At 43.2% G+C, this 72,089-nt stretch overlaps 2 protein-coding genes across 7 annotated transcripts; both read left to right on the forward strand.

Moving 5' to 3' along the window:
* The first annotated feature begins 10,166 nt into the window (after positions 1-10,166).
* LOC110488036 (polypeptide N-acetylgalactosaminyltransferase 4) lies at positions 10,167-31,757 on the forward strand. Of its 6 annotated transcripts, XR_005041323.1 has the most exons (12): positions 10,722-11,393; positions 18,390-18,845; positions 20,095-20,264; positions 20,604-20,793; positions 20,889-21,074; positions 21,432-21,549; positions 23,989-24,165; positions 26,329-26,460; positions 26,852-26,962; positions 27,900-28,052; positions 29,740-30,002; positions 30,036-31,757. XR_005041323.1 is itself a non-coding variant. In XM_036971185.1 (11 exons), exons 2-11 carry the CDS (start codon positions 18,457-18,459, stop codon positions 29,878-29,880), a joined length of 1,767 nt encoding a protein of 588 aa, XP_036827080.1. In that variant the 5' UTR covers positions 10,167-10,186; positions 18,390-18,456; the 3' UTR covers positions 29,881-31,757. The 6 variants fall into 6 exon arrangements, 5 of the variants coding, with proteins under 5 accessions (XP_036827080.1, XP_036827079.1, XP_036827075.1 ...); XM_036971185.1 differs by lacking the exon at positions 10,722-11,393 and adding an exon at positions 10,167-10,186 and having other exon boundaries at positions 29,740-31,757; XM_036971184.1 differs by lacking the exon at positions 10,722-11,393 and adding an exon at positions 10,477-10,497 and having other exon boundaries at positions 29,740-31,757.
* Positions 31,758-34,937: 3,180 nt separating this feature from the next.
* Positions 34,938-59,515, forward strand: LOC110488037 (polypeptide N-acetylgalactosaminyltransferase 12). The gene is made up of 10 exons (XM_036971579.1): positions 34,938-35,356; positions 42,787-42,956; positions 43,623-43,812; positions 46,634-46,819; positions 47,022-47,139; positions 48,036-48,212; positions 51,554-51,685; positions 51,966-52,079; positions 54,859-55,017; positions 57,834-59,515. Exons 1-10 carry the CDS (start codon positions 35,001-35,003, stop codon positions 57,972-57,974), a joined length of 1,743 nt encoding a protein of 580 aa, XP_036827474.1. The 5' UTR covers positions 34,938-35,000; the 3' UTR covers positions 57,975-59,515.
* Positions 59,516-72,089: the final 12,574 nt, after the last annotated feature.

Here is a 72,089-nt window from a genome sequence, read left to right on the forward strand (position 1 = left end):
GCTAGGTCGGGGGAGAGAAACGACACTTGACTCCGGATCGAATGTTCCTCTAGTACTCAGGGCCGTAACCACATATAAAGACACAGAGGTCCGTACCTTGATAATTGATTCAAGAAAAAAAAGTAGATATCTTTCATTAAATTTCACCTTTATTTAATAGTAGTAGTCCTCAACTGGCAGCTTCATTAAATAGTACCTGCAAAACACCAGACTCAACGTCAACAGTGAAGAGGTGACTCCGGGATGCTGGCCTTCTAGGCAGAGTTGCAAAGAAAATGCCATATCTCAGACTGGCCAATAAAAATTAAAAAATAAGATGGGAAAAAGAACACAGACACTGGACAGAGGAACTCTGCCTGGAAGGCCAGCATCCCGGAGTCGCCTCTTCACTGTTAACATTGAGACTGGTGTTTTGCGGGTACTATTTAATTAAGCTGCCAGTTGAGGACTTGTGAGGCATCTGTTTCTCAAACTAGACACTCTAATGTACTTGTCCTCTTGCTCAGTTGTGCACCGGGGCCTCCCACTCCTCTTTCTATTCTGGTTAGATCCAGTTTGCACTGTTCTGTGAAGGGAGTATTACACAGCGTCATACGAGATTTTCAGTTTCTTGGCAATTTCTCGCATGGAATAGCCTTCATTTCTCAAAACAAGAATAGACTGACAAGTTTCAGAAGAAAGGTCTTTGCTTCTGGCCATTTTTAGCCTGTAATCAAAAACACAAATGCTGATGCTCCAGACACTCAACTAGTTTAAAGAAGGCCAGTTGTATTGCTTCTTTAATCAGAACAACAGTTTTCAGCTGTGCTAACATAGTTGCAAAGGGGTTTTCTAATGATCAATTAGGCTTTGGAAATTATAAACTTGGATTAGCTAACACAACGTGCCATTGGAACACAGGAGTGATGGTTGCTGATAATGGGCCGCTGTACACCTATGTAGATATTCCGTAAAAAATCAGCCATTTCCAGCTACAATGGTCATTTACAACATTAATAATGTATTTGCTGTATTTCTGATCAATTTGATGTTATTGTAATGGAATTGTTTTCTTTCAAAAACAACAAAATGTCTAAGTGACACCAAACTTTTGAACGGTAGTGTAACTCTGGGTATTCCTTTCCTGTGGTGGTCCTCATGAGAGCCAGTTTCATCATAGTGCTTGATGGTTTTTGCGATGGCACATGAAGAAACTTTCAAAGTTCTTGTGGGCAAAGCTGTCATCAAGGCAAATGTTGGCTACTTTGAAGAATCTCAAATATAAGATATATTTAGATTTGTTTAACACTTTTTTTGTCACTACATCATTCCATATGTGCTATTTCATAGTTTTGATGTCTTCACTATTATTCTACTATTGAGGAAATGGTAAAAATAAAGAAAAACCCTTGAATGAGTAGGTGTGTCCAAACTTTAAACTGGTACTGTATTTACAGTGCATTTGAAAAGTATTCAGACCCCTTGACCTTTTCCACATTTTGTTACGTTACAGCTTTGTTCTAAAAAGGATTACATCCTTTTTTCCCTCATCAATCTACACAGAATGCCCCATAATGACAAAGCAAAAACCGGTTTTTAGAAACAGAAATACCTTATTTACATAAGTATTCAGAACCTTTGCTGTGAGTCTGGAAATGGAGCTCAGGTGCATCCTGTTTCCATTTATCATCCTTGAGATGATAAAAGGTGCTTCAACAAAGTACAGAGTAAAGGGTCTGAATACTAATGTAGATGTGATATTTAAGTTTTGTATTTTTTATAAATGTGCAAAAATGTCTAAAAACCTCTTTTTCCTTTGTAATTATGGGGTATTGTGTGTGTATTGTTGAGGAAAAAATCAATTTAATCAATTTTAGAATAATTTGTTTACATCCCTGTTAGTGAGCATTTCTCCTTTGCCAAGATAATCCATCCACCTGACAGGTGTGGCATATCAGAAGCTGATTAAACATTATAATCATTACACATGTGCACCTTTTGCTGGAGACAATAACAGCCATCTCTAAAATGTGCAGTTTTGTCACACAACACAATCCCACAGATGTCTCAAGTTTTGAGGGAACATGCAATTGTCATGCTGACTGCAGCAATGTCCACCAGAGCTGTTTCCAGAGAATTTAATGGTAATTTCTCTACCACAAACCTCATCCAACGTTGTTTTAGAGAATGTCGTCGTGTAGGCAAGGGGTTTGCTGATGTCAATATGGTGGTGGTGGGGTTATGGTGTGGGCAGGCATAAGCTACGGACAACGAACACAATTGCATTTTATCAATGGCAATTTGAATGCACAGAGATATCGTGATGACATCCTTAAGCTCATTGTTGTACCATTCATCTACCACCACCTCGTGTTTCAATATGATAATGCACGGCCCCATGTTACAAGGATCTGTACACAATTCCTGGATGCTGAAAATGTCCCAGTTCTTCCATGGACTGCAAACTCACCGGACATATCATCCATTGAGCATGTGTGGGATGCTCTGGGACAACATGTATGACAGTGTGTTTCTGTTTCCGCCTATATCCAGCAACTTCGCAACGCCATTGAAGAGGAATGGGACAACATTTCACAGGCCACAATCAACAGCCTGATCAAGTCAATGTGAAGGAGATTTGTTGCGGTGCATGAGGTAAATGCTGATCACACCAGATACTGAATGTTTTTTTGTACTTTTTTAAAAAGTTATCTGTGACTAACATATGCACATCTGTATTCCCAATCATGTGAAATCCATAGATTAGGGCCTAATGAATTCATTTCAATTGACTGACTTCCTTATATGAACTGTAACTCAGTAAAATCTTAGAAATTGTTGAGTGTTGCGTTTATATTTTTGTTCAGTAAATCAAGGTGTCTTTACTTTTGCTGAAGTATATCATACATATATGTCATACATATATCATATATCATAGTTGAGTACTTTTTTCACCACTACACTGAGATATGAGAAGAATGTAGTCTAACAAAAGTGTATTCAAAATTCACGGGTGCCTCATTACATTATGTGTGCCAGTTCCTTCAGGTCTAAGACAATCATAAATAGTAAACAAGTACCACGTCAAAAAGCTCTCATATCATCCAATAGAGTTTGTCAAATGCAATTGAGAAAGAGCCAGTTGTATGCAGTAATAGAACTAGCTCTCACATCTCTGCACAGATCCAAGTAGATCCCAAAAGCAGAAAGCTGGCCATTTGCCTGCCTTTCTTCCAAAAGGATTCTTACTTACTGTACAACTTTCTTTGAGGCACAGTCTTCCTAAACAGCTTGCCCACAAGCTTCACACCTCCTTCTCTCCTCCTACCCCCTTTGTGTATCTTATAAATGACACAAACAGCTCACAGACTTCGATGTGTTGCCAGGACAATGGGATGAGAGCCTTGGGGAGTTGTGTGTGTGTGAGATGGGAGTTTTGGAGGTATAAGGAAATTGGGTGGTGTGTTTGCATGCCATGGAGGAGCTTTGTTTAACAGAGGCTCCCAGCGGGCCCCGTGGCTAGAATGGGAATAAGCCCTTCTCTCTCACACATAATCACTTAGAGCATTCAGGTTCTGGCTCAGGTCTGCTTTGGCTGCATAAACAGTTATGGTTTTTATCAAAGATTCTCTGTAATTAGTATTACGCGATTAGACTGATTAATCATGTAACTAATTAACTAGGAAGAAAGGGCACCAAGGAAAAATATTCAGATTACAAGGTTATAATTTCCTAATATAACCTTTCAGATATTTTCATATCTGATCCATAGTCTTCTGATTAATTAATTATTTACTTTACCTCACGTTACTCTCATTCCAAACTTCGTAAATTGTTGGTTATGTGCACGAACCCAGTCTTCACTATGAGTCATCCATACATCAATTGTCTTAAATCATTTATTTATTACTAACTAAGTAATTCACAGAAATGTATAAACAAACAAACAAACAAGGTAAATGTGGTTACAAGAAATGATAGGAGAACGTGCCCTAGTGGGCTAAACCGGCATGGCAGCTTGTTAGACAAAAGGGGAAGTGGGGGTCGGCTAAGAAGTCACTACAGAGTGATAATTATAACAATTGAAATGCTAATCCTTTGCACATGAACGCTCACTCATTCGGGAACAATTGCAATCAATATATATATTTACGGTCAGTGTGTCGTCTTGATCGCTGGTGAAAAGTTTGTTTCTGTTGGAGAGTTTCGTCCTCTCTCTCTCTCTCTCTCTCTCTCTCTCTGTCTTGGTTAGAGGGGATAGTACAGAGTGATATTCATTAATTTGTTATAGAATGGATGTTTCGGCGGTTGTCGTTCTTCGTGTTCAATGATACCGAATTCCTAGCTGCAGACTAGTAATTCATATCAAAGACTTGTTCTTATTCTGTCGGTATCGATAGTCTAAGAGTTTAACCACGTGGTATGGTTAAAAGATTCAGCAATGGTCTACAACCTTTGTACTCCCCTAATGGAGAAAAACATGGTCTGGTGATAATTTCTCAAAGTTTTTTTCTTTCCGGAATGGCAGAAAAGGGCTGTCCCAGGACGCCTGACCCTAACTGGGCTCAGGGGCGGTCCTCTGATTTAGTTAACTCCAATCCCCTTTTTGAGTTTTCCTTCATTAAACAGTCCAAAATCATATTACACAATTTTACAAACAGTGTATCATACTCACTCATTCATCTTATACAACAATTAGATGTAAAACCTCATATCTGAGGCTATTATATAAACGGCATTATGGTAATGTGGCCACACAGTCTCCCATGAGCTTCCCCAAGTTGTGACAAATGGACCAGTTTGTAGCTGGATTCTTCACCGATTGTTTATACTTTCTCCGGAACATGAAATTTGTTCGTACCTCAAGTTCTGTGAGGTGGAAGGAATTGCTTTGTTCTCCATGAAAATTTACTCTGCCTCTTATACTATGTGGCCATGTGGCAGGGTCTTCTCAGGAATGTATGACCTCTCTGACCACAGCAGTCTGGAGGGTGAGAGACACGTCCTTGTTGTGACCTCTCTACCTCCCTCAATGACAGCACAGCGAACTCAAACAACACTCGCTGTCATTGTCTGTATTTCCCTACCTCCTTCCCTCCCTTACTCCATTCCTCCCTCCCTCCCTCCCTCCCTCGCCCACTCACTCACTCACTCACTCACTCACTCACTCACTCACCAACCTCCCTCACTCCCTCACCCCGTCCCTCACTCACTGACTCCCTCCCCCCTCCCTCCCTTGCAGTTGCGTAGTAGAACATCATCTGTAATTGATGGAAATATACTCTGACACATCCATTTGGGAGAGCGAGGGTCTGAGGGTAGACTCAGGTAATTATGAGTCCCTCACTGGGTCAACCAAGGTCGAAAAAAATGTCAAAAGCCCCATTAGTGTGTTCACAAATTGACTATCCTCGCCAGTCCTGGTTGCTGAAGGTCACCCTTACTATTCCTTTCTAATGGCTGAACTTCATAAGGACAGAAGTCAGAATACGGCAAACCTGGGTTTAAATACTATTTGAAATAATTTCACATACTTTAGTTTGACTTGATTGAGCTTACCTGGCTAAATGGAATCAATAGAATAGTCGCAAATGAGCAAACCCATCTGGCACTACAGGCAGACGAAAGCAAACACTCAAAGTATTTGAAAGATTTCAAATAGCATTTGAACCCAGGCATGGAATGTGGGCCAGAATCCATCTCAATTAAGAGCCGGGACCTTCCAATAGACCTTGATTCACAGTGATTTATTGCATGGCCTAACCAAATGAAAAACAACTGCAGTGTGTGGGGACACTCCACGTGTCCCTGCAACAGGGACACTCCACGTTTGTGGGGAGTACGTTCGGTTTTCCGATCAGCTCTCTCTCCTTTGCATAAATGGCATATCCTTGAACAGTGCTCTACAGATTGCAGATATGGTGGAAGAAGTTCACATGTTTATGGATGGGCTTTGAGATGTCCTTGGCCTGCTCCGGTATAGTTCCTCTGTGGAATCTATGGCACACACCAAACGTCTGAGGTGCATGAAGGTGGTGAAGAGTATTAAGAAGGCCGTCGATCAGCATTTCAGATGAGTTCACGACTTTGTGACCTGTCCTTGCAGATCTGATTATTGTGCCACTGGTATATCTGTAATATGATGTACTATCTAACAAAACCACTAGATGTCGATGCATACTTTGATAATTGTTTTCCCACTGAGCATTGCATTTCGACTTCTCTAATGACTACTTGATATTCAGCACTCGAAATCCTTTCAAAATAACTGTATGGTTAATAAGGTCCCAAGATGAGAAACGTGTTCAACTTGAACAGTGTTTGACCTGAAACGACCCTCCAGGTAACAATAAGATGCTATAGTCAGACAATGTTCTAATTGGCTTAATGAGGCCAATCTGAGAAAAAAAAACATTTCTGGCCTGTTTAAACACAGTTTACAACTTTAATGTTGTTTAAGAAAGAATTCATTGTTGGAATATATTTGACAAATTATGATCTGAATCAACTTCATTGGTCCTTTATCACTTTCCATAGAACAAGCACAAATTGTTAGTCTTTGTATGTAGGCCTACCACTGTCATGTCATGTGATCTCACACTGATACCATAGCTGTCAACACATTGTATGTTTAGTAGAATGTTTCATTCTAATCAATGAATTGAATGAACATTTACATTTGTTTAGGAACACATGGGTAAGCGAACTTGTTCAATTCAGAGGCTGCAACTAATTAAGCTTTTGGATTCAGGAAAGGTTGAAACGTAAGACTATACAAGAGTCCCTCTTGTTTAGTTGCTTGAGATCTCAGATGATATCAGGGAAATGGGACCCCTCTGGTTCCGCCTGGGGGCTCCTGGGAGAGAAAGAAGTGTCAATTGGTTTCAACAGGAGAAAGAGAGAAGGAGAAAGAGAGGGAAAGATAAAGAGAAAATGAGAAAGAAAGAAAGAGATGGAAGATGAAAGAAAAGTTCCCTGGCAGGCTACCAATAGTCACAGGTGTCTGCCGAACAATGGGCCAGTACAATGGTGGTTGCCAGCCTGGCACACTGCTGCCCAGCCAGGCCTGGTTCGGTATGAACAGGACCCCTAGAGGAAAAGACACCAAACCAATCCTTATAGGGGATTAAACTGTTAATAAATCATTTTGGGGGTAATTTGTAGCTGTCATTTGTTAATTTACCGTAAAAGATAACAGGTGTAGCCTATACTCTTTCCCTGTTAAAATTATGTTATTACACTGTGACACACGATTCACAGTCTTGTGAGAATGATTGTGAACTTGAGTTATTTACAAAAATCATAACTGGCTTCATTGAATATCCTCAGCATTTGCATTAAATATCGACAGCATTCCAGCAGTGGAGGCTGCTGAGAAGAGGACGGCTCATAATAATGTCTGGAACGGATCAAATGAAATGGCATCAAACACTTCAAAACCATGTGTTTGGTGTATTTGATACCATTCCACTCATTCTGCTCCAGCCATTACCACAAGCTCGTCCTCCCCAATTAAGGTGCCACCAACCTTATGTACATTCCAGTATTGCATTTATATTCTTATCAGTGCCAGTCTGTGCATTGAACTTTAGCCACAACCCATTCTACAGCCTGTGATTCAAACCTAAACCCTGTTTCAAGTTATGAAACCATAAACCATGTGTTGGTATTGATCTAACATAAGCAACGTTGTCTTGACGCTGTGAAATGAGAAGGCAAATCAATTATTCACACAGAACACTTTTCCTGATAGCTGGCTGTGAATTTTATCTATTGGAATTGAATTTGTTTCATATTTTCAGTGTTTCGGGTGATCCGTCCTCGGTCGTCTGCAATAGCTACAGACTTGAACTGACACGTGGCCACAAGTGTTCTCAAGCCACATTCATATAGTTCCTCTCCTTTTACTGAAGGTCACATTTCCAATGTTTTTATTTGGCAAATAAACCTGAACTGACTGACAGCTCTCTGGTTAAAGAAACCTGTTCTCATGCCATACATTTGTTGACATTGCAATGCCTATGTAGTCACACAGAGTAGGCCTAACCTATTTTATACTGTTGAAATATGCCACACCGGGGCTGCCCTTTGCAATAAAGTCGGTGGAGTTGAAGTCCAGGTTATCTAGGCTACTTCAGGCTTTGAAACACAGGGATGTAGACAGTAGATGGATATTTACCAGGTAATAAAGGCTGGGTACAACAATGGTCTGTAGGATGTGAAAGAAAGGATTCCTTTAACCAACAGTTGTGAAATACTCACCACAAAAAAAGTCAAAGCCAAACAGTTATGGTCCAAAGGTTTGATTCTGTTAACTCCTCCATTCCCAAGCACATTTAAGGGGGTGTTGCACATCCTTTTACATTTATGCATATATGTGCCTTTTGTTTATTCCCACAAGTATTCAACAATTGTTTTTTTATTTGTCAATTTTAAGAAGTTGTCAGAAATAATGTTAATGTTCAAAAGCATGCAAACTTACATAGACATATTGGGAGTTCAGACTGGGGCACATGAAAATCTCATTAATAAATGCAGGCTCTAACCTGTAAGCCACACCTCTGAGTCTCAACCATGGATAGAATATACACTGCTCAAAAAAATAAAGGGAACACTAAAATAACACATCCTAGATCTGAATGAATGAAATATTCTCATTAAATACTTTTTTCTTTACATAGTTGAATGTGCTGACAACAAAATCACACAAAAATGATCAATGGAAATCAAATTTATTAACCCAATGGAGGTCTGGATTTGGAGTCACACTCAAAATTAAAGTGGAAAACCACACTACAGGCTGATCCAACTTTGATGTAATGTCCATAAAACGAGTCAAAATGAGGCTCAGTAGTGTGTGTGGCCGGTATGACCTCCCTACAACACCTGGGCATGCTCCTGATGAGGTGGCGGATGGTCTCCTGAGGGATCTCCTCCCAGACCTGGACTAAAGCATCCGCCAACTCCTGTACAGTCTGTGGTGCAACGTGGCATTGGTGGATGGAGTGAGACATGATGTACCAGATGTGCTCAATTGGATTCAGGTCTGGGGATCGGGTGGGCCAGTCCATAGCATCAATGCCTTCCTCTTGCAGGAAATGCTGACACACTCCAGCCACATGAGGTCTAGCATTGTCTTGCATTAGGAGGAACCCAGGGCCAACCGCACCAGCATATGGTCTCACAAGGGGTCTGAGGATCTCATCTCGGTACCTAATGGCAGTCAGGCTACCTCTGGCGAGCACATGGAGGGGCTGTGCGGCCCCCCAAAGAAATGCCACCCCACACCATGACTGACCCACCGCCAAACCGGTCTTGCTGGAGGATGTTGCAGGCAGCAGAACGTTCTCCACGGCGTCTCCAGACTTTGTCACGTCTGTCACACGTGCTCAGTGTGAACCTGCTTTCATCTGTGAAGAGCACAGGGTGCCAGTGGCGAATTTGCCAATCTTGGTGTTCTCTGGCAAATCCCAAATGTCCTGCACGGTGTTGGGCTGTAAGCACAACCCCCACCTGTGGACGTCATGCCCTCATACCACCCTCATGGAGTCTGTTTCTGACCGTTTGAGCAGACCCATGCACATTTGTGGCCTGCTGGAGGTAATTTTGCAGGGCTCTGGCAGTGCTCCTCCTGCTCCTCCTTGCACAAAGGCGGAGGTAGCGGTTCTGCTGCTGGGTTGTTGTCCTCCTACGGCCTCCTCTCCTCTCCTGATGTACTGGCCTGTCTCCTGGTAGCGCCTCCATGCTCTGGACACTACGCTGACAGACACAGCAAACCTTCTTGCCACCGCTCGCATTGAAAAACCATCCTGGATGAGCTGCACTACCTGAGCCACTTGTGTGGGTTGTAGACTCCGTCTCATGCTACCACTAGAGGGAAAGCACCGCCAGCATTCAAAAGTGACCAAAACATCAGCCAGGAAGCATAGGAACTGAGAAGTGGTCTGTGGTCACCACCTGCAGAACCACTCCTTTATTGGGAGTGTCTTGCTAATTGCCTATAATTTCCACCTGTTGTCTATTCCATTTGCACAACAGCATGTGAAATTTATTGTCAATCAGTGTTGCTTCCTAAGTGGACAGTTTGATTTCACAGAAGTGTGATTGACTTGGAGTTACATTGTGTTGTTTAAGTGTTCCCTTTATTTTTTTGAGCAGTGTATATACAGTACCAGTCAACAGTTTGGACACACCTACTCATTCTGGGGTATGTCTTTATTTTGACTATTTCTACATTGTAAAACTATGAAATAACACAAATGGAATCGTGTAGTAACCGAAAACGTTCTAAACAAATCCAAATATATTTTATATACTTCAAAGTAGCCACCCTTTGCCGTTGTAATGTGTACGCTAAGAATCGGGAAGCAAGTACAGGGAGTGAATTTAATAAATAATGGAACAAAACGAGAGTAGGTACAGACATAAAAGATTGGAACAGAATCAATGACACCTGGGGAAAGAACCAAAAGGAGTGACAGATATAGGGGAGGAAATCAGCAAGGCAATGGAGTCCAGGTGAGTCTCATGAAGCGCAGGCGCACGTAACGATGGTGACAGGTGTGGTAATGAATAACCTGGCGACAACGACTGCCAGAGAGGAGGAGCAGGTGTAGACGTGACAGCCTTGATGATAGCTTTGCACACTCTTACCATTATTTCAACAAGCTTCAACTGGAATGCTTTCCCAACAGACTTGAATGAGATCCGACATATGCTGAGCACTTGTTGGCTGCTTTTCCTTCACTGTGTTTCTGATCAATTTGATGTTATTTTAATGGACAATTTTTTTGCTTTAATTTAAAAAACAAGGACATTTCTAAGTGACCCCAAACTTTTGAACAGTAATATATATACACACTATTAGATATATGGATAAACTGGTAAAATGTCACATAACGCCACACACACACACAATATATAAGATCAATTAGCTACATTTTTTATTTATTATTTATGACAGAAAAGGTGTTACAAGTGGACATCACGTTTTATAAAATTATGAAATATTATTTTTCCCCGCAATGCTATGCTCACGTGTTTTTAATTTATTTTTATGTTTAGCTCTAACTTCCTGGTGACCAACCAACTACACTTTCTCAGTCAGCAAACCTGAATTTCTGGAATAACAAGCGGTTTTAAAGTAAAACATATTTTCCAGTACGCCTACATTTAGTCAGGTATCTAATTGAGTACACAGCTTGAAGAAGCTTCCATTGAAATCGAGTGAAAACAAGAGCTGGCTACCTAAATTCCAGAACGTAAAAGTGACATCCCCAGCTAGCCAGCGCTCATCAACGTGGAGAGGACGTGGTTGTGCTGACTGACAGCTGTAGTCAGAGCTAGAAGACAGATGCAAACGAGAGAAAATCCTGAGCAGTTTCTAAGAACACGGAATGTAGTGGAATGATAAGGTAAGAATTATATTCACTTGCACACTTGGCTAATCAGGTGTAATCTATCAAGCAAGGTAATTTAGCTAGCACCGATGGTCGCCCTGGACCAGAGCTAACTATCAAGGAGGTCCGTCAGCTGGCTAGTAGATAGCTTTCTCTTTTGCTACAGGACGTTTTGCTAAACGTGGCTAACGTTAGTTGATGTGTAAGTCTCTTGTTCTCGAAAATTACTGACTGGGCAACCAGCTCCAAGTGAGTAATACGCTAGCGAACATCAGGTGGATAACAAGCTATCTAACGTTTGAGTATCTGATTAGATAACTATCTCTCAGATCTGATAGCTAGTTAATTTAGCTAGTTAACGTTAGAACTTCTATCTTGACAGCTGAACTAGGCTAACCTAACCCATGTCCATGCAAATAACTTTTTACTAATGTTATTTTGTAACAAACCGTTTGTAACAACAGGATTGATTTAGCAAGTGTGCTTTCTATTCCCTGATTTCACAGGGACACGGGTGTTCATTCTAATGCTTTTAAACCCTTCCCAGTCCCAGCTATGAACTAGTTATTATAGCTCACTGAAAACCTCGTCTAATCTGAATTGAAGAGGATCTAGATTCTCTGCAGTTTTAACATTCTCAGCATATTTGCATTACAGTGATAAGTGATTCCTTATTGTCTATAATTGATGCCTGTCAAGTTCCTTGAACTAGCTATCTAGTCTGTTGGAACAAAAGATAGTCATGCTGATTGCTGAAGATGGATCTTCTGCTCACTCCCTGCACTCAGACCACAACCTTGACATCTGGGAAAACAATAACTAAACTAAACCTGTCAACATACAAGAAGACATCAGTTATCATTTTACAGTTTGAGTCAACAGCATGCAAAATGCATCACGTCTATTAAAGAGAAAGTAGGCTGAAGCTGAACTACAAGCTTTCCCTGTAGGCTATAGTCTATTTGCGTCAGTGTGATGGAGGTCTGTGAAATACATTTTATATAACACTTATCAACCTCCTGATACAGTTTGATACGGCCAGCCGTCGGTCTTACTACAGTGTGTAGGTCTAGCGTAATCACTGAGGAGTCGTTTGTGTCATTGAGGGATGTTTTTCATTGCTGAATGTTTACACTGAGTAAATGCTCACATAAGCCTGTTGGCACTTGTAGTTGAAGCTGGCCAGCTGTTCCTCTCTGGTGTACCAGTGACACTCCGGGGGGAGGAGGAGTGTCACCCTCCCCCCATTCTAACCATTAGGGGGGTAAATGCAAAACTGACCCAAGATCAACGTTGGGGGAGGGGGGGCAACTTTAACCTACACCATTCAGTGACACTGATAACATCATGGTAAAATACAGAATGTACTAGTACCTATTTTGTCATAGGTTTTTCAGTGCTGAAGGTTGATTTGATTTGCTGGTTGAAAAAACACACACAGTATATACATTTTAAAAACGTGACCGGGATATCACAAACAAGTCAGACTTATTTCCATTGTGGAAATAAGTTAACAGCGTGTAAACTCTCACATATTGTCCCTCATGTTTCAGGTTGTCCAGCTGTTCATCTGCAGTGTACCAATCCAATCACTATACCATTCAGTATACCATTCAGTGACACAGATACAATCACACAGTAGTGTGTAGGAATGTACCGACACCTATTTTCTAACTTGCAGTTACTGTTGTCAGTGCAACTTGTTTGACTGGTCTCTGAGATGGATGTCACAGCAAAAGTGCAGCCCTGTTCCGTGTTTGTACTTTAACATCCTTGTAGATTACTCTAGCTCTCTGTCAATGTCAGGGGGATGTTTCTTCTCCTTAGCTGTTGCAGATGAAGACATTGGCTACATCCATTCCTAGTGGTGTGCTAGTAGAGAAGAAGAGGCTGATGATAATTATGTTGGAACATTATTCTAGGGCTAGGCTAGCCCAACTGGTTCTAGCCCAACTGGTTTGTGCATAGCAACAGAATTCATTCCACCACACAAAAAAATACAAGATTATGGCTGGATTAAAGTCCTTCTCCAGATGGCTATAGTCTACTGTACACTAAACACTACACTAAACTCTATAGCCTACTGTACACTAAACTCTATAGCCTACTGTACACAACTCTATATCCTACTGTACACAACTATATAGCCTACTGTACACTAAACTCTATAGCCTACTGTACACAACTCTATAGCCTACTGTACACAACTCTATAGCCTACTGTACACTAAACTCTATAGCCTACTGTACACAACTCTATAGCCTACTGTACACAACTCTATAGCCTACTGTACACAACTCTATAGCCTACTGTACACAACTCTATAGCCTACTGTACACAACTCTATAGCCTACTGTACACAACTCTATAGCCTACTGTACACAACTCTATAGCCTACTGTACACTAAACTCTATAGCCTACTGTACACTAAACTCTATAGCCTACTGTACACAACTCTATATCCTACTGTACACAACTATATAGCCTACTGTACACTAAACTCTATAGCCTACTGTACTAAACTCTATAGCCTACTGTACACAACTCTATAGCCTACTGTACACAACTCTATAGCCTACTGTACACTAAACTCTATAGTCTACTGTACACAACTCTATAGCCTACTGTACACTACTCTATAGCCTACTGTACACTAAACTCTATAGCCTACTGTACACTAAACTCTATAGCCTACTGTACACTAAACTCTATAGCCTACTGTACACTACACTCTATAGCCTACTGTACACTAAACTCTAGCCTACGGTATACTACTCTAGTCTCTGTAGCCTACTGTACACTACTCTAGTCTCTATAGCCTACTGTACACTACTCTATAGCCTACTGTACACTACTCTAGTCTCTATAGCCTACTGTACACTACTCTATAGCCTCCTCTAGTCTATATTAGAGGTCGACCGATTATGATTTTTCAACGCCGATACCGATTATTGGAGGATCAAAAAAGCCGATACTGATTAATCGGACAATTAAAAAAAAAAAAAAAAAAAAAAAATGTATTTGTAATAATGACAATTACAACAATACTGAATTAACACTTATTTTAACTTAATATAATACATAATTAAAATCAATTTAGCCTCAAGTAGATAATGAAACATGTTCAATTTGGTTTAAATAATGCGAAAACAAAGTGTTGGAGAAGAACTTAAAAGTGCAATATGTGCTATGTAAGAAAATCTGTCTTTCTGCCCCTGAACGAGGTAGTTAACCCACTGTTCCTAGGCCGTCATTGAAAATAAGAATGTGTTCTTAACTGACTTGCCTAGTTAAATAAAGATGACATTTCCGATTGTTATGAAAACTTGAAATTGGCCCTAATTAATCGTCCATTCCTATTAATCGGTCGAACTCTAGTCTCTATAGGCTACTGCACAGTACTGTATAGTCTCTATAGGCTACTGTACACTACTGTATAGTCTCTATAGCCTACTGTACACTTTACTATAGTCTCTAAAGCCTACTGTACACTACTCTATCGTCTCTATAGTCTACTGTACACTACTGTACATTCTCTATAGCCTACTGTACACTACTGTATAGTCTACTGTATAGTCTACTGTACACTACTGTATAGTCTCTATAGCCTACTGTATAGTCTCTATAGCCTACTGTACACTACTGAATAGCCACTATCCTACTGTATAGACTCTATAGCCTATTGTACACTTTACTATAGTCTCTATAGCCTACTGTACACTACTGTATAGTCTACTGTACACTACTGTATAGTCTACTGTACACTACTGTATATTCTCTATAGCCTACTGTACACTACTGTATAGCCTACTGTACACTACTGTGTAGTCTCTATAGCCTACTGTACACTACTGTATAATCTCTAGTCTACTGCACTCTACTCTATCGTCTCTATAGCCTACGGTACACTACTCTATAGTCTACTGTACACTACTATATAGTCTCTATAGCCTACTGTACACTACTCTATAGTCTCTATAGCCTACGGTACACTACTCTATAGTCTACTGTACACTACTGTATAGTCTCTATAGCCTACTGTACACTACTGTATAGTCTCTATAGCCTACTGTACACTACTGTATAGTCTCTATAGCCTACGGTACACTACTCTATAGTCTACTGTACACTACTGTAGTCTCTATAGCCTACTGTACACTACTGTATAGTCTCTATAGCCTACTGTATCGTCTCTATAGCCTACTGTATAGTCTCTATAGCCTACTGAACACTACTGTATAGTCTAGACTACTGTATAGTCTCTCTAGCCTACTGTACACTACTGTATGGTCTACTGTACACTACTCTATAGCCTACTGTACACTACTGTATTGTCTCTATAGCCTACTGTACACTCAACTCTATAGTCCCTATACTCTTAACAGCAGCAAACCATCCATCTGCGCTGTGATCAGTCAGACCTTCATGAGATTAAACACTGCTAGGGCTGTCCATACTCCCATACATCCCTCCCTAAGTCCCCTCTGACAGAAGATGCTTGATCAGGTGGTATCTAGATTAGTGTTAGTGTAGCAATGGAGCTGTGTAGCCAGCAAGCGATGGTGGACCCAAAGCCTCCTGTAGCTTGTGGCTTAGTCCTACTTGTTTTGGATTTTTCACAACTCCCACAGTCTTACTCCAAAGAGGAGGCAGATCTTCTCCCTAAGCCTTCTGTTAGGCTGCTGGTCCGAATCCCTCCCTCCCCAGACACACCAAGGGCTATCAGATTCAGTGGGAGGAAGATGTGATGGACTGTTAATATAAAGGAGGTTTTGTTTAGTGGCGTTCTCTATTTTGTAACCCCAGGCCTCGATGAAAGAGGCATGGGCCTGGTAATGCCTCGAAGAACTGAAATGGAGACTCATGCTTAGTGACTTAGCAATGCTGCAGCGCACATCAAGCAAATACTCTCCTCAGTTTATGAAAGACCTGAATCTGACAATGTTTTAAGGGTGTTTTGGCTTAGGCCTATCATATAAAAATCTATTTAGGTGGTAACATCCTTGCAATCCTCTCAGAATTTCCCTGTCAAGATCAAATATTGAATATTTTCCAGAGTTAAATTTACGACGTTATAGTAAAGCAGTCTAGTCTTGATAATGGAAAAAATGTCAATGGTAGAGTAGGACGCTGGAGTGTGTGTGTGAATGGAACACATCACATGTAGGCTATTTTCAGAGTGGATAAAAGCGTGTGGAATTTACTGTCTAAAGCCTCAGTCAGTCACTGCTGCTGTACTGAGTATCCCTGCTGAAATATTAATACTGTGATTACACTCAATGACAGTGATGCTGGCGACGGGTTTAGCAGTATCTGCCCTCTTTGATTCGCCTCTGGTATGCCTGTCTTTTGAGTTGAGCTCTCTGACTGTATCCAAGCCTACATGTTGTTACTACTAGAAAAACATTAGAACAACATTAGGCCTAGACTGTTGCCTAACCCTATCACCTTAGAGAACCTTGGCTATATAGTACGCTTTGAAAAAATGGTTCCAAAAGGGTTCTCTGGCTGTCCCCATTGGAGAACCATTTGAAGAACCTTTTTGGGTTCCATGTAGAACCCTCTGTGGAAAGGGTTCTGCAAAGGGTTCTCACATCGGGACAGCCAGAGAACCCTTTTGGAACCATTTTTTTCAAAACTTTCTAGGATGTACAATATGTGTTGTTTCCTGTATAAAATGTTGGATTTGATTTAAAGATGCAATGTACAGAAATCGCTCCGCCATTTCCTGGTAGCTAAGATTCTAATCGTTTGCCTCATTTCAGTTTGTGACAAAACAGTGTAGAGAATCATTGTACCATCTAAACCACTGTGAAATATTATTTCCATAACAAAAAATATTGTTTTCAGCTGTTTGAAGCTGGTATACAAAACTGAAGAACGGGAAGCATAGAAATAGAACAGATCTACCTCTTCTTAGACTTGCTTTCACTGAGAATTACAGATACAACTCACATATTTCTATGTACATTTGGTCAGGTCGCCCAAAAAGTTGAATGTTGAAGCATCTCAACACCACAGCGTAGCAGCCTATAATTCCACCAGTGATCTATCTTTGCTATTTCTATTTAATTTCAGCTCCCTTTTAGCCCTGAATTTGTCAGTCAATTTGAGCGGCATCATTAGCAGTGTTTTCTCATTTAGCAGTAAACAGACGTCTCTGTCAAGCATTAGCGCTGCCACGGAGTGGAATGAAATTAGCATAAAATCATTAGCCTTTAAGTGTTTTGTGTTTAATCAAATCTTGTTGTCATGTGGAATGCTCTGAGTGAGAATTTTAATGAATCAACATATTTTTAATCAACAGATAGGCCTGTCCCCAACCTCCACTGTCATAATGATTTCTATCACAGTTATGCATAACTTGTTATAATCAGTATTATTCAGCTGTTGTAATGATAATTTAGAGTAATCAACACAGTGTTGGACTTTCTGTAATACAGCATTTCCACTGTTCTATTTGTAACACTCAAGGTGCAGGTTGATGGTCGCCAGACTTGTCCTGGATTATTTTCATATCTGTTGATAGTGGTTGACGCCAGACTGGAGGTACATAGACCGAGGACACACGGATTATTCACTGTCCTATTGATGACATTCTATGAACACTGATTCTGTAGAAGCTGACAAAGTCACTGCCTTTTTAGTTTTGTCTTCCTACAAGCCTCTCAGGCTAGTGTTTACACAGCATTTGGTGTGGTCTTAATAGGATGTGAAGGTCCAGTCTCTAAGAGGCCAGTTAGACATTTTCTCTGCTTCTGCGCTGTCTCCCTGTTGCAACTTGTAATAAACCGGATGGATTTTTGAATGAACTACGACTGCTCTCCTTTTTGTTCACCTGGTAGTTCCTATTACAGCCTGTTTTTAAGTGGTTTAGGTCTAATGGTTCACTGTCACGGATCCACTTATAACTCAGCTCAAGGTATCTAATACTTTCATCGTAGGCCAAACTTCAAACTGGACCTAAACCTTTTCTCAGCCCTCCTTGCTGTTTGTTGTGTTTTCCACAGAGCTGTGTGGCCTGGGCACTCTTGAGTGGCAGTGGGTGAGACTCCACGTGACTGGTTGCTGGGGGCGATGAGGGTGCGTTGGTCCCGGAAGCTGGGCTTCCTAGCAAAGACCTTCTTCCTGCTGTGGGTGCTATGGCTGGGCTACATTCTCCTAGCCCGCTCCACCGCCTCCTCCATAGGGGCCGATGGAGGGGAGGATGGAGGGGGCCGCAACCTGCTGGTCAGGCACTTCTCCCGTGTGGAGGAGCAGGGAGGTGAGCAGCTGGCCAGGCCCGTGTACGTGAAGGCGCCAGCGGACGCCAACGCGCACGGGGAGTGGGGCCAGGCCACCAGGCTGAACCTCAGCCCGGAGGAGAGGAAGCAGGAAGAGGACAGCGTGGAGAGATACGCTATTAATATCTTTGTTAGTGATAAGATCTCCCTGCACCGACACATCAAGGACAGCAGGATGAAAGAGTGAGTAGCCAAATTATCTTCATCTCAGCACAGGGCATAGAGAGCCCCGCCCAGCAGTACAATCAGGTAGCCTAGCAGTTAAGATCGTTGGGCCAGTAACCGAACGGGCGCTAGTTTCAGTCCTGAGCCAATTAGGTGACAAATCTGATGTGTCCTTGATCAAGGCAATGAACCCTAATTGCTCCTGTAACTTTTGATAAGAGTGTCTACTAAATGACTAAAATGTCAAATAAATGTCATTCATCTGGACCAGTAGTTTAGACCAGTAAGTAACCTTCTGTTATTGTACTGATTGCAGAAACATACTGTTGGCATACAGTCAGCTTCCAATAAACACTGAATCTGTCTGGGCTCACTGTCAGCTTCCAATAAACACTGAATCTGTCTGGGCTCACTGTCAGCTTCCAATAAACACTGAATCTGTCTGGACTCACTGTCAGCTTCCAATAAACACTGAATCTGTCTGGGCTCACTGTCAGCTTCCAATAAACACTGAATCTGTCTGGGCTCACTGTCAGCTTCCAATAAACACTGAATCTGTCTGGGCTCACTGTCAGCTTCCAATAAACACTGAATCTGTCTGGGCTCACTGTCAGCTTCCAATAAACACTGAATCTGTCTGGGCTCACTGTCAGCTTCCAATAAACACTGAATCTGTCTGGGCTCACTGTCAGCTTCCAATAAACACTGAATCTGTCTGGGCTCACTGTCAGCTTCCAATAAACACTGAATCTGTCTGGGCTCACTGTCAGCTTCCAATAAACACTGAATCTGTCTGGGCTCACTGTCAGCTTCCAATAAACACTGAATCTGTCTGGGCTCACTGTCAGCTTCCAATAAACACTGAATCTGTCTGGGCTTGCGGTCAGCTTCCAATAAACACTGAATCTGTCTGGGCTTGCGGTCAGCTTGGAATGAGGCCAGGATCCTTTTTTAAGGCATACGAGCTGTCTGTGTCCATTACTTTACAGAGAGTAGCCTACTGGCTTTTCTTTTTTTCTTTCATCTCTACATGAGAACTGCTCAGGCATGTGGGACATCGGTGTGATTTCTTTCCCTTAACATTTCTGCCTCTTCCTGTTTCCACAGCTCCCAACAGGAATGACACCAAATGCTCCTCTCCTGCACTGACCAAAGCAACTCTCAAACAACTCTCCAATGAGCCACTGATTGTGTGGTCAGTCTTGCAGTCAGTTTATAACCTGATCCTCCTAACAACAACAACTCTCTCTCTCTCATTTGAGTACAGATGCAGAGCTAAGAAGTTTGACTACCGCCATCTGCCGACCACGTCAGTGATCATAGCGTTCTACAACGAGGCCTGGTCCACCCTGCTCAGGACCATCCACAGTGTTCTGGAGAGCACACCCGCTGTCCTCCTGAGGGAGATCATCCTCATAGATGACTTTAGTGACCGAGGTGAGACAGAGCATGAAACTGGCTTTGCCTGATTTTAAGATTTTTTTTGGAGAGAAGGGTAGTGCATGAGCGAGAGAGAAGGGTAGTGCATGAGCGAGAGAGAAGGGTAGTGCATGAGCGAGAGAGAAGGGTAGTGCATGAGCGGGTAGTGCATGAGCGGGTAGTGCATGAGCGTGAGAGAGAGGGTAGTACATGAGCGCGAGAGAGAGGGTAGTGCATGAGCGAGGGTAGTGCGAGAGGGTGAGGGTTGTGCAAGAGGGAGAGAGAAGAGGGTAGTGCATGAGCGAGGAAAGGGGTAGAGAGTGAAGCCTTGACCATCTATCTCTGTGTGAAACCCAGTCTATCTGAAGTCTCAGCTGGAGCAGTACATCACTAACTGGGAGCGTGTCCGCCTCATCCGCACCAACAAGAGGGAGGGGTTGGTCAGGGCGAGGCTCATCGGCGCCAGCTACGCTACGGGTGACGTACTGACCTTCCTGGACTGTCATTGCGAGTGTGTCCCCGGCTGGATCGAGCCGCTGCTGGAGAGGTGTGTGTGTGTGTGTGTGTGTGTGTGTGTGTGTCACATAGCCATCATATTGACAATGTGATTACAGTTTCATGTGTATCTTCTCCTCCCTCCAGGATTGGTGAGAATGAGAGCACTATCGTGTGTCCGGTGATCGACACCATCGACTGGAACTCGTTTGAGTTCTACATGCAGACAGATGAGCCCATGATCGGAGGCTTCGACTGGAGGCTGACCTTTCAGTGGCACGCTATCCCTGAGGTCGAACGCAAGAAACGCAAGTCCCGCATCGAACCTATCAGGTCTGTACTGTCTGGTCATCAGTTTGATTACAAAATGAGATCTCTCTGTGTCCAAAATGGCAAGCTTTTCCCTATGTAGCGAACTACTTTTGACCAGGACCCTAATGCTCTGACTAAAAGTTATAATCCCAACTCAAATACTCTCCGGCCTTGTGGTTTGAAATGCATCTTTCCTCCTCTCCTCCAATCCTTGAGTTAATCAGTTATCTAGTTTGATTGGTGATGCAACTAGACCAAAACATTGCTTTTACTTTAGCTACCCTCTTGGCCAGGTGACAGGTCATTTAAAAGTCTTCAAGTCTCTCTGTGACTGTTGATGGGGCTCAACTCCATGTTCCACTATGCTCTCTCTCTCAGGTCTCCTACCATGGCTGGTGGGCTGTTTGCAGTGAGCAAGGCGTACTTTGAGCACCTGGGCACATATGACATGGGCATGGATGTGTGGGGAGGAGAGAACCTAGAACTGTCCTTTAGGGTGAGTACTGGACACGGTCACTGACACTATGGAATCATCATCTCAGTGCCTGGACACTGTCTTTCAATATGGCATCAACTTCTCAGTGCCTGGACACTGTCTTTCAATATGGCATCAACTTCTCAGTGCCTGGACACTGTCTTTCAATATGGCATCAACTTGTCAGTGCCTGGACACTGTCTATTTAATATGGCATCAACTTCTCAGTGCCTGGACACTGTCTTTCAATATGGCATCAACTTCTCAGTGCCTGGACACTGTCTTTCAATATGGCATCAACTTCTCAGTGCCTGGACACTCTTTCAATATGGCATCAACTTCTCAGTGCCTGGACACTGTCTTTCAATATGGCATCAACTTGTCAGTGCCTGGACACTGTCTATTTAATATGGCATCAACTTCTCAGTGCCTGGACACTGTCTTTCAATATGGCATCAACTTCTCAGTGCCTGGACACTGTCTTTCAATATGGCATCAACTTCTCAGTGCCTGGACACTGTCTATTTAATATGGCATCAACTTCTCAGTGCCTGGACACTGTCTATTTAATATGGCATCAACTTCTCAGTGCCTGTGGCGTTTTCTGTTCATCTAAACTCAGCAAAAAAAGAAACATCCCTTTTTCAGGACCCTGTCTTTTTAAGATAATTCGTTAAAATCCAAATAACTTCACAGATCTTCATAGTAAAGGGTTTAAACACTGTTTCCCATGCTTGTTCAATGAACCGTAAACAATTAATGAACATGCACCTGTGGAACGGTCGTACAGACGGTAGGCAATTAAGGTCACAGTTATGAAAACTTAGGACAAGGGATACTCTACAATGATATACATTGCTCAAAAAAATTAAGTGAACACTTAAACAACACAATGTAACTCCAAGTCAATCACACTTCTGTGAAATCAAACTGTCCACTTAGGAAGCAACACTGATTGACAATACATTTCACATGCTGTTGTGCAAATGGAATAGACAACAGGTGGAAATTATAGGCAATTAGCAAGACATCCCCAATAAAGGAGTGGTTCTGCAGGTGGTGACCACAGACCACTTCTCAATTCCTATGCTTACTGGCTGATGTTTTGGTCACTTTTGAATGCTGGCGGTGCTTTCCCTCTAGTGGTAGCCTGAGACGGAGTCTACAACCCACACAAGTGGCTCAGGTAGTGCAGCTCATCCAGGATGGTTTTTCAATGCGAGCTGTGGCAAGAAGGTTTGCCGTGTCTGTCAGCGTAGTGTCCAGAGCATGGAGGCGCTACCAGGAGACAGGCCAGTACACCAGGAGACGTGGAGGAGGCCGTAAGAGGACAACAACCCAGCAGCAGGACCGCTACCTCCGCCTTTGTGCAAGGAGGAGCACTGCCAGAGCCCTGCAAAATGACCTCCAGCAGGCCACAAATGTGCATGCGTCTACTCAAACGGTCAGAAAGAGACTCCATGAGGGTGGTATGAGGGCCCGACATCCACAGGTGGAGGTTGTGCTTACAGCCGAACACCGTGCAGGACGTTTGGCATTTGCCAGAGAACACCAAGATTGGCAAATACGCCACTGGCACCCTGTGCTCTTCACAGATGAAAGCAGGTTCACACTGAGCACATGTGACAGTCTGGAGACGCCGTGGAGAACGTTCTGCTGCTTGCAACATCCTCCAGCATGACCGGTTTGGTGGTGGGTCAGTCTGTGGGGTGGCATTTCTTTGGGGGGCGGCACAGCCCTCCATGTGCTCGCCAGAGGTAGCCTGACTGCCATTAGGTACCGAGATGAGATCCTCAGACCCCTTGTGAGACCATATGCTGGTGCGGTTGGCCCTGGGTTCCTCCTAATGCAAGACAATGCTAGACCTCATGTGGCTGGAATGTGTCAGCAGTTCCTGCAAGAGGAAGGCATTGATGCTATGGACTGTCCCGCCCGTTCCCCAGACCTGAATCCAATTGAGCACATCTGTGACATCATGTCTCGCTCCATCCACCAACGCCACGTTGCACTACAGACTGTCCAGGAGTTGGCGGATGCTTTAGTCCAGGTCTGGGAGGAGATCCCTCAGGAGACCATCCGCCACCTCATCAGGAGCATGCCCAGGCGTTGTAGGGAGGTCATACAGGCACGTGGAGGCCACACACACTACTGAGCCTCATTGTGACTTGTTTTATGGACATTACATCAAAGTTGGATCAGCCTGTAGTGTGGTTTTCCACTTTAATTTTGAGTGTGACTCCAAATCTAGACCTCCATGGGTTGATAAATTTGATTTCCATTGATCATTTTTGTGTGATTTTGTTGTCAGCACATTCAACTATGTAAAGAAAAAAGTATTTAATAAGAATATTTCATTCATTCACATCTAGGATGTGTTATTTTAGTGTTCCCTTTATTTTTTTGAGCAGCGTATCATATGTAATTTACTATGTTTTATTCATCTGTTCATCTGCTCCACAGGTGTGGCAGTGTGGAGGTTCTCTGGAGATCCACCCCTGCTCTCACGTGGGACACGTCTTCCCAAAGAAAGCACCCTATGCCAGGCCCAAGTTCCTCCAGAACACGGTCCGTGCTGCAGAGGTGTGGATGGACACCTATAAAAAGCATTTCTACAACAGAAACCCCCCGGCCAGAAGGGTAAAGTACTGTAGTACACTTTACAATAAAATGCTATCTTAACTTAATGTAAAGTGATTAACTAACTTATTGTAATGTAATAAAGCGACAAAGTAACTTATTGTAAAGTGCATAATTCCAGCAGGTGTTAAGAAGTAGGTCATGCTCTAGTTAAAGGTGTGATGGTTAGGCTATACCAAGGAAGGAACACCTTAGACTTGGCTATATATTGTAATGGATTAACTTGGTTGGAGGTGTTGCTTCACCTGTCTAGGTGTCAGCAGTGTTGATGAGGTGCTGTCTGGGTGTGAGAGGAATCATCTGTGTGTGTGTTTTTTTGTGTGTGTTGGCTGACATCAAGGTTTCATGTTTCTTGGTTTCACCACTGAAATGAATTACATTATTAATGCCAGGGATCTTTGATCAAACAAAACATTACCTTACCAAAGGGAGATGGAGACTGGTTGCCCTTTGGAACTGGCAGGTTTGAATTCACTTGGGTGTCATTTACATATAGGCCTTTATCAAGGTGGTTTGTTTTGTTTGAAGAGAAATGTGGTCACAGTGGTTTTGGTTTAAACCACCAAAGTAGTTTTTGTCCAATCGGAAGCAAATGGGCCAAAATGGGGTGGGAGTACGAACTACCTGAATCTGTCCAATAACAATGTTTTATTGTTTCTGTTGCAGAATGTTTTGCATAATCCAGTTTTAGTGTCACAATCTGACGTGTGTTTGAATTCCCTCCCTTTGGTTTGTTCAAGGTGGGGAGTCCCACTGCTCCCATTAGTACAACCGGTATCACTCGCCACCTTGGCAAACGTTACCTCCTTAAACAATCTCAACAACACCCTATCATATGTGAAATCCTTTTCTTAAGAACACAACAGCAATTCCCCAACCAGGATTCAAACATATTCAAGATAACGCCCCAGGATGTAGCTACATACACTACATAGCCAAAAGTATGTGGACACCCCTTCAAATTAGTGGATTAGGCTATTTCAGCCACACCCGTTGCTGACAGGTGTGTAACATCGAACACACAGCCATGCAATCGCCACAGACAAACATTGGCAGTAGAATTGCCGGTACTGAAGACCAGTGACATTCAACATGACATGTGATTGGATGCAACCTTTCCAACAAGTCAGTTCTTCAAATTTCTGCCCTGCTAGAGCTATACCGGTCAACTGAAAGTGCTGTAATTGTGAAGTGGAAACATCTAGGAGCAACAACGGCTCAGCCGCGAAGTGGTAGGCCACACAAGCTTACAGAACGGACCGCCAAGCGCGTAACAATCAACTGTCTTTGGTTGCAATACTCACTACCGAGTTCCAAACGGCCTCTGGAAGCAACGTCAACACAATAACTGTTCGTCGGGAGCTTCATGAAATGGATTTCCATGGCTGAGCAGCCGCACACAAGCAATGCCAAGCGTCGGCTGGAGTGGCGTAAAGCTTGCTGCATTGGACTCTGGAGCAGTAGAAACGTTCTCCTGGAGTGAAGAATCACGCTTCACCATCTGGTAGTCTGACGGAGAAATCTGGCCTGAATTGTTAAGTTTGGTGGAGGAGGAATAATGCTCTGGGGCTGTTTTTCATGGTTCAGGCTAGGCCACTTAGTTCCAGTTAAGAGAAATATTAACGCTACACCATATTCTAGAGCATTCTGTGCTTCCAACTTTGTGACAACAGTTTGGGGAAGGCCCTTTCCTGTTTCAGCATGACAATGTCCCCGTGCACAAAGCGAGGTCCATACAGAAATGGTTTGTCAAGATCGCTGTGGAAGAGCTTGACTGGCCTGCACAGAGCCCTGACCTCAACCCCATCGAACATTGTTGGGATGAATTGGAATTTCCACCTCGAGCCAGGCCTAATCGCCCAAAATCAGTGCCCGACCTCACTAATGCTCTTGTGGCTGAATGGAAGCAAGTCCCCACAGCAAAGGCTGTTATTGCAGCAAAAGGGGGACCAGATGTTCGACGAGCAGGTGTCCACATACTTTTGACCATGTAATGTATGTGTACATGATATGGTGTGTCATATCAAACCACTCCTAGGATTGTCAACTTTGACCTGAACTACATTTAGCATTGCAGGGAGATTTAGCCTATTATTCTGCTGTAGCTTTAGAGTTGTGTGTGGAAATTGGCGCTAGCTAAATAAGTGTGTTATTTTTCCACAGGAGTCCTATGGGGACATCTCAGAGAGGGTGGTCATTCGAGAGAGACTGAAGTGTAACAGCTTTGACTGGTACCTGAACAACGTCTACCCTGACCTGCATGTACCAGAGGACCGGGAGGGCTGGCACGGGGCGGTGAGTCTCTGTTCGTCTGTGTCTCTCTCTGTCACTGTCTGTTTCTGTTAGTTTGTCTCTGTCTCTCTCGGTCTCCATGTCATAATCAAGTTTAAAAAAAATCCTAAACACCAGAGCACCACTTGAAAAAATGTAGACAGGCAGCATAATCCAGCACTTTGTTCTTTCAAATGTATATATGTGGCCTCAATAACAGTGTCTAGGTGTGGACTCAAGGTGTTGACTTCACCCCAGGCAATTGTTTCAGTCAATCAATCAAATGTATTTTATAAAGACCTTTTTACATCAGCAGTTATCACAAAGTGCTTTACAGAAACCCAAAGAGAAAGCAATGCAGAGACATGGATGGCATATCTCATGATGCTAATCCAGATCATTCTCCTCATCACAGTTGCTTAGCTCTGGGATGCATTCAGAGTGCCTGGACTACAACGCTCCGGAACACAATCCCACAGGGGCGCACGTCTCCCTCTTCAGCTGCCATGGGCAGGGCGGCAACCAGGTGATATAACATTTCATGTCTGTTTATTTTGTCTCTCAACCCTCCCTGACCCACGTCTGTCTCCCTGATGGACAGACGGAGTGGTTTTTCTGAATATCAACGATATCCGGTGACCACAGGAGAATATCCACCTCATCTAGAATCTAGCTTCAAAGCGAGATACGAAGACATCTTAAACTTTGTTTTAGTATTGCCAGACAGTGTCCTAAATAATATTTTAATCCTAAATCTACAGATATCTTAAAACACTCAACTAAGATGTATAACTTTTCTAGCCAAGTTAGTTAATAGCCAAGAAGACTTGCTGGGCTGTATGGATGTATATTTTATGTCCAGTCATAAACGGGGTAGTGAGGCATTCAGGCAGAGGCCTCATCTCCACCAGCTATATCTCTCTGATTACTCATTGATGCATTGCATCAGGTGTACACCGCTTCTAAAAGCAACATGTGTGTGACTGAAAATCTGTTTCCACAACCTGCTCTGAAACAAGAAACGGGAACCTCTACCTTCTCTTTAGAGGTCCCCCCCTAGTTCCATTTAAAAGATACATGAGACCCCCAGCCACAGACAGTGGCCTAGACTGGATAAATATGTTTTTTCAAGACACGAGGGAGAACTCTTGATTTTAATAGAAATCACAGTTACCCCGTCTGAAAGATAAATAGGATGTGGGGAGAATGAAGCGAATGATCGGATCACATAAATGTTTGGTCAACAGACATTCATTTGACCTAAATCCAATCCTACATCTCTCAAAGGGAAGAGATTCTTATGGTGAAATCTCAGATAGCTGTGGAACGTTAATGTTCAGAGCTGCTGATTTGATAAGCAGAAGCACAGCGAGGAAACATTGATCCATTCCCCAGGATGACAGTGATTACTATAGTTCAGAAAGCATGCATGTAAATGCCTCTCTCTCTCTCCTTCCCCCCAGTACTTTGAGTATACGACCGATAAGGAGATCCGCTATAACTCTGTGACGGAGCTGTGTGCCGAGGTCCCCGAGGGACAGATTTACATTGGGATGACACACTGCCCCAACGACAGAACCCCTACACCCCCCACCATCATCTGGGAGTTCAGGGAGGTGAGTGATGCAGACGCAAGCATAAAGATTCATGTTAACAGAGGAATGCTCGTAAACACACACACACTCATTCACAGAAAAACAAAGCATTTCTAGTATTGAGTATGGACAACTGGGCTGATCGAATTTGAAAAGGCATGACAGTTTTTTGGGGTTTCTTTTCTACAGTTGTAAAGCGACTTTGGGTCCTTGAAAACCGCTATATAAGTCCCATGTATTATTAGTGGTCTTCATACTACATTTAGTTTTCAGTTTGCTCTAATGCCTTATACCTGGATCATTGGCAGGGTGCGCATAAGGCTAGGAGAAGCTAAGCTTCCCCTAAAGTAAATTGAATTAAATTGCCAAAATGATATACTGTAATTAGCCTACTCCAGTCTATACAGAAATAAATACAATCATTCAAAATAGGCTACTGCAACAGAAATCATGGTTTGGCCATAGAGGATCATTAGCTTAAAAAAATGAATAATAACCTGTGGATTGTTTTAAATCGCATTGCCTGCAGTCGGAAAGGCCTGCAATTTGGGCAGCACGCAGGGCATATACCAAATAGATCATTGTTTAGTTGCGACCCAGCGAAAAGTAGAGGCCCAGCCAAGCATATTGCAATGTTCAAAAATACAATTGCGAGAAAACAGTTTGGAAAGCAAGTGGCTATTGCTGTAAAGAGACAACAATAGAAAATACTCTAATCTGTCATTTTGTTCTCAACTTAATTGATTGAACGTCATAGCCTATCTTATCTGCACTAGCGGAGAGCATCGGCTGTATTGCATATTGTTATATGTTATATATATATATATACATATTGTACATATGTTATGAATATTGTTCACTCTTTATCATTGGGTCAGTGCCACATTTGTTTTTGGACAATCATTTCATATTGTATTTGTCTCCCCTTTTTTGGCCTATTATATGGATCATACAATGTGTTTTTTTTATTGATCTGTTTGTCAGTATCAGCAGAGTAGGCCACCCGGTCATTTTGATCATTTTTATACCAGAGACTCTGGGTTCGCGCCAAGGTTCTGTCGCAGCCGGCCGCGACCGGGAGGTCCGTGGGGCGATGCACAATTGGCCTAGCGTCTTCCGGGTTAGGGAGGGCTTGGCCGGTAGGGATATCCTTGTCTCATCGCGTACCAGCAACTCCTGTGGCGGGCCGGGCGCAGTGTGCGCTAACCAAGGTAGCCAGGTGCACGGTGTTTCCTCCAACACATTGGTGCGGGTTGGAGGCGTGCTGTGTTAAGAAGCAGTGCGGCTTGGTAGGGTTGTGTGTATCGGAGGACGCATGGCTTTCGACCTTCGTATCTCCCGAGCCCGTTCGGGAGTTGTAGCGATGAGACAAGATAGTAATTACTAACAATTGGATACTACTAAATTGGGGAGAAAAGGGGGTTTAAAAAAAGAAGGAAAAAAACAGATTCTGCTAATGTCTTCAGTCATATAAAGTGTCGTAAATTATAAAAGGCCATCTTTTTTTGTGAACAATGATTGAATTCTATTATTAGCCTATATTATGACTATCTAATGTAATCATCATGTTAGGAATAGTAGGCTATCTTCCATATGTCTGAAAATACGATGATGCATGGAATGGTTTATGCATGGAATGCATTTTTATCATGAAAATTAGCTTGAAACTCACACACCGCCTATGACCTGATGTCTCTTACCACTTCAGGACGGGACGCTCTACCACCCTCACTCAGGCATGTGTATCACCTCCTACCGCACAGCCGAGGGGCGCACAGACGTCCAGATGAGAATCTGCACGCCCGGGGACAAGCAACAGCACTGGAAGTTTGAGAATGGGAGGGACTAACCTCACCCTAAGTGACCTTTTGGAGGGAGGGAGAGAGAGACTCTGCACACTACTGAATACTTGACAAATGTCCTAATTTAAAGTGCCTTTGCAAACCAAATGGGTGGTAGATGGGCTCCACACCTGAGGTGACAATATTTCTCTCTGTCGGAATTCCTCTTTTACAGTTGACCTCTCACTGTGAGGGCTGAACAACAATAAGAAAGCTTGAACGTGTGGTGTCAGTTCTAAAATACTGGTTTGAAAGAGGAACAATGTCATGGGAATTCAGTGGGATAAGCATAGATGCTAACAAATACTCTTGCGTTGAACAATGTTTTTTAAATCCTATTTTTGTTGTGTGGTTTACCTGTAAAAAAACAAGTCATCTAAGGGTGTTTCTGGGGTTTGAAATGAAAAAGTAAAATGTTTACTAAACAAATATGATTCATTTAGGGGTCTAAAGGATGAGTCTTTCCTAGGTGTTGTTAATCTGGGGTTTGTTACTCCGATATAACACTTTGAGATAGCTAAATAAGTCCAAACGCTTGGTGTCATATGAGACTTTACAAGCCCCATCTTGTGTGAGTGAATGAAGTGGACTCTGACACTAGTAGGCTACATGCGTTCTACTCATCAGCTTCTGACTCTGTTTGAAGACTGTGTTCAAGGTAGGATCAGATTGGGCTGTTCAAACAAGACTTGAAACACTTAAGCATGCGCTATGTACAATTTCACCATTGCCTGAGGTTGGTGGGACATTTGACATGGTTGTTTGGTAGTCTTCACTGTGCTGTGCAAAAACATTCTTTACACAGGCTGATTTACTGTGTCTACCATGTGCCTAAAAAAACAGAACAGTTGTATTTTCTGAGGAGTTTTTTTAACGTGTTTTAATCTAAAATCTACTGTGCCTAACAAAAGCAAAAACATGTTCATTTCACTTTCATAGTAGCAATATTCTCATATGGGTGTTTGTCTGCAGCAATATTGTCTGCTCTCTTGCGTAGCCTCACCATTTCAGCTAGCACATGTCATGGCATTGCTTACTGTAGCATTCATCAATTGTTGATCTCTCAAGGGCTTGATTCTCTTAAATGCCCAGTGCAGTCAAAATTCGTTTTTTTCCTGTGTTTTGTATCATATTGTACAACTGCTGATGAAACGAACACTGTAAAAGCTAGAACATTTGATCAGTGTTGGTTCCTGATAGTTGCTGATTGAAAATAAATTTACACAGGACTTTCTAAACAGCAGGTCTTGCATGGATGGAGTTTTTTGACTGCCTGGTGACATCACCAGGTGGTAAATTAGTTAATAGATCAATAACAATGAGTTCCAAACCTCTTTCCCTTCCCCAGACTTACATCAATGCAGCCTTTGTATCAGTACTTGAAACTTCAACAGCACCAGCACTCTGCTCAATCCACTAAACCTAAACTTTTCCTAAAATAACTTTTCTGGTTCACTTGATTGGGATTCTACAACCAATGGAGATTAATAATTGTGTGTGTTGCCATTGAAGTGCTTATTGAAATCAGCTATACTGCCGAAGACTGCTCTTCCTAATGCAGTCTTTTTTTGTGGTGCTTTGCACGAGGGCCTTTTTTAAATCAAATATTTGTACTGAATGGTTGATCTTTCAAAGCTTTTATATGATTCTATGAATTCTTTTTTATTTCCTTTGTAAATGATACTTTTTGGTATAAAGGGACCTGGATGGGGCTTATTTGAACTACTGTACCGATTTAATAAGCATAAGAGACGGTGGGGATTGTTTGTACCGGCGAAGCATGAAAGGGTTCAAATGAAGTTGGAGTTTTGGAAGATTGCTGTAGATCAATTAATGCCTTTTTAACTCACTGACCAATGACTATTAAAATCAAGAATCCAAAGGTGTTGATTTTGTGTTTCTTCTTGCTTAGCACTGACACACGACTCCAAGAAATATTTACTTCACTGTTTTCACTATAGGTATTTCCAAATATACTGATTTAGCACCATCTGGTGGCCATGGAAGGAACCAACCCGAATGTCAAATGGTGAAATTGACGCTGTTTGTGGTTCAATAAATATTGGTATGTCATTTTTTTTTACCTTACAGTAAGTAATACAACAATCAGGATTTTAAACATTCTTGAGTTCATTACATGACATGGGTACACCAACGGCTTCAGTGTTCACTACAGTCAATTACTCCATTACTGTTTGTGAAATTGGCTGCGTTTACACAGGCAGCACAATTCTGATATTTTTTTCACTAATTAGTCTTGATCAATCAGATCTGAAAAAGAACAGTGGAAAAAATATCAGAATTAGGCTGCCTGTGTAATCTAGGTTTAGTGAAGTGTAAACCTAAAATTTTGCTTGCCATAAATTATGGAAATTACACTTGTAAAATGCTGTAGCATGTGCATTACTCTGGACAGCATCCTGGGGTATTGCATCATAAGCACCTTGGAAATGAAGCCAATTAGCTGTGGGTTGATGCAGTGCCTTATTTGTTGGCCGTTTGAGAATAATGCCATATGAGCTACCGTCTGAGAAAAGAGTGTATGGACAATTTAATTTGCATTTACAGTATCTTGGTTTTACATATTTTATTTTTTAATTGGTGTAGAGAGAATACCTGTTGTGCTACAACATGAGTGTTGACTCTGTCTTGTATGAAAATGTCCACTTGCATAAAATGTAGCCTAATGTATGTTTTCTCCCAGTGATAGTAAGAAAGACCGGTCAGTGTACCATGGTATATTACAACACTCCAGTTGCCTTGTTTCTTTGTTTCTTTCACAATAACGCTCTTCAATCAAACAGTAAGGCACTCAAATGACCTCACTCTGAACAGTTAACTCAATTATTAATCATTTTAATTTGCTTAAAGATGTTTGCTTCAAACTTGACATTTTTTTTACATATAGACCTGTGACAGTGCTAAGAGAAATAATGTAGGAATATTTGTCAATAATGAAAACTTTGTTGCACCCGTAAATGTTGAACGACAAGTAAATGTTAAGTTACTATTTTTACAACACAAGTGCTACTCATGCAAGAACACAGAACAGCAGTAGTCTCTTTGACATCAGTGCATGAAAACTACAGGAAACTCTTTAGACACCATCTCGATACGGAAGTACATTTTTTCGTAGCAGGTTAGGAGACTGAGGGTAATGATAGGAAAAGGATTAGAGTTAGTGAAAATGCTCTCCTAAACTGCTACAAAAATCCCTGAAAACTACAATTTTTTGTTTAACCAGGCAAGTCAGTTAAGAACAAATTCTTAATTGCAATGACGGTCTAGGAACAGTGTGTTAACTGCCTTGTTCAGAGGCAGAACGAAAGATTTTTACCTTGTCAGCTTGGATATTCGATCTAGCAACCTTTTGGGTACTGGCCCAACACTCTAACCACTAGGCTACCTGCCATGGTATAAAATACAGTCACATGATATTGTACTGTTTTAGTGGAGCGGGTCGAGAGCTTCAAGTTCCTTGGGGTCCAAATCACTAAAGACTTAAAATGGTCCACACACTCACAGTTGTGCAGAAGGCATGACAGCGCCTCTTCCCCCTCACAAGGTTGAAAAAGTTTGGCAGGGGCCCTCAAATACTCAGAAAGTTCTACAGCTGCACCATTGAGAGCATCTTGACTGGCTGCATCATTGCTTGGTATGGCAACAGCACCGCCCTCGATCGCAAACATCACTGGGGCCAAGCACCCTGCCATCCAGGACCTCTATATCAGGTGGTGTGAAAGGAAGGCCCAAGCCATAAACTGTTCTCTCTGCTTCTGCATGGCAAGTGGTACCGGTGCATTAAGTCTGATACCAACAGGCCCCTGAACAGCTTCTATCCCCAAGCCATACGATCTCTAAATAGCTAACAAAATCTGAGTTGACCCTTGTATTTATTTTTATTTTTGCATTGTTTCTACACACACACACACTGACTCTCCAACACAAAAATAACACGCACACACATTTATACTGACTCTACACACACAAACATCAAATGTTAATTTATGCTGCTGCTACTCTGTTTATCATATATCCTGATGCCTAGTCACTTTATTACTACCTCCATCACTCCAGTATCCCTACACATTGTAAATATTGTATTGGAACTGACCCTGTCTTACTTTTTCATGTTCTTATTTCTTATTTTTGTTCTACCTTATGTTGTTTTTAGTACTACATATTGATTACTTCATTGTTGGGTTTACTGTGCACATAACATTAAAACTTAAAACAAATGTTTATTTTATTTGTAGAATTATGTAAGGGGAATCGAAACGAAACTGCTGTAAGATTGTTACACTGAAAAAAAAATGTTTCTTTTGCAGTTCTGTACAACTCATGACACTTGAGAAAGATTACAGTGACTAGATCGATTGTGTGCAGCTTGATCGGAAACACAGTTGTCAGTGGAGACTGGTGGGATGAGCTATAGGAGTACGGGATCATTGTAATGGTTGGAATGGAATAAATGCAACAGTATCAAACCCATCAAACATATGGAAACCACATGTTTCGACTCTGTTCCTTTTAATTCCATTCCAGATAAGGCTCTTTGATTTTACCTGGATCATTTTCTCTGGGTGCTACTGCTAATCCATCAAAATAGCTCATCTAATCGGGCAAATCCTTCTTTAACATCACGTAGGTTAATGGAGAAGAGTTGTTTCAATAAACTTTGACCAAGTGCTGGATCCCTGGATAACGGAAAAGAGCGTTGGGAAATGTGACACTTGTTTGATTATTCAAATTCGGTCAACACAGTTGATCAACTTTAAGTAGCCTAGCGTGTTTGATATAAAAAGTTGATTCAATCAAAATAGGAGGAGGACTCTTACAATGAGCAAAGTTATCAGCCCCACATTTTCTGTGTTTTTGTTGTTGTTTTTGTTTCGTTGATCTGTGGCATATTCATTAAGACGATTGTGTTGCAAAACGTTCTCAAACGGAAGCAAAAGGAACATAAAGGGGCGGGACAAACATTAATTTGTCCAATAGAAACTATCGTTTTCGTTGCTAAACGCAATTTTTTGGACTAATATTTTACACCCCTGGTTTGGTCATGCACTTGCATTGTGCTGTTGTAGCCCACGGGGCATGAAAACTTCCCGTGAGGAAGGGAGACACGATGGCACGTTGCATGGGAAGGAATCGGTCAGAGTTGATCGTTTGCCTGTTCGGGGCTTCTATAGTGGGATATTATATTTTTAACAGGCATAATAATCCAGGTGACATAGGTGGAACAAGTTTAAGAGAAGTTCCCATTGAGCAAGATATTGAAAATGAATTGCTTAAAAAGCCTGTTTATGACAAACCGCCGTTGGATTTAAATGCCTTAGGAGAACTGGGCAGAGCTGTCAAATTGAACCTCGTTGGAGAGGAGAAGAAAAAAGAAGAGGATAGTATTAAGAAGCACCAGATTAATACCTATGTGAGTGATATGATATCTCTCCACCGCAGCCTACCTGAAAGATGGAATCCTCTGTAAGTTGACAGTGAGTTTCAGTGTGTTGTTCATGATCTTTTTCCAGCATTCGTCTTGTGATGTAAGAGTGTTATAAAGATTTTCAAAAATATGACTGACCAAGTAAGTGTTGTACAGACCTACCCTCAGGGGCAACATGCACCCCAAAAATCTGAGCGGAAAAATATGAGGGGGGCAGTCTCGAGGGAAGCTAGAATTTTCATTTATCAAACACCTGAAACAGATTTTTTTCAGCAATCTAGACATAATCATTGTCGTTAAATCTATGTGAAACATATCCAAGCATTTTGAACTGTCAGTGGTGTGCATTCATGGATACCACGGGAAGCCAGCCCCCCCCCCCACCAAAAAAACATATACAATTATTTATCTTTTGTCTTTTCATAATTTTCCTTCAATTCATAGCATTGAATGTAAGGGAAGCCAGCAAACATTTGCTCTCCCATGTTTAAAAAAAAGAATAAAATAATAGCTAATCAGCGTTGAGCTAAACTGAGTGAGCTCATCTGTGAATGGTCCTGGTGCACCAAAAAAAAGTGTTTGGATTTGGCTTCACTCCTATCGCATCGCATCGAGATAAATACATCATTGACAGAAACAACTTGAATTATTGCATCTCATTGTGTTGTTGTCCTCCCTTGGCTAGTTAGTTAGCTAACTAAAGTTAGGGATTTGGACTTGTAGTTTTACTTAGTTCTCCGTACTGGCCAATGACAATAACAGCGATTCTGATCCAAACATAAATTCATACATTGTTGTGCCCCTGGACTGAGAGGATGGAAGTTCAATATCTAGCTAGATGTAGAAGGCTAATGTTAACTAGCTAAAGTTGCCCATGAAAGGAAGTTAGGCTAGCAAGCCAGCATTTTAGCCAGATAGCCAAGGACAAAAAAATAAATAATGTACTGTATGACAGAGTCATAGACCGTTTCGTCAACATGAAAGAGGATGATGTCATTGGCGTTTCTCTACTAGTAGGGTGAGTCAACATGTTTTTTCTACCTGTTGCACGCACACGCATAAATTAGAACCATGGACAGCCACATCATATTTAGCTTACATTGATTGGACTAAATTGTTTTTTATACCTTTTAGTTGTCATTGTATTAGACTAAGTATAGGTGATTTGTTGAGATGTTGAAATGGGGCTGGAATAGTGGCGGCAGCTCCTGTTTTCTTTGTGACTTGAGGTAACTCTCCATGGTTCTAAATCAATAGTTGTTTAGTAGTCTAAAAATGTTGGAAACTTTAACTTGCTTGACCATGCTGCAGGTAATGTAACCGTTTCGGTGCTCGACGTCGCCGGATCTACTAATCACCGCCCCCGGCAACCATCATTATGCACACCTGCTCCCCATCGTTACGCACAACTGGACCTCATCATAGAATAGAATAGAATAAAACTTTATTGTCCATCCAGGATGGAAATGTTTCTTTGGCATCACCTTCCATTAAAAGGATCACAAACACATACATTCTCACATCAGACACATTTAAACCAGTCAGTCCATCATGTTGCATACACTAACAACATAGAGGACATTAATACATTCACTCACAACTGATCACTGTGCCAACTGCACTAGATAGGTCAGTACATATACTGATACAATTTACTTTGCATTTAGTAGTCCAACAGCACAAGGAACGAATGAATGTTAGAACACGTTCTGCTTGACCGTGGGCCTTCTGAAGCGCCGGCCAGAGGGAAGCCTCTTGAACTGAGGGTGGGAGGGGTCGCCAACGACAGTCAGTGCCTTCTTTTTGGTTGCCTTGTGGAACAGAATGCTCAAATGTGCCTATGGTCAACCAATTACTTTTCTGGCTGTGTTTGCTATTCTGGTCAGTTTGCTTTTGCTCCTCACACTCAGATTACCATACCAGACTGTTACATTGAACGTGAGGATGCTCTCCACCAGCTCAGATTACCATACCAGACTGTTACATTGAACGTGAGGATGCTCTCCACCAGCTCAGATTACCATACCAGACTGTCACATTGAACGTGAGGATGCTCTCTACCATCTCAGATTACCATACCAGACTGTCATATTGAACGTGAGGATGCTCTCCACCAAGCTGCAGTCCACCAAGCTGCTCTCCACCAAGCTGTTGTAGCTCCAGAACATCCTGGCTGACCCCAAACCCCTTATATTTCCTGATTAAAAATAGGCGCTGGCTTGCTTTGAAAAAAATACATTCTGTAAACTCAGCTTGTTATTTGTGTCCCTAGGTATTTTAAACACTCAACCACCTCCTCTGGTTGGTCATTCAGAGAGAGTGGTTGGGATATTGGTAAGTTCTTTCTATTGATGATCAGCTCCTTTGTCTTTTCCACATTGATGTGGAGGGCACTTGACCGGCACCATTCTTGAAAGTTGTTGTTCTGTTTTAAATAGCTGTCCCCATCTGACGTAGCATCTTTAAAAAATAGTCCTACCAGAGCCATGTCATCCGCGTACTTGAAAAGGCTCACATTGTTTCCTTGGGTCTTCATTTCATTAGTGTAGATAGAGAACAACAACGGTGAAAGGACACACCCCTGGGGCGCCCCTGTGTTCAGGGTCAGTTCATCAGAGAGGGCCCCATTCATGAAGTCCTTGATCCAACCTGCAAGGCCTCCGTTGACATTCAGGTCCAGTAGTCGTTTCAGGAGTGTGTGTATTTGCATTGTCTTTAAAGCTGAACTAAAATAAGTAAATAAAATGTGTGCATATGATTTTGCATGTTGAAGGTGACTTGCCACCATTTTCCCCAAGGTCAGGGTGGCATCTTCAGTCCCCCTCTATGCCTTAGAGGCAAACTGTAATGGGTCCAGTTGATCTGCTATGGACAGGGTAAGGTGCTTACTAACAACCCTTTCCATGTATTTGGTCAAAAGGGACGTGAGAGCCTCAGGTTAAAAGTAATTTGGTGATTTGGCCCCTGACTTCTTAGGCACCGGTACAATGGTCGACACCTTCCAGGAGTTTGGCACTGTTCATGTGCTCAGCAGGAGTTGAAACAGTTGTGTGAAAACTCCCTTCAGTTGGTCGGCGCAGACCTTCAGTACTTTAACCCGTAGTCCTCCTGGGCCCGGTGCTTTGTGTGGCTTAATATTTGACAAGCAAGAGGCCCCCTCGTTCTTTGTTATCTGGACAGGAGAGGATTTGGGGATGCCGTCACATATTTGTTTACATTCGTTATATTTGTTTACACTTGTTTTGGATTGCTTGTACAGAACCTCTGCTCCACTTTATCCTTGAAGTCTGGAACCAGCAAAACTCTTCCTAGAGCTGGTCACCCGGCCAAACTCAGCAATTGGGGGAGAAGGGACTTAGTCAGGGAGGTGACCAAGAACCCGATGGTCACTGACAGAGATCCACAGTTCTTCTGTGGAGATGGGAGAACCTTCCAGAAGGACAACGACCTCTGCAGCACTCCACCAATCAGGCCTTTATGGTAGAGTGGCCAGACTGAAGCCACTCCTCAGTAAAAGGCATATGACAGCCCGCTTGGAGTTGCCAAAAGGCACCTAAAGACTCTCAGACCATGAGAACCAAGATTCTCTGGTCTGATGAATCCAAGATTCTTAAACTCTTTGGCTGAATGCCAAGTGTCACGTCTGGAGGAAACCTGGCACCATCCCTACGGTGAAGCAGGGTGGTGGCAACATCATGCTGTGGGGATATTTTTCAGTGGCAGGGACTGGGAGACTAGTCAGGATCGAGGGAGAGATGAATGGAGCAAAGTACAGAGAGAACCTTAATGAAAACCTGCTCCAGAGCGCTCAGAACCTCAGACTGGAGCGAAGGTTCACCTTCCAATAGGACAACGACCCTAAGCACACTGTCAAGACAATGCAGGAGTGGCTTCGGGACAAGTTTGAGTGGCCCATCCAGAGCCCAATCAAACATCTCTGCGGAGACCCGGAAATAGCTGTGCAGCGACGCTCCTCATCCAACCTGAGCTTAAGAGTATTTGCAGAGAAGAATGGGAGAAACTCCCCAAATCCAGGTGTTTTAAAAATGTATTTTACCTTTATTTAACTAGGCTGACATCTCCTGAGGGGAAAGGTGTTGTTGTGACCTTTTCATGACTGTCTTGGAGTGTTTGGACCATGATAGTTTGTTGGTGATGTGGATACCAAGGAACTTGAATCCCTCGACCTGCTCCACTACAGCCTCATCGATGTGAATGGGGGCCTGTTCAGCCCTCCAAATTCTTATTTTCAATAACGGCCTAGGAACAGTGGGTTAACTGCCTGTTCAGGGGCAGAACAACAGATTTGTACCTTGTCAGCTCAGGGTTACTAGTCCAACTCTCTAACCACTAGGCTACCATGCCGCCCCGCCAAGCTTGTAGCGTCATACCCAAGAAGACTCAAGGCTGTAATCGCTGCCTAAGGTGCTTTAACAAAGTACTGAGTAAATGGTCTGAATAATTATGTAAATGTGATATTTCAGTTTAAAGAAATTTTGGTCTTTTGACCAATAAGATCAGCTCTGAAAACAATCTGATGTGAAAAGATCAGAATTGAGTTGTCTGTCTAATTTCAGCTTTAAACACTTTGAATACTGGCCCAGATATATTATCTTTGGTACCAGCCCTGTTTGTGCTCTAATTCCACTCCTTGTCATGCCAATGACAATCAAATGAAATTGTATTTGTCACATGCGCCGAATACAACAGGTGTAGACCTTACTGTGAAATGCTTACTTACGAGCCCTTAACCAACAATGCAGTTCAAGAAAGAGTTAAGAGAATATTTACTAAATAAACTAAAGTTAAAAAATTGATAAAAAGTAACACAATAAAATAACAATAACGAGGCTGTATACAGGGAGTACCGGTACAGAGTCAATGTGCAGGGGTACAGGTTAGTCTAGGTAATATGTACATCTAGGTAGGGGTAAAGTGACTATGCATAGATAATAAACAGCGAGACGCAGCAGTGTAAAAACAAAGGGGGGAGGTGTCAATGTAAATAGTCCGGGTGGCCATTTGATTAATTAATTGTTCAGCAGTCTTATGGCTTGGGGGTAGAAGCTGTTAAGGAGCCTTTTGGACCTAGACTTGGCACTCCAGTACCGCTTGCCGTGCGGTAGCAGAGAGAACAGTCTATGACTAGGGTGACTGGAGTCTTTGACAATTCTTTGGGCCTTACTCTGACACTGTCTGGTATAGAGGTCCTGCATGGCAGGAAGCTTGGCCCCAGTGTTGTACTGAGCCGTACGCACTAACCTCTATAGCGCCTTACGGTCGGATGACTAGCAGTTGCCGCAGTTGCCATACCAGGCGGTGATGCAACCGGTCAGTATGCCCTCAGGGGTTCAGCTGTATAACGTTTTGAGGATCTGGGGACCCATGCCAAATCTTTTCAGTCTCCTGACGGGAAAAGCTGTTGTGTGACCTCTTCGTGACTGTCTTATAGTGTTTGGACCATGATAGTTTGTTGGTGATGTGGATACCAAGGAACTTGAATCTTTTGACCTGCTCCACTACAGCCTCGTCGATGTGAATGGGGGCCTGTTCGGCCCTCTTTTTCTTGTAGTCCACGATCAGCTCCTTTGTTTTGCTCACGTCAAGGGAAAGGTTGTTGTCCTGGCACCACACTGCCAGGTCTCTGACCTTTTCCCTATAGGCTGTCTCATCGTTGTCGGTGATCAAGCCTACCACTTTTGTGTCGTCAGCAAACTTAATGATGGTGTTGGAGTTGTGCTTGGCCACGCAGTCATGGGTGAACAGGGTAAACTGGAGGGACTAAGCACGCACCCCTGAGGGAACCCCATGTTGAGGATCAGTGTGGCAGATGTGTTGTTGCCTACCCTTACTGCCTGGGGTGGCCCGTCAGGAAGTCTAGGATCCAGTTGCAGGGGGAGGTGTTTAGTCCCAGGGTCCTAAGCGTAGTGATGAGCTTTGTTGGCACTATGGTGTTGAACACTGAGCTGTAGTCAATGAACAGCATTCTCACATAGGTGTTCCTTTTGTCCAGGTGGGAAAGGGCAGTGTGGAGTGCGAGTGAGATTGGGTTTCTAGCATAATGGTGTTGATGTGAGCCATGACCAGCCTTTCAAAGCACTTCATGGCTACCGATGTGAGGGCTACGGGGCGGTAGTTATTTAGGCAGGTTACTCACTTTCTTGGGTGCAGGGACTATGGTGGTATGCTTGAAACATGTAGGTATTTCAGACTTGGTCAGGGAGAGGTTGAAGACTCTTCCCAGTTGGTCCGCGCATGCTATGAGTACATGTCCTGGTAATCTGTAATCTATAGGATTCAATTTTAGTCCTGTATTGAAGCTTTACCTGTTTGATGGTTCGTCTGAGGTCATAGCGGGATTTCTTGTAAGTGTCCGGATAAGTGTCCGACCCCTTGAAAGCGGCAGCTCTAGCCTTTAGCTCGGTGCGGATGTTGCCTGTAATCCATGGCTTCTGGTTGAGATATGTACATACGATCACTGTGGGACGACGTCATCGATGAAACTTATTGATGAAGCCGGTGACTGAGGTGGTATACTCCTCAATGCCATTGGAACATATTCTAGTCTGTGCTAGCAAAATAGTCCTGTAGCGTAGCATCTGCGTCTTCTGACCACTTCCGTATTGAGCGAGTCACTGGTACTTCCTGCTTTAGTCGTTTTTTTCCACTTGTAAGCAGGAATCAGGAGGATAGAATTATGGTCAGATTTGTTAAATGGAGGGCGAGGGAGAGCTTTGTATGTGTCTTTGTGTGTGGAGTAAAGGTGGTCTAGAGTTTTTTCCTTTTGGTTGCACACGTGGCATGCTGGTAGAAATGAGGTAAAACGGATTTAAGTTTGCCTGTATTAAAGTCCCCGGCCACTAGGTGCGAACTTCTGGATGTTTGCTTATGGCCTCATACAACTTGTTGAGTGCGGTCTTAGTGCCAGCATTGGTTTGTGATGGTAAATAGACGGCTACGAAAAATATAAATGAAAACCCTCTTTGTAGATAGTGTGGTCTACAGCTTATCATGAGGTGCGAGCAATACCTCGAGACTTCCTTACTATTAGACTCCGTGCACCAGCTGTTATTGACAAAGAAACACACCCCACGCCTCATCTTACCAGACGTAGCTGTTCTGTCCGGCCGATTAACGGAAAACCCAGCCAACTGTACATCATCCATGTCGTCGTTCAGCCGCAATTCGGTGAAACATAAGATATTACAGTTTTTAATGCCCCGTTGGTAGGATATTCTCGAACGAAGATCATCCAGTTTATTTTCCAGTGATTACAAGTTGGCCAGTAGAATAGAGGTGGGAGGTGGGTTACTACCGTAGCACAGTTGGTTGGGAGCCCATAAAACGGCAGCCATCCCCTCCAGCGCCATTCTCAAACATTGAGTGCCAATGAGTGGCATGATGGCACAAACGGGTCTGGGATCAGGCTACAGATCTATAACAAGTGATATGTTTCTCTCTTCTCCAGTTGTAAGGACCTGAAGTATGACTACAGGAGGTTGCCATCTACCTCAGTGGTGATTGCCTTCTACAACGAGGCGTGGTCCACGCTGCTACGCACTGTCCACAGTGTCCTGGAGACATCACCTAACTTACTGCTACGAGAGGTGGTGCTGGTGGACGACTATAGTGACAGAGGTACAATCATAGACATACATGGCCTGCATGTGCTGATCTAGGATCAGGTCCCCCCTGTCCATGCAATTTGTGCTAATTGTGATTTAAAAGCCAAAATCCTAGATCAGCACTCCTACTCTGAGACCCTGATGGACAGACAGGCTTGGCTAGAGTAGACATGATATGCCATTCTGCCTGCCAAAACAAATGAGAGACAATATCTGATGAATATGACATTCAATATGTTAAGGTCACAGGTGTAGTGCACAGTTTTTGCTCTGTACTGAAAGTGCTCTTTCTTGAAAATTTGACTTCTGACATTTTTGTAGACTAATGAACAAAATACAAAATACCGTTTTTGAGTGAACTATCCCATTGAATACATTTAAATCATTTTGAATGCCAGTTGGTAAACATGCAGCCTTGCCCATCGGTCACTATTTAACCCTCTCATGACGAAGTATTGGCCAAGTGAGTCACTGGAAATATTTTATAAGATTTCTGTCAAGCAGTTGGTTGTATTATTTAATTAATGACCAATTAACCACAAAGTTCAGGCACACCTATTAGCTGAACCACGCTGTGGTAACATAACACATACCTACATTTCTTTGTCAGTCGAGGAAATGTACAATCTTGCTTTCCATCAATCATGAAATGTAAACAGCCCTTTTTGTTCCACCGCAGCTCATTTGAAGGAGCCGTTGGAAAACTACATCTCCAGCTTGAAGAAGGTGCGTCTGATCCGGGCCAGGAAGAGGGAGGGCCTGGTACGGGCCAGGCTCCTGGGGGCCTCCATTGCCACGGGTGACGTGCTGACCTTCCTGGACTGCCACTGTGAATGTCACGAGGGCTGGCTGGAGCCCCTGCTCCACAGGTGAGAAACCCCATAGCAGGCTAGGTGAAGACTGCTCTTCTTCAGTCTAATTGTGGGACTGTAGTACAGTAGTGCCTCCCTCCATTCATTCTACCTTGCAGTTGTACGTATCATGCTGCTGTGGATATGTATAGCTACATGAACTATTTTCCCCACCGATCCTCTTTTTCACCAATCCCAAACCTGTAATCCTACCTACTTAAATAAAGGTTAAATATTTCTTGTTATACTGCAACCCCCTGCCGCCTGCCGCCAAGCCTGTTGTAACCCTGTTATAACCCTGTTATACTGCAACCCCCTGCTGCCTGCAGCCAAGCCTGTTATAACCCTGTTATAACTCTGTTATACTGCAACCCCCTGCAACCTGCCGCCAACCCTGTTATAACCCTGTTATACTGCAACCCCTTGCTACCTGTCGCCAAGCCTGTTATAACCCTGTTATAACCCTGTTATACTGCAACCCCCTGCTACTTGTCGCCAACCCTGTTATAACCCTGTTATACTGCAACCCCCTGCTACCTGCCGCCAACCCTGTTATAAACCTGTTATAACCCTGTTATAGGGTGACCCCCTGCTACCTGTCGCCAACCCTGTTATAACCCTGTTATACTGCAACCCCCTGCTACCTGTCGCCCAACCCTGTTATAATCCTGTTATAACCCTGTTATAACCCTGTTATAGGGTGACCCCCTGCTACCTGCCGCCAACCCTGTTATAACCCTGTTATAGGGTGAACCCCTGCTACCTGCTGCCCAACCCTGCTATTATCCTGTTATAACCCTGTTATAGGGTGAACCCCTGCTACCTGCCGCCAACCCTGTTATAACCCTGTTATAGGGTGAACCCCTGCTACTTGCTGCCCAACCCTGTTACTATCCTGTTATAACCCTGTTATACTGCAACCCCCTGCTGCCTGCCACCAACCCTGTTAAAACCCTGTTATAACCCTGTTATAGGGTGAACCCCTGCTACCTAACCCTGTTATTATCCTGTTATAACCCTGTTATACTGCAACCCCCTGCTGCCTGCCACCAACCCTGTTATAACCCTGTTATAACCATGTTATACTGCAACCCCTTGCTACCTGCAGCCAACCCTGTTATAACCCTGTTATACTGCAACCCCTTGCTACCTGCAGCCAACCCTGTTATAACCCTGTTATAATGCAACCCCTTGCTACCTGCAGCCAACCCTGTTATAACCCTGTTATACTGCAACACCTTGTTACCTGTAGCCAACCCTGTTATAACCCTGTTGCACTGCAACCCCCTGCTACCTGCCGACAACCCTGTTATAAACCTGTTATAACCCTGTTATAGGGTGACCCCCTGCTACCTGTCGCCAACCCTGTTATAAAACTGTTATAACCCTGTTATACTGCAACCCCCTGCTACCTGTCGCCCAACCCTGTTATAACACTGTTATACTGCAACCTCCTGCTGCCTGCCACCAACCCTGTTATAACCCTGTTATGACCCTGTTATACTGCAACCCCTTGCTACCTGCAGCCAACCCTGTTATAACCCTGTTATAACCCTGTTGTACTGCAACCCCTTGCTACCTGCAGCCAACCCTGTTATAACCCTGTTATACTGCAACCCCTTGCTACCTGCAGCCAACCCTGTTATAACCCTGTTATACTGCAACACCTTGTTACCTGTAGCCAACCCTGTTATAACCCTGTTATACTGCAACCCCCTGCTACCTGCCGCCAACCCTGTTATAAACCTGTTATAACCCTGTTATAGGGTGACCCCCTGCTTCCTGTCGCCAACCCTGTTATAAACCTGTTATAACCCTGTTATACTGCAACCCCCTGCTACCTGTCGCCAACCCTGTTATAACACTGTTATACTGCAACCCCTTGTTACCTGCAGCCAACTCTGTTATAATCCTGTTATAACCCTGTTATAGGGTGACCCCCTGCTTCCTGTCGCCAACCCTGTTATAAACCTGTTATAACCCTGTTATACTGCAACCCCCTGCTACCCGTCGCCAACCCTGTTTTAACCCTGTTAAACTGCAACCCCCTGCTACCTGTCGCCCAACCCTGTTATAACACTGTTATACTGCAACCCCTTGCTACCTGTCGCCAACCTTGTTATAACCCTGTTATAGGGTGAACCCCTGCTACCTGCTGCCCAACCCTGTTATTATCCTGTTATAACCCTGTTATAGGGTGAACCCCTGCTACCTGCCGTCAACCCTGTTATAACCCTGTTATAACCCTGTTATAGGGTGAACCCCTGCTACCTGCTGCCCAACCCTGTTATAACCCTGTTGTAACCCTGTTTTAGGGTGAACCCCTGCTACCTGCTGCCCAACCCTGTTATTATCCTGTTAAAACCCTGTTATACTGCAACCCCCTGCTGCCTGCCACCAACCCTGTTATAACCCTGTTTAACTGTAACCCCTTGCTACCTGCAGCCAACCCTGTTATAACCCTGTTATAACCCTGTTATACTGCAACCCCTTGCTACGTGCAGCCAACCCTGTTATAACCCTGTTATACTGCAACCCCTTGCTACCTGCAGCCAACCCTGTTATAACCCTGTTATACTGCAACCCCTTGCTACCTGCAGCCAACCCTGTTATAACCCTGTTATACTGCAACCCCTTGCTACCTGCAGCCAACCCTGTTATAACCCTGTTATACTGCAACCCCTTGCTACCTGCAGCCAACCCTGTTATAACCCTGTTATAACCCTGGTATACTGCAACCCCTTGCTGCCTGCAGCCAACCCTGTTATAACCCTGTTATAACCCTGTTACACTGCAACCTCCCGTGTTTACTTCTGCATTCTTCTCCTTTTCCTCCCAGGATAAAGGAGAAGCCATCGGCTGTGGTCTGTCCCGTCATCGATGTCATTGACTGGAACACTTTTCAGTATCTAGGCAACTCTAGGGAACCCCATATCGGAGGATTTGATTGGCGGCTGGTCTTCACCTGGCACCTGGTGCCAGAGTACGAGCAGAAGCACAGACGCTCTGCCATCGATGTCATCAGGTCTGTGGTACCCTAAAATCCCCAGTGTATCGGAGTGGAAAATGGTCCAATCCTAAATGAACTATCAAGATGTACTTTAAAATGACATGCATATTATTAGAGATCAACAATTGTTATAAACACCATATACTGTATAATTGATGATAATTATGCAACAAGTTTTCAAGATCTGCTCTGTAAGCTGTGTGTGTTTTGGTCTCAGGTCTCCTACTATGGCTGGAGGGCTGTTTGCTGTCAGTAAGAACTATTTCCATTACCTGGGCACGTATGACACAGGCATGGAGGTGTGGGGAGGAGAGAACCTAGAGTTCTCATTCAGGGTGAGTGTGAGTGAGAGAGAGAGAGAGTTTGTGAGCATAGTGTCTGAGCAACAAAGTGTGTGTGTGTGTGTGTGTGTGTGTGTAAGTAAGTGAGTGAGTGAGTAGGTAAGAGTGTGTGTGAGCGACAGTGTGTGTGAGATAGTGTGTGTGGACTTTGTGTGTGTAAGAAAATTGTGATCTGTGTGTACTTTGTGTGATACGTGTGTGTTTGCAGGACTCTATGCTGTTTATCCATGGCTTCTTTCTGACATTGCTGTCATAAGTTAAAAACTCACAGGAATCCTGTAACGGATGGTCACCATATCATTGTGAAATATGTGTGGTGATTCACTATACACTGAGTTTTACAAAACATTAAGAACACCTTCCTAATATTGAGTTGCACAGGGATGCTGGCCCATGTTGACTTCAATGCTTCCCAAAGTTGTGTCAAGTTGGCTGGATGTCCTCTGGGTGGTGGACCATACACACAGGAAACTGTTGAGTGGAAAAAAACATACACACAATCCATATCTCAATTGTCTCAAGACTTAAAAATCCTTCTTTAACCTGTTTCCTCCCTTTCATCCACACTGATTGAAGTGGATTTAACAAGTGACATCAATCAGGGATCATAGCTTTCACCTGGATTCACCTAATCAAAATCACGTTAAAGAACTCGGGACCAACATTTCTCACAGTCAATAAAGTTGCACATTTTGAAGAATTTAAACCAGCATAGAGCTCATGTTTTTCTTGATTATGTTACTTCCTGTGGGATAGAAAACAAAACCGCCACAACCGAACTCCATCCCATTTTAAAAAGACACACAAGGCTGTTCATTGTGCTGCCTGATTGAATCATGGTGTGTAGCTAATAATGTTCTCATGTTGCTCCTGCTGTTGTTGTTATTTAGATCTGGCAGTGTGGGGGCAGCCTGGAGATCCACCCCTGCTCCCACGTGGGCCACATCTTCCCCAAGAAGGCCCCCTACTCGCGGAGCAAGGCCCTGGCCAACAGCGTGCGTGCTGCCGAGGTCTGGATGGACGAGTACAAGGAGTTGTACTACCACCGTAACCCCCACGCTCGCCTGGTAGGCCAGCCCTGAACAGGGAATAGAAAAATGTGTGACTGCAGAGTTTGAAAGTTTATGGTGCTGAGATTGTTGGTTAGGATCTGTAGGGGAGGTAGTAATATTTTGCACGCATGCGCAGCTTTAAAAGTATTGATCAAATGCACTCATGCCTTTCCCTGACTGTAGACTAGAAGCCTATCAGAATGATTGATTAATCACATCTTTTCACCTCTGAGGACACACACCGCTCCCCGCGGGCTGCTCTGTAAATGCTCTCCTGATTGAGTGTCACTTGTGATGCATAAGGACGTAGGGGACACCCGAGGGGACACTCCGTAAGGTGTGAGATTACCATCGAGAGGCACAGCTCAGTGAGTCAGAGACGCTCCGTCCCGGGAAAACCCAAGTGCCAGGTTACCAACAGGTTCAAATAAAAGAACATGTTTACATATAGCTCAATCAAGCCCAGCTGAGGTGTCACAATGAAACCAACAAAATAGTTGCAAAAGTGCAAAGGCTGCCCATCTGGCACTTGAAGGAGGCTAAAGCAAACGCTAAAAGTGTTTGAACCGAGGCCTGCCAGGGGACCAGGCTGCCAGTGTGTGTCATTAAAGGGAATGGCCTTCTGGACTGAACACAGATCAGATGCCACTCATCTCTCTGAGAGGAGGTGGATGTGCCAACTGCCAAGTGAGAAGTGCCAGGCAGAACACTATCCGCTCCACAAACACCCATTCTCTCTCTCTCTCTCTCTCTCTCTCTCACTCAGTCTCTTGTTTCCTCTGTCTTTTTCTGACGACCCACTATCGCTTTGTCTTTCTCTTCCTCTGCCACATCTCTCTTTCTCTAGCTCTTTCGCTCTCTCTTTCTTTCTCTCTCCTCTCTCTTTCTCTAGCTCTTTCTTTCTCTTTCTTTCTCTCTCCTCTTGTTCTCTTTCACTGTCTCTCTCTCCAATATTCTTATCTCCCTCTCTCTCTGCTCTGTTTGTTGGAGGTTTACTAACAGAAGTCAAATGTAATAGAACATCTTCTGCCTGTTATTCAGAAGGGGAATATGCCATTCTGCTCTTTTCAGTAGTACACAATATGAGAGACAATTGCTCTCAAGAATCTAGTGACTCGTGTTGATAAAGCTTTTGTCAAGCAATGTGATGTTTTCTAATATCTCTCAGTATGTACTTGTTATTTCCTGTTCAACTTTTAATTCACACCAGTTGAAACCTGCCTATCACTACTTGTAGCAGAAGTGAGTAGGATTGCAAAATGTCCCTACTTTACCAAAATTCCTTGGTTTTCCAGACATTCAGGTTGTAGTGTTCCCAGATTTCCTGCTTAACTGCTTGACTGATCACTTCCTTCTCTTGGGTCTAAATAAATTGATGAGCAACCAATTAGAGCTGTGTTCAGGCGTGCCGCTCGCATCCATCATCCTGAGGCATTGCTCACTCCCCTCCAACAGGGGCTTGACTCCAAACAGATGTTCCTCTGTGGACCATAGCTCACACCTAACAACCCCTCTGGAGTGGTAAAACACAGTAAACCACCACGCAGAAATTAAGAAATGCTGATGATGATATTAGAATGCTGTGGATGGTGCTGTGGATTGTAAAGTTTATTTGTGTTAACTGCTCTAGGGTAGGGGGCAGCATTCGGAACTTTGTATGAAAAGCATGCCCAAATTAAACGGCCTGCTACTCGGGCCCAGAAGATATGATATGCATATAACTGGTGGATTTGGATAGAAAACAATCTCAAGTTTCCAAAACTGTTAAAATAGTGAATGTGAGTATAACAGAACTGATTTGGCAGGCGAAAATCTGAGAAAGATCCATTCAGGAAGTAGTTTTGTAGTTTTCTATTCTATGCCATTCAGTATCCATTGACTTAGGACTCAAATTGCAGTTCCTATGCCTTCCACTAGATGTCAACAGTCTTTAGAAATTGTTTCAGGCTTGTATTCTGATAAATGAGGGAGTAAGACCAGTCTGAATGAGTGGACCCTATCGTGTCACAGAGCTTTTTCATGCACAATCCCAAGAGAGTGCCTTTCTTGTTTACCTTTTTATATTGACAACGTTATTGTCCGGTTGAAATATTATAGATCATTTAGGCTAAAAACAACCTGAGGATTGAATATAAACATCGTTTGACATGTTTCTATGAACTTTACGGATACAATTTGGATTTTTTTGTCTGCCTGTTTTGACTGCGTTTGAGCCTGTGGATTACTGAAGAAAACATGCAAACAAAACAGAGGTTTTTGGATATAAAGAGACCTTATCGAACAAAAGGAACATTTATTGAGTAAATGAATGTCTTCTGAGTGCAAACATATGAAGATCATCAAAGGTAAAGGATTAATTTTTATCTCTATTTCTGACTTGTGTAAATCTTCTACTTGTCTGGTTACTGTTTGTAATGATTTGTCTGCTGGGCTATGTTCTCAAATAATCGTAAGGTATGCTTTCGCCGTAAAGCTTTTTTTAAATCTGACACCGTGGTTGGATTCACAAGAAGTTAATCTTTAAACCTATGTAAATATGTTTTGTTTTCTGAAGTTTTATAATGACTATTTCTGTATTTGAATGTGGCGCTCTGTAATCTCACTGGATGTTGGCCAGGTGGGACGCCAGCGTCCCACATACCCTAGAGAGGTTGCTTAAAGGGATCAATCACACACAAAAGTTTAACATTTAGCATTTTGTTTATTAGTCCACTGTTAATACAATCCCCCAAAATGTTGCATGTCAAGTTTTCAAGATACAGAGCAGTAGAGAGCACACCCTGTGATGATTATGCATGTTTTGAGTGAACTCTCCTTCAATAGTGACCAGGATGCAGTGGTACACAGCCAGGTGGAAGTGATTATGTGTGATTTGGGGTTGTGTGCAACAGAAGAGGAGTGTGATGCAAAAGTCTGTTTTTGTAATGTGTCAATGTACTGTATGTGATGGGTTTGTGGTGTGTGTGAGAGAGAGAGATGTAAACATTTTGAAAAACCATATATGGTGCTGTTGTCTGTCATTGCACACAATATACCCAGAGACTCAAACAGACAGGAAGTTGGTTTCACATTTTATTTCTGAACTCATATCAGCATTGGCTCAAAATAAATACCCTTTTATGATGCACAATCCTTCTAATAAAATGTTTACATTTCAGGTAAAGAATAAGTTCTGTCTTAGCCTGAAATCCAGAAGCTGTTTTTCTAACATTCTACTCTGTGTCATGTTTAGCATGGCAAGGAGTGGAGTGATAACTGGTACCCAGGCTAGTCCTGTCTATGCTTATAGAAGACTCTAGTCCATAGATTGGAAAGAAATGTGGAACTAAAGTTTCTTGTGCCGTTGTTGTTGTCAGGAGGCCTTTGGGGATGTGACAGACAGGAGGAAGCTCAGGACCCAGTTAGGATGTAAGGACTTCAAGTGGTACCTGGAGAACATCTATCCTGATATCCACGTTCCTGAGGACAGGCCTGGGACGTTTGGAATGGTGAGGAGAATGCTGCCATTTTGACTCCAGGGACAAATTCATTTGGCAAACGGAAACAGACCGACACTATCTGAACTTGTCCTGTAAGAAAAGCTTGTTATCGTTTACCTATACTACGGTGTGCCTTAATGAACCTCACATTGGCACCACATGAACCTTTTTTATTAAAGGGATAGTGCACTCAAACGTCAGTTATCATAGACAATGTTGAACTTTTTCTTGACTCCCGGTACTCATATCTGTACTATACCAATGGCATCTGCATGTTGTTTCCCTCTAGCTGAAGAACAGAGGCATGTCCAGCTACTGCTTTGACTACAATCCTCCTGACGACCATAACCTGGTGGGCCACCGAATCATCCTCTACCCCTGTCATGGCATGGGACAAAACCAGGTAGCTATAGCTCCATCTTTACTCTCTATGTCCTTCATTTAAAACCAGGTAGCTATAGCTCCATCTTTACTCTCCATGTCCTCATTTAAAACCAGGTAGCTATAGCTCCATCTTTACTCTCCATGTCCTCATTTAAAACCAGGTAGCTATAGCTCCATCTTTACTCTCCATGTCCTCATTTAAAACCAGGTAGCTATAGCTCCATCTTTACTCTCCATGTCCTCATTTAAAACCAGGTAGCTATAGCTCCATCTTTACTCTCCATGTCCTCATTTAAAACCAGGTAGCTATAGCTCCATCTTTACTCTCCATGTCCTCATTTAAAACCAGGTAGCTATAGCTCCATCTTTACTCTCCATGTCCTTCATTTAAAACCAGGTACAGTTGAAGTCGGAAGTTCACATACACAGCCAAATACATTTAAACTCAGTTTTTCACAATTCCTGACATTTAATCCAAGTAAAAATTCCCTGTTTTAGGTCAGTTAGGATCACCACTTTATTTTAAGAATGTGAAATGGGCCTCCCGGGTGGCGCAGTGGTTAAGGGCGCTGTACTGCAGAGTCCCTGGGTTCGCGCCCAGGCTCTGTCGTAACCGTCCGCGACTGTGGGGCGACGCACAATTGGCCTAGCGTCGTCCGGGTTAGGGAGGGATTGGTCGGTAGGGATCTCCTTGTCCTGTGGCGGGCCGGGCGCAGTGCGCGCTAGCCAAGGTTGCCAGGTGTAGCCTCCGACACATTGGTGCGGCTGGCTTCCGGGTTGGATGCGCGCTGTGTTAAGAAGCAGTACGGCTGGTTGGGTTGGACGCATGACATTCAGCCTTCGTCTCTCCCGAGCCCGTACGGGAGTTGTAGCATTGAGACAAGATAGTAGCTACTACAGCAATTGGATACCCCGAAAATTGGGGAGAAAAAAGGGGTACACATTTTTTTTTTTTTTTATAATTTAAAAAAGAATGTGAAATGTCAGAATAACAGTCAAGTGATTTTTTTCAGCTTTAATTTCTATCATCACATTCTCAGTGGGTCAGAAGTTTACATACACTCAATTAGTATTTGGTAGTATTGCCTTTAAATTGTTTAACGTTTCAGGTAGCCTTCCACAAGCTTCCCACAAGTTGGGTGAATTTTGGCCCATTCCTCCTGACAGAGCTGGTGTAACTGAGCCAGGTTTGTAGGCCCCCTTGCTAGCACACACTTTTTCAGTTCTGCCCACAAATTTTCTATAGGATTGAGGTCAGGGCTTTGTGATGGCGACTCCAATACCTTGACTTTGTTGTCCATAAGCCATTTTGCCACAACTTTGGAAGTATGCTTGGGGTCAGTGTCCATTTGAAAAACCAATTTGCGACCAAGCTTTAACTTTCTGAATGATGTCTATAGATGTTGCGTCAATATATCCACATAATTTTCCATCCTCATGATGCCATCTATTTTGTGAAGTGCACCAGTCCCTCCTGCAGCAAAGCACCCCCACAACATGATGCTGCCACCCCCGTGCTTCACGGTTAGGATGGTGTTCTTCAGATTGCAGGCCTCCCCCTTTTTCCTCCAAACATAACAATGGTCATTATGGCCAAACAGTTCTATTTTTGTTGCATCAGACCAGAGGACATTTCTCCAAAAATTATGATCTTTGTCCCCATGTGCAGTTGCAAACCGTAGTCTGGCTTTTTTATGGCAGTTTTGGAGCAGTGGCTTCTTCCTTGCTGAGCGGCCTTTCAGGTTATGTAATATAGGACTCATTTTACAGTGGATATAGATACTTTTGTACCTGTTCCCTCCAGCACAAGGTCCTTTGCTGTTTTTCTGGGATTGATTTGCACCTTTCGCACCAAAGTACATTCATCTCTGAGACAGAACGCGTCTCCTTCCTGAGCGGTATGACGGCTGTGTGGTCCCATGGTGTGTATAATTGCATTTGGAAATTGCTCCCAAGGATGAACCTTGGCTGATTTCTTTTGATTTTCCCATGATGTCAAGCGAAGAGGCACTGGGTTTGAAGGTAGGCCTTGAAATACATCCACAGGTACACCTCCAATTGACTCAAATTATGTCACTTAGCCTATCAGAAGCTTCTAAAGCCATGACATCATTTTCTGGAATTTTCCAAGCTGTTTGTAAACTTTGTAAACTTAGCTATAACTTAGCAACTGTAGCTATAACTCCATGTTTACTCTCCTTGTCCTTCATTTAAAACCAGGTAGTTATAACTCCATCTTTACTCTCCATGTCCAACATTAAGTAGTGGTCCATACACTGGTGTGCTAGCTTACAGCTGGCATGGTAAACAATGCTCACAGGGCTTTCATGGCCAATAGCCTTTTCATGGCTTAGTGGTTATTTGGCTTTTGACTGGGCCTGGCAGACAGCATGTGGATAGTGGAAAGAGTGTTTGTCTCATGGCTTCAGATGATAATTTACATTGACAAGTATAAAATTGCTTTGTGAATTTGGACTGAAAGGATAGTGATGAAAGCAGTTACCATCACGCTCAACCTTAAACTTAAATAGTCTTTGTTTGGTATGTCGAACCAAAACATCATTTTTGCGCCCAAAGGATAAAGAGAGTATTGTACAAAAGTGATATCCAGTGTGGGCTACATTGAGCCCCTTACAAGTTGGCATTGTTATTTCAGCACCCCTCTGTGTATCCACTGGGGTGCCTTACTTTGTACTGGCAACTGAAATGGACACAACAAAACTCACACTACACTGCCCAGATTGCCCACACTCTGCTGGTCTCACCCTGCGTCTCACCCTACGTCTCTCCTGCTGCAGTTCTTTGAGTACTCCAGTAAGAGAAGTGAGATCCGCTATAACACCAGGGACCCAGCAGGGTGCGCTGTGGGGGACGCCGTCTCCACCTACCTGACTGTGCACCTGTGCAAGAATCCCCGGCAGCCTGTGCCACAGGACCAGAAGTTTGTCCTCAGAGAGGTGAGGGGGAAAGGGACTATGCATCCTAAATGGTAACCTATTCCCTATATATGAGGGCCCTGGTCAAAATGGCACCCTATTTTCTAGACTGTTTAGACAATAGGGTATCATTTGGGACGCATCCAAGAGCTTGTCTTCAAGTGAATGGGTAGGATGGGATGGAGGTGAGGAGGGGAAGTATGGGAATTTTTGGAGGGAAATGCAGACTTTAACGACAAGGAAGTGGGACAGGAAAACTGGGAGCAGAGGAAGTGGTTTGGGGGAGGGTTGAGAATAGGGGAGGTTTTGGTAACAGAAAGAAGGTGAGGGATAGTGTGAGACTATGGGCCAGAGAGAAAAAGGGTGGCTTAGAAAGAGGGACAGTGGTGGCTCGTAGGCTTTAGATATACGAGGACAGGCTCATTGTAATGGAATTAATGTAAGGGTATCAAGCACATGGAAACCATATGTTTAATACCATTCAGCCATTACAATGAACCAGTCCTCCTATATCTCCGCCCACCACCCTCCTCTGAAGAGGGTGGAGAAAAGAGAGTGGAGTGCGTTGTGGAACACCCAGAGGAACATACATGGACCTATACAGGGAGTGTGTAGCTAAATGTTGGTTTTCACTAATCACTCATGTGTTCTATGTGTGTGACGTTGAGTTTCTTGTCCGAGCGGCCTCGAGGCCTTCAGAGCATGCTCAAAGGAAATCTTTGACAAACACTGACATTTAGCCCCTCCCCTCTCAGCTCTCATCTCTCTCGTTCTCTCTCAGCGATATCTCTCTCTCTTTCACAGTTCTCAAATTTTCACACTGTCAGTGCTCTCTCTCTCTCAGCATTCTCATAAAATGTCTCTCCTTCTCACCCACCCACCAGTGCCTTAGCCTCCACAGACTCCAACTCCCTTCAGATACAGAATCAACCGGGTATCACTTTAGTAAATCAAATCCCCATAGTCTTTCTATGGAGTAGTAGAGGTCACATAATCTAATAATGTCTTTTGGATAGCTTTGATGTAGCAGTTTGTACACAATGGATCATAGAACATTGAGGTAGCCTATTGTCTGGGTGTGCTTACTTGGTTGTTTATGTGTTCAGTGTAGCCATCTATATAGCTGGAGCTAAAGCATTCTATCTAAATGGAGAGGGCAAGGAAGAGAGGTAGGGAGAGAGAGCAAGCGACAGAAAGCAGGGGGACAATTTCTTGGCCCTCTCTCTCCATATTCAAACATGAGGATTTCAATGTACTGTGATATTGCTGTTTTCACACTGCACTGCTCCCCTCTCTGTAATGTCTGTAGTCTCTTGTGTTCCTGGATGTAGTCTACACACCAGTGGTTCACAACTCCACTCCTCCAGGGCTGTATGCAGTCCTACTGCTGTTAATATGCCTTTGGTGCTCATTTATCATTGAGTCCACACACTTGTTTGCTCAGGTCACGCACGCCTCCATCTCAATCATCAAGTTTGCGGACGACACAACAGTGGTAGGCTTGATTACCAACAACGACGAGACGGCCTACAGGGAGGAGGTGAGGGCCCTCGGATGTGGTGTTAAGGAAAATAACCTCACACTCAACGTCAACAAAACTAAGGAGATGATTGTGGACTTCAGGAAACAGCAGAGGGAACACCCCCCTATCCACATCGATGGAACAGTAGTGGAGAGGGTAGCAAGTTTTAAGTTCCTCGGCATACACATCACAGACAAACTGAATTGGTCCACTCACACAGACAGCATTGTGAAGAAGGCGCAGCAGCGCCTCTTCAACCTCAGGAGGCTGAAGAAATTAGGCTTGTCACCAAAAGCACTCACAAACTTCTACAGATGCACAATCGAGAGCATCCTGACGGGCTGTATCACCGCCTGGTACGGCAACTGCTCCGCCCACAACCGTAAGGCTCTCCAGAGGGTAGTGAGGTCTGCACAACGCATCACCGGGGGTAAACTACCTGCCCTCCAGGACACCTACACCACCCGATGTTACAGGAAGGCCATAAAGATCATCAAGGACATCAACCACCCGAGCCACTGCCTGTTCACCCCGCTATCATCCAGAAGGCGAGGTCAGTACAGGTGCATCAAAGCTGGGACCGAGAGACTGAAAAACAGCTTCTATCTCAAGGCCATCAGACTGTTAAACAGCCACCACTAACATTGAGTGGATGCTGCCAACACACTGACACTGACTCAACTCCAGCCACTTTAATAATGGGAATTGATGGGAAATGATGTAAATATATCACTAGCCACTTTAAACAATGCTACCTTATATAATGTTACTTACCCTACATTATTCATCTCATATGCATACGTATATACTGTACTCTATATCATCGACTGTATCCTTATGTAATACATGTATCACTAGCCACTTTAACTATGCCACTTTGTTTACATACTCATCTCATATGTATATACTGTACTCGATACCATCTACTGTATCTTGCCTATGCTGCTCTGTACCATCACTCATTCATATATCCTTATGTACATATTCTTTATCCCCTTACACTGTGTATAAGACAGTAGTTTTGGAATTGTTAGTTAGATTACTTGTTGGTTATTACTGCATTGTCGGAACTAGAAGCACAAGCATTTCGCTACACTCGCATTAACATCTGCTAACCATGTGTATGTGACAAATAAAATTTGATTTGATTAGATATTAGCTGGTTAGAAGGCAAGGATGAAGACCAGCATTAGGTAACAGGCCTGAAGGGCTACTCTATACTAGTGGTCCATTTGGTCTGTCTTGTAAAACAGATTGTATTTCAATAACCTGTATGAATAAAGGTGACATGTTCTAAATCACTCTTCTCCAATAGGACGGCACCCTTTACCACGTGATGACCCAGAAGTGTGTCCAGGCCGTGGACAAGTCGGACAACGGCAGCCGTGCCCCCGCCCTGCGGCCCTGCTCGGACCACGCCAACCAGAAGTGGTTCTTTGAGGAGAGGGGGGAATAGTGGAGCGAGCCAGACGAAATCTCTAACACTGGGGTGGAGGAACAACCAAACCCATATCCTGTAGTTGAGGGAGAGGGATGGAGGCCCCAAGACCCATACTCAGGTCCAGTGTCCCTATGCTGTGGAGATAGCCTGGGTCGTTTTCACTAGGAACTAAACAGAAAAAAACTTGCTGAAACGGGGAGGTACTAATTGAATTAGTGCAATTGGAATCACTTGTTTTTGTTTTCTGTTGCACACTGTTTTGAATTGTTGTGCCCTAATGAATATTACCCAAGTCAGGCGAAGCAGGAACCGTATCTATGCACAACCTTGTGCTTGCTCGACAACGTTTGATATTAACACATACCACATATCTGCTTCTCCAATCTTTTTATTCATTTTTATTAACATTGTTTGGGTTTTCAAACACAGTTTTACATCCATGGATTTAATGACAACTATTGCAATTGTTCATGCTGTTATTTACATTTACATTTAAGTCATTTTAAGTAATCTTCTTATCCACAGTGATTTACAGTACACTAAGTTATTTTTTTGTTTTGTTTTTCAATGGTTAAGGGCTGTGTCCACTCACTTCAATGGGGTAACACCCATTTGAGGATGAGGGGTACACCCATAAAGAATGATAGAGGCCCCAAAAGGTCGTATTTGCATGGGCAACACCATTGAGAGCTTCCACCAATTTAATGCAGTCAACTGGGTGGGACTTCCAACTTCATTGGCTGTTCCCTCCTGGTGACCCTGTTGGATTCATGTCATCAAGAGGGAACAGCAAATAGTTTAGAAGGAAATGTACTACTTCAAAATGGAGATTGTCTTTGCCCCTGGTAGTGGATGTTTTTGGCATTGCAGTGTTCTTGACAGAGTGACAGTATGTACTTACTTGCATTACATTGCAGCTGGATAGCTCAGACTCAACCTCTAGAGGGCGGCAAAGCTTCCATCTTGTGTGCTGATCTTTTTCCCACTCCAACCAATATGCTCTCAGCTCAGTGACGTGTGTGCATGGTTCATTTTTATTAGTGATGCATTTACGTCTGTCCCTCATTGTAAGGTCAACCCTCTTTTGTGAACAGAACTCTTGTTTTAATATGGTGAAACCATGACCTTTTTTTGATCATCTAATTGTCAAATCATAGAGTAAAAAGCTGGTTCTACTCTTTCTGGCCATTTTCTATTGTTTTGTGGTGGAAAACTGAGTGGGTAGATTATAGAACGTCCACCCTGTTGCCCATAGATCTTTATTTAATTGTTTTAAACTTGCATTCAACTGTCACCCCCTGTTGCACAGAACAAGCTTTCATTCCCCCTGTCACAACAGGATTGATGGTGATTTAAGAAGAAATCGTTAACCTTGTTACTGTCAACCCTGTTACTTTATTTGCCACTGAATAGGCACTTACTATATTAATTTTTTTATTTAACCTCTTAAGATGGGAAAACGTGTGTTTTATGAAGATGAACATGTGCTCTTTAGGTGAAATCAAAAGGTGCCGAATTGGTGGAATGACCCAAAACTATATATATATATATATATATATGTGTGTCTGTTAATTTCATTACAAATTAGATATTTACTCAGTTTGTTTCCACTTGACTCTATTTCCTGCAACAACAAATAGGACAGCGATTGTTGGCATTGAATAAGAAACGTTAATTTAGGCCAATTGGGCGATTTTACCCTGAATAACTCCCTTACCTGATGCAAAAATAGATATCAAAAAAGATTTAAAGACAAAATATATCACTTATTCCCTACAGTTATAGTGCATAAGGTGTCAAAAGATATAGCCTATGTGTATGAAAGAGTGATATCTTATGCAAGGAGGTTGTGACCAATTGTGGACGTATCGATCCCTATTTAGCCTAGAAGTGTGGATGTGTGTGGTCACATAGTCGTTGCATTTTTGGTGGATGTTGGGTACACAGCGGTGACACACCCACACACATAGTATCTTGCTGACAGGTCATAGAATAGGGCGGTGCTTCTCTATCATCGTACGTCATAAAGTGGGATGTTCTGCAAGCTGTGCACTATGCAATTCTGTTTTGTTTTTCTTCACGGTGTTCTATGTACAGTACCAGTCAAAAGTTTGGCCACACCTACTCATTCAAGTGTTTTTCTTTATATTTAATATTTTCTACATTGTAGAATAATAGGGAAGACATCAAAACTATGAAATAACACATATGGAATCATGTAGTAAGCAAAAAAGTGTTAAACAAATCAAAGTATATTTTATTTTTTGATTTTTCAATGTAGCCACCCTTTGCCTTGACAGCTTTGCACACTCTTGGCATTCTCTCAACCAGCTTCATGGGGTAGTCACCTGGAAAGCTTTTCCAACTGTCTTGAAGGAGTTCCCACATATGCTGAGCACTTGTTGACGGCTTTTCCTTCACTCTGAGGTCCAACTCATCCCAAACCATCTTAATTGGGTTGAGGTTGGGTGATTGTGGAGGCCAGGTCATCTGATGCAGCAATCCATCACTCTCCTTCTTGGTCAAATAGCCCTTACACAGCCTGGAAGTGTGTTGGGTCATTGTGCTGTTGAAAAATAAATTATAGCCCCACTAAGGGCAAACCAGATGGCATGGCGTATCACTGCAGAATGCTGTTGAGATAATGCAAAGCTGTCATCAAGGCAAAGGGTGGCTACTTTAAAAAATCTCTGAAATTATATTTTGATTTGTTTAACACATTTTTGTTTACTGCATGATTCCATATGTGTTATATCATACTTTTGATGTCTTCACTATTATATTACAATGTAGAAAATAGTAAAAATAAAGGAAAACCCTTGAATGAGAAGTTGTGTCCAAGCGTTTGACTGGTAGTGTATATTTACTTGATTTTCGCATTTTAAGATTGTTAAGATTTTGTCCCAATCCAAGTTGAAACAATAATGGGAAATACTTCACTGTAAAGGGATTGGTCAATCAATATGCTGGATCCAATTCCATGTCACATGTCTTTTTTTATGCTGTTCATCATTCATCGTTCATCATTCATCGTTCATCATTCCAAGTGGCCTTAACCATCATCAGAAAATGAAGGATTCATTTATTTATTTATATTTTGTTTGGAACTGTTTAACTGGAGTAGATTTGATGACACTCAGAGTTGGTGTTCATATTAAGGTACCATTTTCTATTCCTTAACTCAAATGTGTAATGTCTGTATAATAATACAAGGTGAATCTTTTAGGTAATGTATTCTTGGTTGGTATGTCTTCACTTCAAAGCACATACATCAAACACCTGAAGTCTTTCCCCATACCAGTACAGTATTGTACTCTGCTGTGGGCTGACGCACATGCAGGTATTCTCTAGTACTGTACCTTTCAAAAACGTCTCCATAAAAAACACTTCATATTTTATTTTAGTAACTACACATATCATTTATATTTTTCATGTTTGTTCCCTTTGCCATATATGACTCATGCGCCCCAGTGATAGTAATATAGACTGATGCTGGTGGATCCATTTCTGTCATCCTCTTTCCGAGATGGAGTGAGAATAAGTGAGAGTTCTGTTCGTTCTGTTCAAACCATATCTGATTGGTTTTAACACCAGCTGCTGTGTGAGAAGGCAAAATGTCAAGCTCACGCCAAGTCCCTCTGTTCCCCCTGTGCCTCAGCAATGCCCTGCAGTCTTCCTCAATTACTCATTCATGAAGCTCCGCTGTTTGATATTTCATAGGGTGCCTGCGTGGGCCTCCTTTGTGTGGTGTCATCTGCCTAGGCTGGCTCTCTGGGGCGGTGAGCGGGAAGGAAGGGGATTAGAACCTTAGAGTTAGAGCTGCGTTCCCTGTCTCTCCTCTCACAGAAACACTGAAGGAAACTACGTACACATATTTAGCAGATGTTATTGCGGGTGTAGTGAAATGCTTGATCTAAAAGTAAAAGAATGCAATTAATAAATATATAAATATTAAATTGAGCAATGTTGGAGTGGCATTGACTAAAATACAGTAGAATATAATACAGTATATACATATGAGATGAGTAAAGCAGGATGTAAACATTATTCAAGTGCCTAGTGTTACAATATTAAAGTGGCCAGTGATTCTAAGTCTATGTATGTAGGGCAGCAGCCTCTAAGGTGCAGGGTTGCGTAACCAGGTGGAAGCCGGCTAGTGATGGCTATGTAACAGTCTGAAGGCCTTGAGATAGAAGCTGTTTTTCAGTCTCTCAGTCCCAGCTTTGATGCACCTGTACTGACCTCGCCTTCTGGATGATAGTGGGGTGAACAGGCCGTGGCTTGGGTGGCTGATGTCCTTAATGATCTTTTTGGCCTTCCTGTGAAGGTGTCCTGGAGGGCAGGTTGTTTGACCCTGGTGATGCATTGGGCAGACCGCACCACCCTCTGGAGATCCCTGCAGTTGCAGGCTGTGCAGTTCAAATCTAATCAAACTTTATTTGTCACATGTGCCAAGTACAACAAGTGTAGACTTTACAGTGAAATGCTTACTTACAAGCCCTTAACTAACAGTGCAGTTCAAGAAGAAAATATTTACCAAGTAGACTAAAATAAAAAGTAATAATAAAAAGTAAAACAATAAGAATAACATAACGAGACTACATACAGGGGGCACCAGTACCGAGTCAGTTTGCAGGGGTACAGGTTAGTCGAGGTAATCTGTACATGTAAGTGGGGACGAAGTGACTATGTAGAGGTAACAAACAAACAGCGAGTAGCAGCAGTGTACAAAAGGGGGGGTGTCAATGTAAATTGTCCGGTGGTAATTTTATGAATTGTTCGGCAGTCTTATGGCTTGGGGGTAGAAGCGGTTAAGGAGCCTTTTGGTCCTAGACTTGGTGCTCCGGTACAGCTTGCCGTGCGGTAACAGAGAAAACAGTCTAGAACTTGGGTGACTGGAGTCTGACATTTTTATGGGCTTTCCTCTGACATGGCAGGAAGCTTGGCCCCAGTGATGTACTGGGCCGTTCGCACTACCCTCTGTAGTGCCTTACAGTCAGATGCCGAGCAGTTGCCATACCAGGCGGTGATGCAACCAGTCAGGATGCTCTTGATGGTGCAGCTGTAGAACCTTTTGAGAATCTGGGGACCCATGCCAAATCTTTTCAGTCTCCTGAGGGGGAAAAGGTTTTGTCGTGCCCTCTTCACAACTGTCTTGGTGTGTTTGGACCATGATATTGTGTTGGTGATGTGGACACCAAGGAACTTGAAACTCTCAACCCGCTCCACTACAGCCTCGTCAATGTGAATGGGGGCCTGTTCGGCCCGCCTTTTCCTGTAGTCCACGATCAGCTCCTTTGTCTTGCTCACATTGAGGGAGAGGTTGTTGTCCTGGCACCACACTGCCAGTTCTCTGACCTCCTCCCTATAGGCTCTCTCGTCGTTGTCGGTGATCAGGCCTACCACTTTTGTGTCGTCAGCAAACTTAATGATGGTGTTGGAGTCGTGTTTGGCCACGCAGTCGTGGGTGAACAGGGAATACAGGAGGGGACTAAGTACACACCCCTGAGGTACTACTGTTGAGTTGTCTGCAAACTTGATGATTGAGTTGGAGGCGTGCGTGGCCAGGCAGTAATGGGTGAACAGGGAGTACAACGGGGCTGAGCATGCACCTTTGTGGGGCCCCTTTGTTGAGCATCAGCAAAGTGGAGGTGTTGTTTCCTACCTTCACCAACTAGGCGCTGCCCGTCAGGAAGTCCAGGACCCAGTTACACAGGGCTTAAGACCCAGGGCCCCGAGCTTATCGATGAGCTTGGAGGGTAAGGAAATTTAAGTGGGTCTAGGGTGTCAGGTAAGGTAGAGGTGATATGATCCTTAACTAGCCTCTCAAAGCACATCATGATGACAGAAGTGAGTGCTATGGGGCGATAGTCAGTTAGTTCAGTTACCTTTGCTTTCGTTGGTACCGGAACAATGGTGGACATCTTGAAGCAAGTGGGGACAGCAGACTGGGATAGGGAGAGATTGAATATGTCTGTAAAACGGATGGTCTGCGCATGCTCTGAGGACGTGGATAGGGATACCGTCTGTACTGGCATCCTTGCAAGGGTTGACACATTTAAATGTCTTACTCAAGTCGGCCACGGAGAAGGAGAGCCCACAGTCCTTGGTAGAGGGATGCGTCGGTGGCCCTGTGTTATCCTCAAAGCGGGGGAAGAAGGTGTTTAGCTTGCCCGGAAAAAAGACATCGGTGTCCGTGACGTGGCTGGTTTTGCCTTTGTAGTCCTTGATTGTCTGTAGACCCTGGCACATACGTCTCATGTCTGAGCCATTGAATTGAGTTTTCACTTTCTCTGTACTGACGTTTTGCCTGTTTGATTGCCTTACGGCGGGAATAACTACACAGTTTGTGTGTGGCCATATTCCCAGTCACCTTGTCACGGTTAAATGCTGTTGTTCGTGCTTTCAGTTTTGTGCGAATGCTGCCATCTATCCACAGTTTCTGGTTTGGGTAGGTTTTAATAGTCACAGTGGGTAAACATCTCCTATGCACTTCCTGATGAACTCAGTCACCGTATCCGTTTATTCGTCAATGTTATTCTCAGAGGCTACCCGGAATATATCCCAGTCCGCATGATCAAAACAATCTTGAACCATGGATTCCAATTGGTTAGACCAGTGTTGAGTAGACCTTAGCACGGGTACTTCCTGTATGAGTTTCTGCCTATAGGAAGGGATATAATTGAGTTGTGATCAGATTTTCCGAAGGGAGGGCGGGGGAGGGTCTTGTAAGCATGTCTAAAAGTTGAGTAGCAGTGGTCCAATGTTTTCCCAGCACGAGTACTACAGTCAATGTGTTGGTAGAACTTCGGTAGCCTTTTCCTTAGATTTGTGTTTTTTTTCATCCCCAGCTACAATAAATGCGCCCTCAGGATATGTGGTTTCCAGTTTGCATAAAGTCCAGTGTAGTTCTTTGAGGGCTGTCGTAATATCGGCTTGAGGGGGAGTATACTTGGCTGTGACTATAACTGAAGAGAATTCTCTTGGGAGGTAATACGGTGGGCATTTCATTATGAGGTATTCTTGGTCGGGTGAACAAAAGGACTTGAGTTTCTGTATGTTATCACACAATGAGTAGTTAATCATGAAACATACACCCCCGCCTTTATCTTCACAGAGAGTTCTTTATTCCTATCTGCGTGATGTACTGAGATCCCAGCTGACTGTATGGACAGGGACAGTATATCCCGAGAGAGCCATGCTTCCGTGAAACGGAATATGTTACAATCCCTGATGCCTCTCTGGAAGGAGATCCTCACCCTGAGCTTGTCTACTTTATTACCCAGAGACTGAACATTAGCCAGTAATATACTCCGAAGCGATGGATGGAGTGCACGCCTCCTGAGTCAGACTAGAAGTCCACTCCGCATACCTCTTCTCCGCCAGTGGTGTTTTTCTAGCAGCCTCTGGAATAGGGTTAAATTACCCTTGGGGGTACAAACAAAGGTTCCAATTTGGGAAAGTCGTATTCCTAGTCGTAATGCTGGTGAGTTACCACTGCTCTGATATCCCAAAAGTTATTTCCGTCTGTGTGTAATAACACAAAAAATCTGGGCTAATAATGTAAGAATTAACACACAAAAAAACAAAATACTGCAAAGTTTCTTAGGAGCTAGAAGCAGAGCTGCCATATCTGTCAGCGCCATCTTACTACTGTCCAATGGCTGTTTCCTCATCTCCGCTGCCACTTGCCTCCACCGCGCTATTCTTTCATTTAATTTCAGGTCACCAGGTTTGGGTCTGACCAGGAATTAATTTCAAATTCTGCTTCTGATGAGAACTCTAAACTGCAATTCGGGTCTCGTGTGCAGTCCGGCAGTGTAAATTATGCGTGTGGTTTGAATTTATGGCGACTTTGTGTGAAGTAAATACGCTAGGCTAAAGGCTACTATGCGACCACCAGTTTGTATAATGTGTTATACATTTTTTTTTGCCAATCTACTGCTGCGCATGTTGTGTATTTCTTAGAATTGTGTTAGTGTGACATTGGGTTAAAATGTCATTTCCCAGGTCTTTTTCTTTAAAACGTGGGGAATAGTGGTCCCGGGACAGTCCCGGTTACCGATATTAATCCCTAATTTGTATCTCTTCTCTGAATGGAACCCTCTGATCTCATATAATTCTGGTTTCCCCGGGAACAAGGAAACAATGAAACAAAGTATTTGAAGCATGCAACATTTTAGTACTTCAAGAACTCTAAACAGAATTGTACACAAAATTGTAGACGGGGGAAATCCAATGGACTTTCTTGTGAAGAAGATTCAAGGTACATTTGCAGTCATGAATCTGATAGCTGAGTGGGATGTTTTGTTTATGAAAACATTTATGGGTACAGTAAACTCTTGCTGATAAAATCAAATTACTATTGGAGCTAATGTTAACTTGCTATTTATCTGGCCCTGAATAAACAAATTGCTCTCAATTTGCCCTCAATACTCCCCCATCTCTCAATATAAGATTTTAAATAATGTCTCTCTTTATTGTTTGTTTTACTATGTAGCCTTACTTATTTAAATGTAGTACGTGCACTTACATTTATTTTATCATGGCCACTGAGTGTTTCAGTCATGTATTTGCATCCTTCTCTGTCTGACTAGAGTTGGATATCTCCAGGTATCATATGAGGGGACACTATAGGAAACTTGACTCTCCAAAGAATGATCCCACAGATGACTTTGCTGATAACACTAGGGCTGCAGAGAGAGGTAAATTATATTGGCATTGTACCCACAACAGATGTAGCCTACATATTGTAGCTAGTGTAATTATTGTGATAGATAAATTACGTCTGGAAAAATAATGCTTGTTCTGATACTCAATATTACTCTAATTTTAGCTGGTTTATCAAAAATGTTCATCACAGTGAAATGTTCAGTCAGAGTTCCCTTTGTGACGTCACTGTTCTGGCCTGTGATGATACATGATGGTTACTCAGAGAACAGAGAAAACCACAAGGGTGTTATCTGCTCAAAGTAGCTGCTGAAACACTGTAGGTATGAGAACCTAAATGGTCATACGCATGGAGGCTCTGAGAAGGACTAAGGAAAAAAAGACAAATATTGTAGAAGAAACATCCGGTATGTTAACTTTTTATGCCACTAGTTATGTGACATGATGAAATGTCAACATATAAAAGTGTTTATCAGATGATAGGATGACCTTGATGACATTTATAAAGGGAAGCTGGTGATTGAGCAGAATCAATCTTGGAAAAGTACAGATAGACTCAAAGGATTTATCCATTAGATGCTGTTGGCTTGATGAAGGTCATCATATCTTAGTGAACTGTAGTGCATCGAACGCATTTCCCACCTCTAGCTGTGGAACAAAGTAGTGACATTTTTCACTCACTTCCACCCCTCAAAACACTCAATTTATTTCCATTTAGACTGACTTTTAGTGGCCGTTCAGTCATGTTTTTTATTTTCACTGAGTACATCACTGAGTACATTTTAGACCCATAATGAAACCTTGGAATTGAAAACTGCATGCTGTCTGTACAGGTTGTGATAGTCTCACAGACTGCCTGAAGGTGCAGTCAAAGACCATAGAGACTACCCCCTCCAGACTTAACCCCAGCATCTCAGACCTCCGGTCCAGGCTGGGCGCCACCAGCTCGGGCCACGGCCAGCACCCCGCCAACAGACCCTCCGACCACCACCTCCACTACGACTCAATGGTCCACAGCTACTCCCTCAACCCAGCCACTCCAACCCCGGTAGGGTCTAACAACTCGACTGGCGCCGACCCTCATCCCTTGCCGCCGCAGACCATGTACTGCCACCACACCTCCGACTCCCAGAGATTACTGTGTGGCGAGCTGGATCCTCTCTTCATCCGCAAGGTCACGGCTGCAGAACTAGTCTGTGGGGAGAGGAAGTACAAGTGCTCAGGCTGCCTGAGGTACTACGACCACCTGGGGACCCTGCTGGGTCACATTGACCAGGGCTGGAGAGAGGGCTTCAGCTGCAGGGTGTTCTACAGGAAGCTGAAGAGCATGCAGGACCGCAGGCCCATGGTCATGGTGAGTTGCCAGAGCAGGGAGTCTCTTGCCATGGATAACGACCCTAAGCCCTCCAGCTTCTCCACCACATACCTGGGGTCGGCCTCGCTGGTTCTGGCACCCCAGCCCACCGACAGCGTCGGGAGGAAGGGTCTTGAGACAAGCGATAAGAAGGGAGACATGATCCAAAAGTGGCTGCAGAAGACAGAAGTGACAGCATCACTTCACTGAGGCAGTTTTGTATGAGTTGGTTGGAGAATGTGTGTACTGTAGTATTGTTGCTGGGTTGTCTAGAACTGACAGGGTGGTAACTTGTCAAAAATAAATACAAAAAAAGAATACACAAACATAATGTACTGTAGGTTACTTCTTCTTTAAATGTGTTTTACTCAGAAATGAGGAAATCTGAAATTATCTTAATTTAAGAGATGAAAAGAGGTTTTCATTCACCAAGGTTCAAATCACCATGCCCATCTTCCATGTCACTGTTTTACATCAGATAGTGCAACAATTCTGTCTGCACTGATGATTGAGGAATGATGCCACCTGTCGGAAGACAATGCTTCCATGTAGATGGCACTGCTTGTATGACGTTTATGACGTCACACATGTATTTATTTTGGTGATGGAGAGATGAGAACAGTCAGAACACATATCACACTTGCTCACCAAACTTTAGAGTCTGCTGATCTTCTTACCCCAAAGCCAATGGACACGACAAAGCCAATCAAATGAAGTATGTTTGATTCCCAAAGCAGATGACAAGTATTGACAAGCCTGTGTTGTAGATTTACATTTATTCAAATCTTTTGGCAAAAAATAGGGAGACACTCAAATGTGATTACTTCATTAACATTACATGCAGTGCCTTAGGATGTTATTCATACCTCCGAGAAATGTGTGAGCATACAAGACTAGAATATAAAACCAAAAAGAAATATGAACAAGTCCAATGATCCAGTTCCATGTCCTAAACATTTAACATGAAAGGTTGGTGTGTAGAGAAAGTTTTTTTTCTTCTCACAACTGCTGTAGTTTGTGAATTTGGAGTCTCCTCCGACAGAACAACATTGACAACATTCTTGTGTAGTTTTCTTTAGCGAGGTTAGAGCACTTCTTCTGTGTCTTCAAAATGCTAGATGTTTTCAATGGCCTGCTTTCTTGAGTTTAGCCTACCTCTCAAATGCTGTACTGAATAGAAATCTGAAAACTGGAATGGCCAGTCAGGGGCATTGATTTGTGTTCACCTAGCAATGTTTTTATAGATCAAGGTTCTTTATACATACATTCTCCTCAATTCTTGTTTTCTGTCTGACTCCATGAGATAGCCAACCTCCCTCCCAGGTTTTGAGGACAGCAGAGCCACCAGTATGACAGACCCCTGTTCACCTTCCTTGCATCCCCCTGAAGCACACCCCACCCAGGCCTCAGGGACAGGGACATCCACCATATCCAACTCATTCTTCAGCCAAGGAGTGGTTCAAGTCAGTAGAGCCCAGACACGAGGCTTCCAACCTGGACTTCAACTTCCTGGGCTTGGCCTCTACCATGAAACAGGTGGACGGGGAGCTCCAGTACCAGTGTGTTGGATGCCTGTGGCTCTACCCCAGCCTGACTGTGCTGCAGAACCACATCAACCTCAGGTGGATGGAAGGCTTCAGCTGCTGCGTCTTCTACTGGAAGCTGAGGGAGGTTTGCCTCAGGAACAACACCAGGAAGCTCCACGAGAGGGTGCTAGTGAGTAGTGGTGCCAAGAAACAGCTGAGTACCCCACATTCAGGGCAGACCTGGGCCTTGCTAGAGGGGGTAGGAGTTGAGATGGAATGGGACCAGAAATCAGCTCTGGCATTTCGGACAAACCAGATTTTCTTTTCCCTTGGGGCCCCCAAACTGTCCCTTTTTCTTATCCCTCGAGGCACACTGACCCATTATCCAGACAATTATCATTTTTTGCAAAAAACATTAGTTAGGCAGGCCCACTAGAATAAAAATGAACCAGCCCATCTTGCATTTGCCCGAAATGCCAGATGGCCAGTCCACCCCGGGTAGGAGTGGAGGGCAGACAAGTTAGAAGCAGCGGGATCAGGCTCCTGGAGCTGGAGGAAGGATGGAGGAAGGGACAACACCCAGCCAGAGGTTGACTCAGGAGTTGGTGGAGACAACAAGAAGGAACAGCGCCTTTCACAAGTGGCTGAATGAGATTGACGGTTACCCCATCCCTGATGTCACCCTGTTGCCAGAGAGAGCTTTAAAAGCATCCATCTTTTTGATTCCTCAGTTTAACTGAATGAGAAAGATTATTGGCATTGAATTTGTCAGTGGCAAGGTGTTATTGCTGTCCTGGAGGATTTGCTCTGGGACGGTGGGACTTGTATGTTGTTTTTTTCACAAGAAGATCAGTTGCTGTCTGTGTGAATTCAAATCCCATCACTGCTGACCAGAGCTAAATAGTACAGTTCTGGCCTCGTGAGCATGTACCCTCCACATACCAGACCCTGGCCAACACTTTATTCTTTTCCCCATCTGTTTCTCATTCTGCTCAATTCAATGTATGAGTCACTCAATTGAACAACATTAACATATTTGGACTTACAGGATTTGAAAAGTGTTTTAGAAAATAATTTGCCCACTGCGGAATTAATTATTCTAGTCTATTAATCGTATCTACTGTAGAGGAGGCAGAGTGGATAAGGAGCTGTGGAATCAACCAAGCTCAAAGCCCAGGCATCCAAGTAGAGGAGCTTCTGATAATGTTCATTTAAGAGAGCACAACGTTAATTTTCCTCAGATATGAGATGTAGGACTATCCAGCTGTAGGAAGATTTTTCATGCATAATTCATCACTGACACAATTTAATGATTGGTTTATAAAATGACAAACAACTGTTTGTTTAAGCAGCTATGCATTACATTGCTGATGGTGGCAACTTTAGAATATTTTTCCTTTTACTGGGTGTTAAAAGGCAATGTTGCTATCATATTTCATGGGTACATTACCCACAATATCCTCTAGCCACTTGGAAAAATATGTTGTACCAAGCCTGCATCTGAGCCTGCAGTGTATTCCTACAACATACTGTAAAATGGTCAATGTGGCACCACAGAGACACACATCCAATGGGGTTTTAAAAGCACAGTGAGTGGTCACAGACTACAGCCAAGGGAACCTGTCACACAGAGAGGGAGAGAGAGAGAGGGTGAAAAATAACAATATCCTCAGTGCAGTAGGTAGGGGGTGTTGATGAGCATGGGGTTGGGTGGGTGTGGGCAGGGGGTCCCGGTGCCCAGCCAGTAGCCAAGGTATCAACCTTTTCCAAAAGAGGTGATCGATAAGGCTCATCGCTGGGGGACACCGGAACATTCTCAGCTGAGGGGGAGAGGAGGAAGGCAGGAAGCTCACACAAACAGTCAGAGACGAGGAAGTGCTAATTGCCTGTGGATGCTAAGAAGGGATCCCCGCTGGGCCTGTCCTGGTGGTATGACCCAGGGCTTATTGAGTTCTGGGGGGGTCAGACAGAATGGTTCTGAAGGTGGTATTTATTTACAGGGGCAGAAGATGAGCTGGCTCAAAGGACATTTACAAGATGCTGACAAACACTAACATTGATGTAGACTTACAAGATAACAAACAATAATCTAAATGGCCAATAACTGAAGCTACGACTGGGGCCTTTAATCTAGGCAGAGCACCTTTACTAGGCAGAGCACCTTTAAACTAGGCAGAGCACCTTTAAACTAGGCAGAGAACCTATAACACTGAGTTTAGATAAATCCTTACACAGCTGAGTTTAAGAGAGCCCTGGGACAACATGTCCCTCCAGCCTAAGCTCTCCTCAAAATGAGCAACCTGAACAGGTTAGAAGTCCAAACAAGTATTTCATCAAATAACATTAACATGTCACTCTATAATCAATATTTTGAACAGACATAATATCACATAAACAAAGATAGATATTAGGTGGGAAAAATGACATAGATAAGATGTTCTAGTTACTGAGCACACACACCTGCTGGATAACTATAACTAACTATAACTAAATCTGAGGCCTGCACCAGACCCTAACCTGCTAATATAGAAAATGTGCTGTAGGCTAAAGTCAGACAGCGAAACCATTTTTTGACAGGGG

Source organism: Oncorhynchus mykiss, chromosome 32 (assembly GCF_013265735.2).
Source record: "Oncorhynchus mykiss isolate Arlee chromosome 32, USDA_OmykA_1.1, whole genome shotgun sequence".
Taxonomy (NCBI): domain Eukaryota; kingdom Metazoa; phylum Chordata; class Actinopteri; order Salmoniformes; family Salmonidae; genus Oncorhynchus; species Oncorhynchus mykiss.

Bases quoted from the DNA above. Each gene is read 5' to 3' on its own strand.
- LOC110488036 (XM_036971185.1), top strand. From the start codon at position 18,457: ATGAGGGTGCGTTGGTCCCGGAAGCTGGGCTTCCTAGCAAAGACCTTC. The intron at 18,846-20,094 runs GTGAGTAGCCAA...ATTTGAGTACAG, and splicing joins AAGGACAGCAGGATGAAAGA to ATGCAGAGCTAAGAAGTTTG. The intron at 26,963-27,899 runs GTGATATAACAT...CCTTCCCCCCAG, and splicing joins ATGGGCAGGGCGGCAACCAG to TACTTTGAGTATACGACCGA.
- LOC110488037 (XM_036971579.1), top strand. From the start codon at position 35,001: ATGGCACGTTGCATGGGAAGGAATCGGTCAGAGTTGATCGTTTGCCTG. The intron at 48,213-51,553 runs GTAGGCCAGCCC...TGTTGTTGTCAG, and splicing joins GTAACCCCCACGCTCGCCTG to GAGGCCTTTGGGGATGTGAC. The intron at 51,686-51,965 runs GTGAGGAGAATG...GTTTCCCTCTAG, and splicing joins GGCCTGGGACGTTTGGAATG to CTGAAGAACAGAGGCATGTC.